The sequence below is a fragment of the Hermetia illucens genome, chromosome 1, assembly GCF_905115235.1.
Source record: "Hermetia illucens chromosome 1, iHerIll2.2.curated.20191125, whole genome shotgun sequence".
In the NCBI taxonomy this organism is placed as follows: domain Eukaryota; kingdom Metazoa; phylum Arthropoda; class Insecta; order Diptera; family Stratiomyidae; genus Hermetia; species Hermetia illucens.
Genome location: NC_051849.1, coordinates 44,775,704 through 44,847,792, shown reverse-complemented (window position 1 = coordinate 44,847,792; position 72,089 = coordinate 44,775,704). Strand labels below are relative to the sequence as shown.

At 40.9% G+C, this 72,089-nt stretch overlaps 3 protein-coding genes across 3 annotated transcripts in view; 1 reads left to right on the top strand and 2 right to left on the bottom strand.

Moving 5' to 3' along the window:
* Nucleotides 1–26,287: 26,287 nt before the first annotated feature.
* On the bottom strand, nt 26,288–48,690 carry LOC119646658 (heterogeneous nuclear ribonucleoprotein H-like). The gene is made up of 7 exons (XM_038047188.1): nt 48,536–48,690; nt 41,856–42,090; nt 38,821–38,943; nt 37,754–37,898; nt 31,079–31,269; nt 26,811–27,271; nt 26,288–26,694 (listed from the first exon to the last, which is right to left on the bottom strand). The coding sequence occupies exons 2-7, from the start codon at nt 42,088–42,090 to the stop codon at nt 26,494–26,496; spliced, it is 1,356 nt and encodes a 451-aa protein (XP_037903116.1). The 5' UTR covers nt 48,536–48,690; the 3' UTR covers nt 26,288–26,493.
* A 4,710-nt stretch (nt 48,691–53,400) lies between these two features.
* LOC119646657 (heterogeneous nuclear ribonucleoprotein F-like) lies at nt 53,401–69,184 on the bottom strand. Its single transcript, XM_038047187.1, has 7 exons — nt 69,038–69,184; nt 62,034–62,442; nt 61,853–61,978; nt 61,477–61,621; nt 54,390–54,544; nt 53,947–54,332; nt 53,401–53,847 (listed from the first exon to the last, which is right to left on the bottom strand). The coding sequence occupies exons 2-7, from the start codon at nt 62,440–62,442 to the stop codon at nt 53,653–53,655; spliced, it is 1,416 nt and encodes a 471-aa protein (XP_037903115.1). The 5' UTR covers nt 69,038–69,184; the 3' UTR covers nt 53,401–53,652.
* A 54-nt stretch (nt 69,185–69,238) lies between these two features.
* Nucleotides 69,239–72,089, top strand: part of LOC119646659 (esterase AAEL000016) — a 6,940-nt gene continuing 4,089 nt past the window's right edge. Inside the window, exon 1 of the mRNA XM_038047189.1 lies at nt 69,239–69,836. Within this exon, the coding sequence (XP_037903117.1) occupies nt 69,383–69,836 (454 nt within the window). The 5' untranslated portion in view covers nt 69,239–69,382. The remainder of the gene's footprint in view (nt 69,837–72,089) is intronic.

Sequence of the window (72,089 nt, the reverse complement as noted above, 5' to 3'; positions counted from 1 at the left end):
AAAGAACTTTTAGCGAACAACAGACAATACCTTGTTCTTCCAAAACCAAAAAAAAATATTATATAAAAATTAGCACCTCTCTCAGTTTAGCCGATCACTAAGTTGGATTCTGGAGACGTGTTTGGAGTGAACCCATGTTTATTTTATTGCCTTTGCAGTTTATTTCAACTTTCCTTTACTTTCCAAAAAGGTTTCTTTTTAATGGGTTACTACTAGGCTGTTACCTGGAATAAGATCTCCTCTCTTATTATCTCGGTTTTAAGGTCTATGTGGATGTTTACATTTTTCATATAGCAAGGTGCACCGGTGATCATTGATAGCATCCTCGATATTAATTGTGCACTGTAACATAAGATCTAGATTCCGTAAGTCCACCTTGTTGAGACGTTAGTTGTCTCAGTAGTGCATACCGAGATACATTACTTCATTCTGTTGAGGCATCGTTACACCATTTATTGAGATCTTAGCCTAATTTTGTCACTTCAGTGAAAGTGACGTAGCAACACATGGTTTCGCCAACACAAGCTTTTTAATTTATAAGCCATTTTCAGTTTATTTTAGATTGATTTGTAGATCGCTTGAGGCAACCTGAGAATTGCAATGAAGTTATCAAATTAGGGCCAGTTAATAGATCCGAAGTGTAGATGAGGTAGAGTGTCAGTCCAAAGACACTAACTTGGGGAACTACAGCTTAGATATTGTAATCGGGAGAAGTAAAACTTTTGTAGTTTCATTTTAATTTGCGCTCCAAGAAAAATGCAACTGTGCTGGATGCAACTTCTTTATTTTAAAAATCAAACCTCCGTACAACACTCATAATGGCCTGCGCCAATTTCAAGTAGATCGCTGAGAAATACTTTCTATACCCCAGTGCACTTCCCTCAAAGGTCCCCCTCAAACACCACCATAGACTTCATAGACTAGGAATCCACCGCGATTTTGAGAAATCAAGTTGTGGGCGAGGTGCGGATTTTGGAGGCCTCACCAGATTCATGTTCTCACACGGAGAAATCGGTGGAAGACATTTACTCCCCTTCAGTGGAAAACCTTCCCTCAGTGCTTACGGCGCGATCAGCCGGAAAGGAAACTACAGCAACTCCCATAATGATAGGAACTGAAAACCCGACTATGGCCGGTCTGTCGGTTACACTGTTGCCTAATTCTTTCAGAAAATAGGGCAGAAGAAAACTTCAGCCGTAAAGGAGAGAGGAGAACAGACTTGGTTAAGAGAACCTTCTCTTCCGCATCTACCAGGAAAAACAGAAGAAAGGGAAATTTTGATGTGGACGAAACTGGTCTAGTATCAATACGTGGAAACATATCCATGCAGCCCGGACACTAAAAACCTGAAGAGGCTGCCAGCTGATGACAACGGAAGGCACTGCGAAAGAAGGCAAAGTTTCATGGGAATGAGGATATCGGCGTTGCTTCACCACCAAGTGTGGCGATATCCAAAGAAAGAAGAAAAGGGAGAGAATTGGCGGTTTCCTTCCTTCCGACACGAAAGTTTTCCACGGGGGATTGAGGTATTGCGAAAGCGGTGGTTACCAATGAAAAAGTGAAAACTGCTTTGCTATTCTTCGAACATTTCAAAGGACCTGGTACGGATAGCATCTATCCAGCGATGCTAAAGGGGGGTATAGAGCACTTAGGCAACTTCTAAGAAATATTTTTCGGGGATGGTTTGCTCTGGACTGCGTGCCTACCTCTTGACAGAAGGTTAAGGTAGTGTTCACACCTAGGCCTGGCAAACAGACTAATAAAATTTAATGAACTTCAGACAAATCAGCTTAACCTCATTTTCACAGACATTTCAGTGAAAATGAGGTTAAACTGATTTGTCTGAAGTTCATTGAAGTTGATGAACGTCACATTCGTGAGAATGCGTTATATGAAAACCCATGGTCTTACCAGCTTGGGAAGTCCTATGAGTCCGCTCTTCACTCTGTCATTTCAAAGATAGAAGACGCAACTCTGAAAGGCAAGTACGGGATGGCGATATTCGTGAACATTGAAGGGGCGTTTAACTGTAGGCCTTTCCAAACACCCTCTGATGCCCCAGAGAGCATGATGCTGATGAAACTTTAATTAAACGGATACATGCTATTCTAACGCAACGATTGCTGTGTTCAGAATTAGGTGTTGATCGCTACCTAACAACGGAAGCGATGGAAGGCTGCCTCAAGGTGTTGTGCTATCGCCACTTCTATGGAATATATTGATCGACTCACTACTATGCGAACTGCAAAATTTACCAATGCACAGCGAAGCTTATATGAATGACGTGGATGTGCAGCTTTCTGAAGAAGTGAAATATCTGGGAGTTATTCAACTTCTTTGGAACGAACATGTAGAGGTACAGATTAAATGAACTCCCACAGCTTATCGGTTGTAAAGGCACACATTTGCCTCGACATGACTCAGGCCTCATGCCTCATCAAGCCGATATTCGCTTTTAAATCCGTAGTGCAGTGGGTTGATAATAATAATCGTTGTCGCGCCAATTCAACTGGATCAGGGCCTTGAAGTGTGTTGGAGCACTTCATTCAAAATCGTAAAGGTAGACTACACTGTAGGAGGCAATGTGGTCAGCATTGTGCTCGTCAGAGATTATTACCCTGATATAACCCAACAACTCATTCACAGCTGAGTCGGGTGATATTCGGCATCAAGTCACGATAACAAATCCTTCTGCCACCAATGAGATTTGAACCGCGACCCTCCAATATGACAGCCCAGCGCTCTAACCACTTGCGCCATCTGGACGTGTGGCAATGAAGTAAACGTTCAACAACGGTTAACTAATCGTTTACTATTTTATGCGACAGAGGCGTTCCTTCCTTCAATTCAATATGCTTCACTCCCAATCAATTATAAATGGTCGTTCTTCATGACGTTAACTTAACGACAAACTACCTGATTTCTTAGATCAATGCTATCAGCCAATGGTGAGCTGTGTTATGAAATTGTTCTCTCATTAGCGCAACTTGGATGAAGTCGCGTTCAACAACTGGCCTTCTGAGTGTAATTATGCGGTGTTTCCACGATTAATTATCTGAAATAATAAAAGACTTGTTGTTTCTTTTTCGTTGGTATGGATATTTATTCTTGCAAATACCGATATTTCGGGAACCACTTGTTCCCTTCATCAGTGCTAACATGTTAGTCCACACCAACGAAAAGAAACAACAAGTTGTTTTATTATTTCAGAACTAGCCTTCTTTGTGAATAACGTATCAACAAACGTCTCAGATCTAAAATTTATCGCAGTGTCGTTTGCCCTGTCGCCTTCTATGGTTATACGTGCCGTAATGAAGACGAAGATGTTGAGTTGGCGTTAGCGCAACACACCTTGATCACATTCGAAATGAGGATATCCACGGTCGATATAAAGGTGCACCGATAATGGAAAAAGTACGAAAGAGATGACTTCAAAGGTATGATCACGTAATTTGCTCTAACGAGAATTCACTTGCCAAGATGGGTCTGAACATCGAACAACAATTTTTTGGTGATTTGAAAGCCTTACGGCTGCATCCAGATCAGATATTTGACAGAGCAAAATGGTGCAACCGATCAAGGCGACCCCGCTTCTGAACGGACAAGGGCTGAAGAAGAAGAAGAAAAAATGGAGAACTTGTTTCAACCAGCGCCAACCCAACTAGACAACGGCCTGTGTTTTTGTCATTCGAAGTCGTAATTATTAACTAATTACAGCTTTCATTAAATTTCTATGAAAATAAGTTAACACATTGATGGCGCGGATAAAATCAAATTGCATCGTTTTAAATCTTCCAGCAAATATGTGGACCGAACGTGAAAGATTTTCTAAGTCTTAGACGGGAATTGTCCCATTTTATAGCAATAAACTCAAAGTGCCTTTAATTTTTCAGACCGCCAAGAGATGCAGATATTTACTATAAATAAAGTGTTGGTATTAAGAACCCCACTGAAGTCACATGATCCCAAAAATAAACTTGGGCCCATAAGGAAAGCCATATATTAATAGCGGAAGTACTGGTAATGACGTAGAATTTTCAGACTTCAATTCAATTAAACAAATATCATTCCATATTATCTGTCCAGCCAAACCCAAATACTTAAAATAAAGATAATTTACAATCCAAATCAAAAAAAGACCGCTGCATTTATTTTTTCAATTCTGCCAGCTCAGCCGCTTAACTAGAACAAACTATGTCAATACCAAACCATTCATTCGCAAAACAAACTCTTCAATTTTAGGTTCTAATTCGCCATTCTCGACAGCTTAATCGTCTCGTTAGTCGACAATTGATTAATTTCCCAGGTAATATCAATAACACGAAATCCATTGTATACCCATTTCCTAATAGCTTTCATGTGGACGTAGATACTCAATTAAAAATGTGAAAACAAAGTAATATCACCAAAATGATTGATAGTTGCGTTGATAAGCTCTAGTAATTTCACTCTCCCCTCAGGCAAGTCGCGTAGAATGATACCATTCAAATATTCTAGATTCTTAGCTTATTTAAACAGTTTTGCAATTCGAGCTTACATTGGGTGAAAATAGATAAAAATGACATACCCGGGAAGGCTGTAAATATAAAACATGACAGAAGACACTTTATGTACAATAACTAAAGAGATTATCCACATTATAAGATTCAGTGTAACTCGATAAGAAAATAGTCCAAATATAAGAATAATTTGTAAATATATTATAAATATTTACACCCGTCGACTGTTGAAAACATCCGCAAACAGGGTGAATAAGAATTACCAGGCAGGAAGTCCTTTGAAAATTACATACTCCTGTGAATTTCATAACCGAACGCATGACTATATTTAACCGAAAAATTTCCACAAGAAAACTTATCAGAAGTGCTTTATTATTGTAGAACTGAGGAAATTTCTTAGTAATTTTAGTAACTTCCCCAGACTGTCAAGGTAGCATCAACCGGATCATTGATCCTTCTTACAGATACACCTTCTAAAGCGTCCTTTAGAAAATCTGTTGTTTTCCAGGATTTTGTGCCAAAAACAACACGTTATGTATTGAATGTATGTTTGTCTGCCTGCCAATCTCTTTTTCTTTCTGGCTGGAAATAGAAATCTTAAAAATAAACTACTACGCCAAGTTACAGCAGTTGTGTGGAATTCTCACCCACTAAACTTAAATCACCCTCACTCCACTCCTTCTCATAAAACCGGCACAAAACATTATTCCGCGAGGTGGACTACGCAAAACATTTGTCTTCCCTGAATATACTCCTCAAAGCCGTCCGGAAAAATCAAAACCTGTCCTACAATAACTGACGCTGTACATCCTTAGCGGTACATCATGTTTACCCTCCTCCGGTTGCTCTCAGAACCACTCCGTCCATAAATAATCCGCAGTTGTATTACAGACCTCCAATGTTAGACACCATCCATGTTATCGATACACTGATATTTGTGACTTTCTCGCCGGCCGAATTCGGGTAATTCTTACAATTGATCTTCGCTTCAACCAACCTCAGTATTAACCTATTCCTTTTCCTGCGGTTAGTAACCTTTTGCTGACTTTTGTTCCTCTAAGTCATCCTTGACCATGTCCAGCTAAATTGTTATAAGACTGATGGTTTCATTAGGGTACACTTCAACATCTGCAGTTGTTTCGCTACGACAACTACAACCAACTCATTCGCGAAATCATAACCTCCTTCGAAAAGGAACGTTATGTACAATGGGGAGTGGAACAGAGCCCAACGCTGAGGTCTGTGGTACTCCCGCGGTGACGCTTAGGTCCACATCCGTATCGTACTAAAGTGTAATTTCCAAGAAGTAGGTTACAAATAGCTTAGTCTGCAAATAGTCGTTTCAGCCCCTGAGCTTTTTTAAACCTTATGTCAATACCTAGTCTTCCCAACGTAGTTCAACACCCAAGGTACCCGGATACCCTTATAGTATATCCATTCGACTGGTGGACTGGTGGCTAGGGAATGTCTGTTTTCGTGTTCTTTTTCTCGGAAATAAGAAAATTACGTTCAGGAAGTACAATTGCTGACTTAAAGCAACCTGCGGACAGGTAAGGTAAGTAATTATTTGTTTTCATCAGTGTATCGTCATTATCTGAGGGATGGCATTTGGTTGCAAGCACGTGGTTGTTATACGATGTAGTCAAACAACTTATTTTTAAAAGTAAGTATCAAATCGAGCATACAAACCTGAAAAAAGGTTATAATAATGCTGCATAAATAATTGTTGCTCTAGATGAAGAAAACGAATGAATTCGTGCAACTTTCTTTTCTTTCTCTTACAGAAAATGAATGATTCTAACGAATATAAATAATATCTCAATGTCACTTTGAGAACTTGCATTTTGATGTTTCATATAAAGACATATCGACTGTTATAGACACAAAAACATGTGAGTTATGCGGCTATCGCATGCACCCAACGCCCTGCTTTGGTTTCTGTTTACGCTGTCCCCCTCCGCTCGGAGATCGTAGTATAATTCATCGAATGTGTGAAGTCAACTTCTGATCCGTTATATCGAGCTACCATGGACTTCAATCGGTTTTGGAGTATACCAAGATTCATTCGTGCAGTTCGTATCAAAGAAGTTAGAGCAGCTCCTGCCCGCGATATATGGCCAGTCCTAAATGCCAACTTAGCAACGCTGTCTGACAGTCGGCGATCAGCTCTATCCATACAGAGGGCGAACTAGATTTATATATAGTACCATCAAAGCCAGCAAAATATGGTGGACATGCGAGAACAACGTGGAACAGCGAAGCATTTATTATCATGGAGTCTAACCATCATAGGACCTTTGAAAAAAAAATAAAAATTATATTCCAATGGAGATGCATCTAAGAAAGAATTTTCTGCTATATTTGGATTTCAGGAGAAAGTGATAAGATACTCTTATGTTCCAACAAAAAATCGATACAATGGATCAGATGTTAGGATGTTACACACAAGATGTCATTAAAAAACGGAAGAAAACGTAAAGATTGTTGTAAATGTGTGTATGGTGAACATTCAAAAGCAACAGCAAAATGTGGTGTATGTTTTCAAGAATCATCATCATGATTCATCATCATCATACAGGCATCCCGGTTTTGCGCCGAGGTCCACCAATTCGATATCCCTAAAAGCTGCCTGGCGTCCTAGCCTACGCCATCGTTCCATCTCAGACAGGGTCTGCCTCGTCTTCTTTTTCTACCATAGATATTGCCCTTATAGATACGGATACGGATTAAGTGGGCCGCCCACCACAACCTATTGAACCGGATTTTATCCACAACTTGACGGTCATGGTATCGTTGAGAGATTTCTTCGTTATGTAGGCTACGGAGTCCGGAGTCGTCCATCCTCATGTAAGGGGCCAAAAATTCTTCGGAGGATTCTTCTGTCGAACATGACCAAGAGTTCGCCATTTTTCTTGCTAAGAACCCAAGTCTCCGAGGAATTCATGAAGACTGGCAAAACCATTGTCTTGTACTGTAAGAGCTTGGACCCTACGGTGAGACGTTTCGAGCGGAACAGCTTCTGTAAGCTGAAATAGGCTCTGTTGGCTGACAACAACCGTGCGCGGATTTCATCGTCATAACTGTTATCGGTTGTGATTTTCGACCCTAGATAGGAGAAATTATCAATGGTCTCAAAGATGTAGTCTCCTATCTTTATTCTTCTCGTTTGACCAGTGCGATTTGATGTTGTTGGTTAGTTGATTTTTAATGCTCACTTTGCCACCATATATTTCGTCTTGCTTTCATTGATGTGCTACCCACGATCACGCGCCTCCTGCTCGATCTAGAAGAAGGCAGTTTGTTCGTCTCGGGTCGTTCCTCCCATTATGTCGATATCGTCAGCATAGGCCAGTAGTTTGGTGGACTCAAAGAGGATAACGCCTCTCGCATTTACCCTAGCATCACGGATCACTTTTCCCAGAGCCAGGTTAAAGCGGATGTATAATACTCATCCCCTTGTCTTAGACCATTGGTGGTATCTAGGCCTCAAAATACTCCCTGTTTCAATATCTGCTCAATTAAAATTAATAATAACATATTATTATATTTGAAAATTGACTGGTAACCACCTTAAGTCCATTCTAGATCTGTAAAATTGCAGTAAGATAGAATTTTATAGGAGGCTTCATACTGAAAAGTTTGGTGAAAATCCTGCAATTATTAACAACGTTATAATAGGCCAAATTGCCCCCTATGCATCAAATTACTACTCCCCATGAACTGAAATGTCAGTACGACAATGAATAGAATATCGGCTATATTTAACGAATATACGTTACGAACTATATATAAACTAAACCATGGTGTAGCCAAACATTCTTACATGAAAAACCAACAAAATCTCTCATACCTGATCCGTCGAGTTTCGGGTATCCCGACTTCTTTTCTTCTTGCAAAACGTACATTCACTTTACCAACTGCCATCAATTTGAGCTCAGCCTCAGCAAGCAAATTGATAGTTCCCGTTTGCGGATTCCTCCTTCTTGAGAACATCTGAATCGGCTGACATTTTCTACAAAGTTCAATAGTTCCGGACCGGATTTGCCCATCCTGAGAATATCACCATATGTCATATAATCTCTTTTGGAGATGGTAATCAATTCAGCCTGTATTTTTTTTTCTAACGGTCGCTTCATCAATCTTGGTCCATGCTCCCACCTTTTCATATGGGTTTACCTCTTGTTGACCTTCATCTTTTTTTACTCCTCTTTTTGATCTTTCCACCCTTTCAGTTTGAAGGATGCGCCACTTGGTGTAGTTTATTTTCTTCGTGACATCTTCGTCTCCTCTAACACTGTTATACAGAACCGTGTCCGGATAGCTCAGCTGGCGGCAGTGGGATTTGTATCTTGACTTAACGTCGGATACCAGTCGACTCAGCTGAGTCAAATCAGGGTAATAATCACGGGCGAGCGCAATGTTGACCACATTGCACCCTAAATTGTACTCTAATCCTGTAGTATACCACGGCAATCTTGAATGAAGCGCCCTAACACACTTCAAGGTGCTTCTCCAAATAGATTGTCGCGTCAATGATTATTATCATTATACAGAACCATAATGGCTCTGATCATGTCTTGTGCTTTCGTCGAGCATTCCGCTATTTGTATCAAAGAAACCACCTTATGAATATCCGGGAACTCCACACAGGCCGCCTCTCCGTATTTCTATCACATACGCTTTTCCCGGAAACAACTCATCTGTTGAAATGCACGTATACAGTGAAAGAGGCAATTTTGAGTGGAGTTTACGAGGGAACCAGTCATAGAGATGAAAAGGGTGAACACCACTTTTTCTCTCCAAAAATAACCGTGTGCCATATCAAAAGAAAGAACTCCATCAATACTTTACGAAACAGCCATCGGACTTGTCAACGGTTACATACCTGAAACACCACGCTCAACTTGTTTGTTCTTTGAAAAAAATAGACTACCCCCTACCTTACCTATCTTTTCTAAGAAAAATTCGATAATTTCTACTTATATATATAAGCCTATTTTTTTAACATTAGAGACATGCAACTACTCAAAAACTCAATAAACTTAGGCTAGCGACATTTCTAATACAAATTCCCATTTCTGTGTTAATAAATTACGTGAGATTGTTCAGTATGTAGGCCATACTTCTTCGTAAAGTACGCCGCAAAAACCTTCAAAAGTACTGAGCTACCGACGAAGTTCAAAAGGTTTAGTACCTTGGTTTCTACAAGCAATTGCACGCAGTTCAGGGAAAGCTTCCAAAAGGTGACATTGTGAGTATGATGGGTGATCTGAACGCCAAGGTAGGCCAAGGGCACAGCAGAAGCAGACATTCTGAGTACACCACCTGAGAATATAGATGAGCGTTGCCATAAAAAATGCTCGTTTCTCCGGTGCTCTACAGATCGTCAGCCACGTCCCGAAGGGCATCATAAGATTTAGCTGACTGCGAAATGATGGAAACGGATCGATGAACGAAAGGGATTGGAGGCTCTACTGACCGTTGCGAGTGATGGCGGGCGTGACACACTCGAAGCTGCCCTGACAAGAGAGAATTGCTTTTGTGCTGATCAGGGAAGCGGAAAATGTCGCAGAACGCAATGATTTCAGAAGTGTACACCCCATCACGAACGAGCTTCTATGTGGTCATAAATTTTTCGATGGTCCTATGAACGATATTAACATGGTTTGAATTAGGAGGTAGTTAGTTAGTCGAAATTTCGAGTGAACGATTTACCTGCAAAGATATTTTCCTTCTTATTGGCTAAAAGTATTTGGTAATGTATACAAATACGTATTTCGGGGATCAACTGTCCCCTTCTTCAGTGTTTTATCTAGATAAATGAAAACTCGACTGTTAATATCGAGTGAAACATTTGCCTTTGAAATCAAATCTTTTACTCGGTATTAACAGTCAACTCTTCATTCATGATGACGAACAAGTGAAAAATTGGAATGAACACTTCACCATGGTTCTTAACTGTATCACATACGATGAAGTCCCTTCTCTTCTGGATAAGATGGCCAGTCTCAGAGAAATCATTTCGGACCGTCGGCCGCTGAGCCTGACGGTCTCCCCGCGAGTTATTTATCATTGCACCTGAGGTTACTGCAGATCTGCTGCGGTGCTCAGAGACCAGAACCTCCATAGTCGTGGCACCAGGAGACGCTGTATTCACTTTGATTTGCCGGCCGTGATGCAGTAGGCGAATGCTCCAAAGGCCTAATCAGGGCGATCAGACCCGAGTCTGCACGGGGACTCATTTGAAGTGGCAAATTGGTCACGGAACCTCACCAGCGGTATATTGGTACCGAGATAGCCCCTGGACTCTCATACTTCGGGTGAACTCACGTGGTATGTGAGTACAGCTCGGTTATTTGCGGTTGGCCCCCTAGTGGGAGCTTCATAGGGGTTGTTTGTTATGCTCAAGCCTTACTCCTTAGTTCGGTAGAGATTTAGGTAGGTCTTGCATCCACCAGTATGAATGCTAAGCCATGTCCTTGGTATAGATTGGTACCAACTGCTTGTCTCAACGGGGCTCTGATTGTGATCACAAAATCAATCCGAGTCTTAAGAAGACCGTGGGATTAAGCCGTCCAGACAGGTGCTCACGTAAAACCCTCAAGGACTCACTGCAGATCTGCTGCTTCCACTCGTACGGATATCTTGGAAATCCAAGACCTTTCCCAAGGGGTGGAAGAAGGGGATGATCGTTAAAAAGGACACCCGTTTTGAATGTGACAATTGGAAAACCATCCGCGTGCTCCGCGTGCTGGTTAAAATAATCCTGGAATGCTCCAAAGAACATGTCGAAACTTTATCGACAAAGAGCAGGTTGGTTTCCGCTCCAGATAGAGTGAACAGAGAGTGAATCTGGAGTGGGGTTATCAGAGCGACATATGATGACGCAAAATCTCAGATGCTGCACCAAAGTAAAATCTCAGCAGAATTTAAGGTCGAAAGCGGAGTTCGCTAGAGTTGCATCTGGTCTCCGATATTATTTGGTCTTGTTATCGGTGACGTTTTTCATGCCGCCTTGTCCGGTGAACGTGGAGGGATTCAATAGACTTTAATATCCTTCCTCAAATACCTCGACTACGCTGATGACATATTGTTGTTCCATCACCGAGTAATGTGAAAGGCATCATCCTCTTCAAGTCCACCCAATTACTGGGCTATGCTGACGATATTCACATTATGGGAAAAACAACCCCCTACATGATGATGAACGATTCCGTAGCCTCTATACGATGAAATTTATAAGCGATACCACAACTGCCTAATTGTTGATAAAATCCGGCTTAATAAGTTGCAGTGGGCGGATCACACAATCCGTACGCATGAGGATGATTTAGCACGGAAAGCCTATAACTACAATGTCTAAGGTAGAAAAAGAAGACATGACAAGCCCTGTCTCAGATAGGCGTAGGCGAGACAGCTTTTAAAGATATCAAATTGGTGGGCCTCGGTGCAAAATCGGGATGTCTGAAGTTCCTTACTAAGGCAGGCCTATACCGGATACCGGTTGTTTCGCAGTTGATGATGATGATAAGAAGGCGCGATTGTGAGAGCTTTTGTCCCAGCCGCGCACCGTACAGGATTACCGGACTAACTCTGAAGATCTGAGCCAGCTAGTTTCTGCTCCCTTACTTCAATTGATCAGAGCTCTTCCAATAGGGATTATCTAAATACTTCCAATTATAAGAGGTTAGATATTGTCTTCTATTTGTAGATAACTCTAAAATTGATAGACCAGTAGCTTACTCCAAACTACAATTTTTTTTATAGTGTATATATATTTCGGGAGCAACTTACCCCCTTCATCAATTAGCTTTGTACTGATGAAGGGGGTAAGTTGCTTCCAAAATATATATATACACTATAAAATAAAGTTGTAGTTTGGACTAAGCTACTGGTCTATAAATTTCCAATTATGTAAAAACGCTGACGAATTTGACGAAGTTATCCAGGAAAAAGTTTGGACACTTTGTAACCTCAGAGGCGAAGTGTAAAACTGAATCCTCATAATTTGAGAGGTTAACAGACACAAGACCAGAGTCGTAGAGAGAAAATGAAAATTAGTTAATTTTTGTCCGAGGTGAGAACTGACTATTAAAATTCCTATTCCGGGCCCCGAACAAACTTTGCCCACGGGTAAAAAATCACGTCCCCATCTCCTCCCTCGTCAGGCCTACAAATGCGATATAAAAATGAATGACCAACTTCCATTACTAATCTACTCAATTTCCGCACTGAAATTCCAGTCCAAAAAGAATAATTGAGTAACTTTTGCATAAAATATTTTGTAATCAGAAATTCCTAGGAAATTTATATGTAATATATTTAAAATTCAAATTCCAACAGATTGATTGCCGGTTTGCGGATCTCGGTAGTGAAATGCATCTAATTGTCTCTTAGTAGCTAACGGTGCAATACAAATATGAATCACAACATTTGTTTACTCGGCATACCCACTTGAAAGGTAAGCAATCCCATCTAAAAGAGCCAATTCCGTCATAGAATTGGTTAGTAATGCAATTCATTTTCTAGTGTGCGGTCTTCCGAGCGAGTTTATTATCATCTCAGAGCTACCAGCAATGCATGCGGCCACTGACGAATACGATCAATTAACTTAAAATAAACAATTAATTTATTTATAGCCTCTGAATAAACATTCAAAAGTGTCTACGGAATAGCTTTCGCGTTCGCCTTAGGTGAGACTGTGGCCCTTAAACTATTCAAATGTTGTAGTTAACTCAGTTTTATCAAGGCTAGCAGGCACGTCGGATTAAAGAGGAAAATAAACGTGATTCCGGTGTAAAAATAACAAAGCGTAAAAAGTTTCGCACATAAAAAGGGCAACTTGATCACTTACCAAATATCAACTAGCTAACAGTTGATGTATGGCCCGTTTGGCGTTCATAACAAATGCGCTGACGAATTCTGGTTAACTCAGCATAAAGTCGGCACTATCAGCGAATATCTGCGTATTACACCGACCGGTCCGGGAGAGCGCACTTAACTAACACCTTGGCCGATAACTTCCGAGCGCACTTCAAATTTACAATGGGATCAGTCCTTCCCAAAAGGATACTTCCACAACACGAGGAGTCAAACGTTCCAAGGTACCATCAATTTGAGGGAGAAACTCTGCAGCAACACTCTAGCAATGAACTTCGTTGGGGTCGCGGACGGGCAGATGAATGCCCTAAAGCCCTATTCACGTTGATAGTGCAATGCAATTCTATGACTGAACGCGCAATGCACTCTACGTATGAGTTGTCAGGTTCCGACTTTTGGTGTTATTGTTATTCGATTTAGCTACTTCTCGGCTTCGTCTTATTCATCACTTCCAATCTCCATTGACCCAAATCTGGCAAAGAACCTCACTTATCGTGCCAGGGATCCCGATCGAAATGCCGCATTTATCTTAACTGCAGCATCCACGGAACGCGTCTTCTAATCAGTGCATTCACATTCGCTAGAAACTTGTCTGAAAGCCGCTCGACTGACTACGTAGACTAAAGTGATTATCGGCCAAATAATGACGAAAGTGTGCTGTACCTGGTGAACCTTTGACCGCGGCTTCAAAGACCTAGAATCTAGACACACGCGCTGTTTTTTTTTTGTTGAAAGATATATGTATTCGCGAACTAGATGGGAACCAGCTTGTATTTAACTTCGAATGTTAGCCGCTGGTGTTGAGAGCAATTTGGCGGATAATAATCTCCAGACATGCCAAGCATCTTTCAGAACAATCACCTGCCCGCGAAACTCTTTGGGGCAAAAAATTCAGCAATTTGGGCTCGGAATTCCCTGAAAAACTTGTCGTGCTCAGTTTTGGGAATCAGGTTATTGTAACGCGGGTCTTCAGGAGTTCTCTTCAAGATATATCTGAAATTCATAATGAACTAAAAATAGATTCCTCCTACAAATGTACACAGCTGCGATCAATCATTTGCTTTCTATATATTAGGTAACCTTGTTCTGATCTAAAGTTTATTATCTCATTAATTCTAATTTCCATGGGCTCATTCATCACATCACCTTGTTGGAATCCGGCAGTTTATTTTGTATAGGCTAGTCTGCACAGAATACAGTATCGAACAGCACTCCTAGATGCTAACCGCAATGAATTGCGATATTGATTCACGTCAATCACTGTTGTCAATGCATGGCACTCCTCATCATTCTCGTCTGCTACACGCACTTCACATGGAACGTTAAGTTCTCGGGTCCTTGCGTATAGTCATTCTTTCAGGATATTCGGAAGACTCCTCTAATACAAAGCCAGAGCGACGAGTGCACGACAGCTCCGTGTTACACAGCTAAAAATTCCATTGCCCTCTATTTCATAGAAACCCCTGTATTGATTATAGTCAACCTCATACGCTTCACACTCTGAGTTTAATATTATTAGCAAATGCCAAGAATTTAACCAACCATCATCATCATCAACGGCGCAACAACCGGTATCCGGTCTAGGCCTGCCTTAATAAGGAACTCCAGACATCCCGGTTTTGCGCCGAGGTCCACCAATTCGATATCCCTAAAAGCTGTCTGGCGTCCTGGCCCACACCATCGCTCCATCTTAGGCAGGGTCTGCCTCGTCTTCTTTTTCTACCATAAATATTGCCCTTATAGACTTTCCGGGTGGGATCACCCTCATCCATACGGATTAAGTGACCCGCCCACCGTAACCTATTGAGCCGGATTTTATCCACAACCGGACGGTCATGGTATCGCTCATAGATTTCGTCATTGTGTAGGCTACGGAATCGTCCATCCTCATGTAGGGGGCCAAAAATTCTTCGGAGGATTCTTCTCTCGAATGCGGCCAAGAGTTCGCAATTTTTCTTGCTAAGAACCCAAGTTTCCGAGGAATACATGAGGACTAGCAAGATCATAGTCTTGTACAGTAAGAGCTTTGACCCTATGGTGAGACGTTTCGAGCGGAACAGTCTTTGTAAGCTGAAATAGGCTCTGTTGGCTGACAACAACCGTGCGCGGATTTAATCATCGTAGTTGTTATCGGTTGTGATTTTCGACCCTAGATAGGAGAAATTGTCAACGGTCTCAAAGTTGTATTCTCCTATCCTTATTCTTCTTCGTGTTTGTGTTTGACCAGTGCGGTTTGATGTTGTTGGTTGATTCGTCTTCGGTGCTGACGTTGCCACCATATATTTTGTCTTGCCTTCATTGATGTGCAGCCCAAGATCTCGCGCCGCCTGCTCGATCTGGATGAAGGCAGTTTGTACGTCTCGGGTGGTTCTTCCCATGATGTCGATATCGTCAGCATAGGCCAGTAGTTGGGTGGACTTGAAGAGGATCGTACCTCTTGCATTCACCTCAGCATCACGGATCACTTTCTCGAGGGCCAGGTTAAAGAGGACGCATGATAGCGCATCCCCTTGTCGTAGACCGTTGTTGATGTCGAATGGTCTTGAGAGTGATCCTGCTGCTTTTATCTGGCCTCGCACATTGGTCAGGGTCAGCCTAGTCAGTCTTATTAATTTCGTCGGGATACCGAATTCTCTCATGGCCGTGTATAGTTTTACCCTGGCTATGCTATCATAGGCGGCTTTAAAGTCGATGAACAGATGGTGCAACTGTTGTCCATATTCCAACAGTTTTTCCATCGCCTGCCGCAGAGAGAAAATCTGATCTGTCGCTGATTTGCCTGGAGTGAAGCCTCTTTGGTATGGGCTAATGATGTTCTGGGCGTATGGGGCTATCCGGCCTAGCAAGATAGTTGAGAATATCTTATAGATGGTACTCAGCAACGTGATACCTCTATAATTGCTGCACTGTGTGATATCTCCCTTTTTATGTATGAGACAGATAATACCTCGTTGCCAATCGTCAGGCATTGATTCGCTGTCCCATACCTTGAGCACAAGTTGATGAACCACTTGGTGTAACTGGTCGCCTCCATATTTAACCAATTCGGCTGTAATTCCATCGGCTCCTGGCGACTTATGAATTTAACCAACATCAAATATAAATAAGTCGTGAAACCGGAAACTTGACACTTCGGGTATAAAAGGCTTTGTGTTCTCCTATGTGAGAAGCATAAAGGAAATTGCTTCACGCATTAAGGCAACCTGGATGAGGTGGCATTCCACAACTGGTGTTCTTTGTGATCGACGTATCAGCGCACGTCTCAAATCTAAAATTTAAAGCAATGTCGTCCGTCTGACGCTCTTTATAGTTCTGAGCATTGGCCGACTATTAAAGACAATGAAAGGCGCCTTGCGGTAATGGGGACGAAGATGTTACGTTGCAGTGGGTTTTTTTTTGGGGGGGGGGGGGGGGGGTGAATGCATTTACGCACACTGTGTGGGACTCTCGATTGGGTACGTCGTCGGACTGCCAACTAAACACCTCCCATCGTCAGAGAGCTAGCCTGGAACCATTTGTCACATTACTTCGGACTAGTCCCCGAACTCTCCCGCCTTGCGGAGCCTACAAATCAGAGAATTCCTTTCACCAACGGGAGGGGAGAGGAGGAAGGGAACTATCAGTTCAAGGAACCCCCTGCCATCCGGCTCCTCCACCAGTCGAGTTCTACCTTCTTAGCAACGAGAAGGGCCCGAACGTAATGAGCAACACGGTTCCACCTGTCAGCAGTCCTCAGCATCTCTTCGACAAAGTTGTCTGGAGAGAGATCCCCTGTGTTTAAATAGAGCTGCCGACGAACCCCATCCCACCTTCCACAAGAAAAAAAAGTGTGGGGGGCGTCGTCCACAACTCCATTGCAAAACACACAATCCGGAGAACGCGCTTTTCCAATCTTGTGCAGGTAAGACTGAAAGCTTTCATGCCCACTTAAAAATTGGGTAAGAAAATAGTCAGTCTCACCATGCTTCCGATTCAGCCACGCACCTAAGTTGCCGATGAGCCGCACAGTCCATCTGCCTCTAGCTTCGTTTTGCCACGAGAGCTGCCACTCGTCTAGAGTACGTTGCCGTTCTTCGCGAGCAACCACCTCCCTTGGCTCATCTCCCTTGTGCTTGTATATGGCCTGACGCTCCTTAGCAAGAAAGGCAACAGGGATCACTCCCGCGATCACCATCACGGCCGGTTCAGAGACAATGCGGCACACAGACGCCACCCGCAAAACTCCCCGTCTCTGTACTTGCGCGAGGCGTTTACGATATACCTCCTTGTTAAGAGCACCAGCCCATACCTCTGCACCGTAGAGCAGGACAGACTGCGTTGAACTCATCAAAAGACGTCGCCTGCTAGACGTAGGACCTCCAATGTTTGCCATTAGCCTACTTAACGCCGAGACTCCAGCTGCAGCCTTGTTCGCTGCTGCTTTGATTTGCTCAGAACAGCTCATCTTTGAGTCAAGAGTTAACCCGAGGTACTTTACCGCTGATTTTGACTCGATTATCGACTCGCCGAACGATATAGGACGCAGGGTCGGAATTCTCTTTTTAGTCAGGATGACTACTTCGGTTTTTTCCAGTGCAAGGTTGAAACCATGAGTAGTCATCCATCCGCTTACCACGGCATCACTATGCCGAGTCTGCTTTTCCCCTGTTCGACAGTGCGTCCAGCAACAAGCGCTGCGACATCATCTGCATAGCCGACCAGGCGCGACTCCTCCGGCATGTCGAGTTTAAGTAGACTGTCATAGGTAGCGTTCCAGAGGTCCGGCCCTAGGATGGATCCCTGTGCCACCCCCGACGTGACCTCCATCCACTTTTGACCCTCCAGTGTTTCATAGAGCAGGGAGCGGTTCCTCAAATAGTTCCTCAATATCCGTAAGAGATAGTTCGGCACGTGGAAAGTATTGTCTGTTAAGGGAAAGTCGCACCGCGTCCTTGAAGAACTATTGTCTAGTGTGCCTAGAATGTCTTTCCATCTTACGGAATTAAAGGCGTTTCTGACGTCAAGTGTTACGAGGAGCACCAGCCGTCGAGTTCGGCGGCTATGTGCCTCTGCTCGTCAAACAGCGTCCATGACTTTCATGACAGCATCAATTGTCGATCTCCCTGCTCTAAAACCAAACTGCCGGGGAGATAAATCTCCGGCAGCCCGTATCGCTTCAGTGAGTCTACTTCTGATGAGCTTTTCGAGCACTTTCCCAGCAGTGTCAAGCATACATATTGGGCGGTATAACAACGGCAATTCGGGGTTGCCTTTCCCTTAGGGATCAGCGCAAGCCTCGCAACCTTCCAACAAGCAGGGAAAATGCCCTCTTTCAGGCATGCGTTGAGGGTCCTGGGGCCTTCTTGTTTTTCATAGAGAGGACTGCCTGTTCCTCCTCTTTTGGGCAGTCCTCTGAGCTCTCCGCGCCCACGTCATCATCCCATACGGGGTGCGCAGGGAAGAGTGCCCTTACAATGCGGTCCATCTGCTGGGCCTTAAGTGAACAGGGCTTCCACAGAGCCCCGATTTGCCGGGTTACCAGTTTGTAACCGAGTCCCCACGGATCCCCATTCACCTCGTCGACCAGATCTTGCCAGCAGCGAGCTTTGCTCTTGTGGCACTAGTGGCGTGACACGTTTTGATCACGTCTGAAATGAAAATATCCGCGATCGATATGGGTTTGCGACGATTGTGGAAGAACTGCCAGAGAGGCATTTTCGATGGTGTGATTACATAATTCACGCTAACGAGAATTGACTTACCAATGTTGGTATGAACATCGAAGTCAATGGTAAGCAACCAAAAAGGCGGCCGAAACAACGGTGGCTTGATACGCGCGATAATATCCTGATCAAGCATTGGTTGAAATAAAATGACGAAACCGACCACGACTAGCCAACCCCGCTTGTGAACGGGACACAGGCTGAAGAAAAAGATGTGAAGAGCGACGAGTGCACGACAGCTCCGTGTTACATAGCTAAAAATTCCATTGCCCTCTATTTAATAGAAACCCCTGTATTGATAATAGTCATCTTCATACGCTTCAGTTTCATATTATTAGCAAATGCCAAGAATTTAACCAACATCAAATATAAAAAAAAGCTGGGGAGAATTAGATTCTTCTTGAATGGAATTTTAATATTTCAGTGAAATGTCAATTATTCTCGTTATTTATGACGTCATCATCATCTTATTTGTACGGCTTAGGATGCTGTTAATTCGCACGAAATTGATAAGTTTGAACTTCTATAACTTTGACACTAATAGTTGGATTTTCATGGAACTTGGCATGCACGAGACTGTCCTCTAGTGCAACATTTAGTACTCCTAGGATGAACTTAAGGGGAGTTTTTTAGTCAATTTCTAATATGTGATAATATACTATCAGTAAATTTATTTGAGCAGATACCGGAATGGGACATCTCTCGAAGATTAGATTTCTCCTAAGTGTTTTACACAAACCCTTAAAAACGGCTGCAGATAAGTAGATTCTTCATAAATGCGACCTTAATATTTCAAGCGAATGTTGCGGTTAATTATGACGTCAGCATCTTATTCGCGCGCAATTGCTAAGTTGCTATAACTTAATGGCCAGATTTCCATGAAATTTAGCACGTATATACGAAATAGTGTCCTCTATGCCGATACAAAATTCAAAAGTCCTAGGATGAATTTAAGGGGAGTTTTTCAGTAAATTTCTAAAAAGTAGTAATATACTATTAGTAAGTTTATCTGAGCAGATATCGGAATGGGTCATATTTTGAGGCCTCGATTTCATCTAAGCGCACCACCCTGATTTTTTTCGAATTTTTAGGTTGGGTAGTTTCCGAAAATGAGTCCAGTCTCACTTTAAATGCGTACATTTTTACTCCTTACACACGCACTTTGCGATTCACGCCAAAAGTATTGTCAGTCTCGGAAAGTACAAATCGAGGCCTTTCATTTGATACCCTACACGACTATATCCGGTGAAAAAAATGTGTGAATCCCCCCTTTGCATGTGTGGGGAGCCCCCCTTTAACTCCACCCAAATTTATGCCACTCGCTGTATGCGTGGGACTTTCTAGTTCCCATCTGTCCAATTTCGTTCGGATCGGTTTAGCCACTCAAAAATCCTCTAGGGAGAGCGGATTCCACCGCATAGCATAATCAGTAATGCAATTGCCGCCCCTCCTTCATGTGTGACCTATCCATTACCACTTCGGTTATCTGATCACATCGTCCACAGGTAACTCGCCTGTGCGCTAACAAATCCTCTGTTCGAAATAGTATCAGGCCAGCGTACCCCGCTTGACTTGGAGCTTTTGAGTAACAGTGGGGTTACTTTCCATTTGCTACTCCCATATAACAACATAGAAAGAATATTAACACAGAACAGTCTCCAGTTGAGCCTGCGTTGATGTTAAGATAGCTGTATTTCCAAATTTTAGACAAGGTGTGGATGACGGAGCTACGCTGTTAATGCGTCGAATGGCATCCAGTTCGGTGCCACTGTCAACAGAAACCAATTAACCGACACCTTCGATATTCTGTCAATTAATACAGGTAGGTAGAGTGCCATAACTCTCCAGACTGAGGACCTTGCTTTTGTTAATGTTTGTATTCGTTAGAGAATCAAAAGATGTCTTCAGCATAGTGTAGTGACCGCGGCTGCGCGACGGGAGCGGAATTTCATTCGGCTCTTTCTTAATTAATTTGCTTAAACAATGCATTTAATAGTGTGCAATTGCCTTAAATTTCGCCGCAGATTGCACATTATTCAATGTATTCAAGCGAATTGATCTTGACAGGAGGGGAATGATTTGCCGCATCTGCAGGCGCATGCGCATGTTGCCGCAACATTGCCGAGTGAGAAAGGCTATGTAGCGGGAATAGAAGCGGTGCACGAACAAAGACAGCGAGGATGTTGCTGGGGAGAAGAGTTTTGGCGGGAAGAGGAGTTTGGTTTGGGATCTGGAGGACGGTGGTTGGAGGTCTTGGCGGAGAATTCTTAGGAGAAAGATCAAGAGAAGGTGGCTCATCGGGCTGTGTCTAGAAGTTTTGGTTGTGGCGGAGAATTCTTAGATGTTTCGGGAGGAGTTTTCGGAAGTTTGGAAGAAGAAGAAAAGGGGAACGGGAGTGAGATTTGATCTGAGTGGAAAAATTGAAGGAGCAACGGAGGACCGGGATTGAATTTGGATGAAGAAAAAAGAGACTAGAGGAAGAAAAGGAATTGGACAAGTCTGGGAGAAGAAGAAAGGGGAACGGAAGTGTTTGTTGAACGAGGGTTCGAGAGCGCAAGTGATGTTCCAGCAGATGTGCCGTGAATAAATTCCATCGTTAGCAGATAATGAAGGCAGTGGTTTGAAACTAAGACATAGAAAACAATTGAAAGAACGCATAATTGAATTTTCAAATGAGTTAAAGTTAATCTTTGGCGACGAAGTAGAGTTCTGAATTCCCGCGCTGTGCGATTATATATTTTGAAATAATTAATACTTTGAATTTTAAAAAACAAAAAAATAGGTACACCAGCCGCCAACCGAGCTCGGCGTGACGACTTGGGTGAGTTATTGTTTGGACTTTTCTTTTATTTTATTTTCTTTTTTTTTATTTTTTAATTATTTTTCATTTGCTTTATTATTTCCTTTTTGTATTTGAATAATTGGTTATTTTTATTTTCATTTTTATGTTTATGGCTAATATCATAGAATTTTTATAAACAATGAATTTTGAATAATCTGAAGTAGTTTGAGGACTTCCTCCCCTTAGTTCCTCCGTACTCCCGCAGAATTCCTATAAAAGGGACATCCTCTAATCGAATAACTGGCCGGAGGATGTCGAGGAAGGGTGGGAACCTCACAGGCCGCGCCTCGTACAAGATCTGAGGCGGAAGAGACGGCAATCGAGACGGTGATCCGTCGTGGATCTTCCCCTCCTTGATCGCGGCACTCGGGTCCGGAGACTTACGGCTCCACGCGCGCGGTGGAGCCGGTTTTTTTTTTTTATTTTCCAATTTAGCTCGCGTTCTGGTTTTCCATCGATAGGCCGTCGCGAAATCCCTGGTAAAGTCAAATTTAAAATCCGGTGCGGACCCACGCATCGGAAAAGGCACGTTGTTTTAAGTAATGAAGCGTGAGGGATCAAAGCGCTCAAAGGACCCCCCCACATTCCCGAGCCTGGCTAGCACAGAGGCGTGCAAGAACGTGTCGACCGAACACTTTGATAGAGCTTCAATCTTTGTGGGCAGACCTTCACGGTCAATTTTGCCAATTTGTTTAGTTTTTTTGGATAGCTCTGCCCTCTAGGTCGTTATCGGCCACTCAGGATGATCGACTTGATCTCCTATATCCCTATAATTATCATTACAATAGTCTAGGTGTTTAGGGAAGGATGTCATGGTCCATTAAACTTCTCCACGATGCAGTACACAACATGTTGCGTGATTATATGTCGCTCTGATAATAGCTATTGAATTCCCCGGAATGCCCCTTCTGTGTAATGCCCTCCAGATACAGTCCCTGTCCACCTTGTCAAACGCCTTTTAGAAATTGATGAAGAACAGGTGAAACGAAGATCTTAACTCCGCATATTGTTCGAAAATGATCCATACGCTTCAACGTCAACGCAAGAGTATCCAAATACGAAACCAGTCTGCTCTCTGTCGATCAAGCTTTTGAGATATTCTTTGATGCGTGCTACGATTATTTTAGTTGTTATTTTTCCGACGGCAAAGAGCACGTAGCCTCTTCTCAAATTGTCATACTCAGAACAGGTGCCTTTTTTCGGAATCTTAATAGTCATACCTTTCTTTCACTCTCTGGAAAGATCTCGGATTACCGTATAAAGGGAAGTAACAGATTTGCAGAAACTGCAAGTACAATGATGAATAACTCTGCATGGAGATCGTCAAACCCGGCGGCCTTGCATTGGTTGAGTACATTATTGGCCGAGATATTTTCTCTTCTGTTTGGCGAACCAGTCTTCATTTCCATGTTAGGGTGACTAATCATTTGATCCAAAAGAGGCGAACTTCAACGGATGTTATATTTTTAAAAGCCGTGGAAAAGTGTTCTGCTTCTTTGAAAGGTTTACTACTACTACACTTCTGAAATCATTGCGATCTGCACCAGCTTCTGTTTCCCTAACCAGCGCAACAAAGGAATCTCTTTTGTCACGACGTACGCTACGTTCAGCTTTCCGGGATTTCGCACGGTATCGGAGATGAGTCGCGTTCATCGATCCACTTCCATGATCTAACAGTCAGCCAGATATTGTCACCTCTCTCCTACATAGCACCCGAAAAAGAGCATTTTTGCTGTCGGCTCAATGCTCATCGATAGAATCAGGTGGGTTCAACAGGATATCTAACGTCCGATCAACAAAATAGCTCTCCAACTCTCGAGCGACAACAGGATCATATAAGCGGTCAATATTAAACTTGAAGGGTCACCCCTTTCGAGGCAGATGTCAACGTGTCGTTTGTTACGCACATCCAGAAGGAAATTTCTAAATCTACTACTGATCACAAAGTGGACAATCTGATTGCTCGTATAGTGTCCGTAAGTTGAAATCCAACGAATCTTCTAACGAGCTGTGTTCGATTAATACTACCTTGATCAAAAAGTTCCCGGAATGATCGCCGTGTGGCGCTCTTAGCAATCGGCTGTCCTTCTTTTTTTGTGTGTGTGTTCCTCAACTATCACTGATATTGCCGCCGTTTGGGGTTATTTCATCATCAGTTGTGAAAATTACGTTGAGTTGAGTGCATGTGTCTCTGAACATGTTCACGATTTTCGAGAATTTCATGCAAAAGAAGGACCGTGTGCACATCGCCAAAGACATGATTTTCATGGCTGATTCTGACCTAACAATCATCAAACGCATCATTACTGGAAACGAGACGTGAGTTTATGAGTATAACACGCAGTCCACACATCAGGCGGTGCGCGTCAGATGAGCCGAGACCGAAGAAACCGCGTTTCTAGACAAAGAAGAAATCGATGCTCACGATTTTCATCGATTACCACGGTGTGGTGCATAGTTAATTTTTGCCACAAGATCACACTGTCAACAAGGAATACTATTTGGGTGTTTTGATATGTTTACATGAATCAGTCCATCAAAAACGCAAGCATTTGTGGGCGAACAACTCGTGGATCTTGCATCACGATAATGCACCGTGGCACAATACGATCATTATGCGCTAAAAACAACACGAATACAATCCAACAATCACCGAATTCACCTGATTTAGCCCCATGCGATCTTTTCCTCTTCAACTGAATCACTGAGGGGAACGCGTTTCAGTAGCTGAGAGGAGATAATGGAAAAATCGAAGATGGCCCTAATGGAGATACCTAATATGAAGTTTTAAAAATGTTTCGAAGACTGGACCAAGTGTTGGCATAAGTGCGTTGCAGTGGATGGGGACTACTTTGAAGGGGACAATATCGATTTTCAACAATAAACAGGTATTGTTTATTTTTTTAATGAATCCCGGGAACTTTTTGATCCAGCTAGTATGCCACCAGCGCCAAGACACTGGAAACTGCAGAAATCCACGAACCTTCTGCTTCGATAGGGTTGTCAAGAAGTGTACGCACATTTCGATAACCAACTTATGCTCTAATACGACAGCCAAATGGCATCCCTATCCGAAGCAGGTTTCAAAATCTACAGGTTGCTTATATGTATTTTTATCGCGCTTAATCGCCTTTTACGATAAGCACGGAAAAAATTGGGTGAATTGGTAATCCTCACCTTTCCATTCAGATTCTAGTCAACCTAATCCTTGCTCTAATGGGCTTCGACCCGTCTTTAGTGGAGAAAACTACCAAGAGATATATTCATAGAACATTATGAATGACAAAGAACCTATGTGAAAAGTTTATTAGGAGAAAATTTTTGACGCAACCTCCCGCAGGTACAAACTAGTACAATCTTTTCATTTGAATGTGGTACCAATGCTACAACTAAGTTAGGCGCATCACCGTCCTGTGTCGAATATACAGTGGTAGGTGAGCAAAGCTTCGAAAACAAACAAAAGGCAACGTATGGGATGCTTAATCTTAATACGCACCACTAGACCATGCGCGGCCCCATATTTTGTCCTTTGTTTCTGACGCATTACTCCTCATTCTACTTTATTTTCAACCTAAATTAACGCAAGAAGTACCCGATGTAACTTGGACATAAGGAAGTCACAGAGCTTTAGTAGGTATAACATTGTGACCAAAATAAGAAATACACCAGATCTGATAGCAGCTCGCGAATGTTTGTAGTAAGTCAATTTGGTCTTTTAACAAGAACAGCTAGAAATATCTAAAGAAGTACACTATCCACGGCCTGTGAATTAGACAAGCAGTTGGTTCAACGCTCCGGCAACAAATACCAAATTATTACGACCATATTTCCATCGGCAGTAGATTTGGTACTTATACTTCATTTATGCACAAAAGTAGATATCCTTGGGGAAGATCATCATTTGATGACTACACATTTCGATCTGGTTATTCTCCGAAGAATAATAAGCAAAAAACGTGTGAAAATCATATTCGTCTTCTAAAAAAAATCCTAGACAACACAAGCAGTGAATCCCGAGAGACATAGTGCCGCCGCGTATTTGTCTGCAGTTTACATCAACATAGCATTAGTGCCTGAAGACTCAAATAGACACTGAGTGGACAATAGATTGGTGTGCTTAATTTTCGATAGTGACTATGGCGGACATTAGCGAACAAACGAGAAAATTACGGAGATGAATTGTTCTTCTTCCGAAGAAACAAAATAACAGTTTTCATTCTGCTCCCAGTTGGATTGCTGTAAAGAACGTCGAGGACACAAATAATTTTGCTTTGACCAAGGGAAGAAATTCGACTTCATGAACATAAACGTTGCACTTCTAGCAATATAAATTTTGTCTAACATAGTAAAACACTTGTTTCACATCCAGGAAAACTTACTTTATTTCCTAATTCCACTCTTCATAACTTTTGAAAAAAAAAATAAATGAATACTTATGCGGACTATTTGTTAGTTCTTCATTTCATCTATTTGCAATTACGTGGTGTTTCGCTTGTAGAATATATTGTACAGCAACAGTTAAGTTAAAAGAAGCATTGTTTGTTAGTATCGTGTCTTTTGTCTTAAGTTCTTAGAGACGTCTAAAACCGCCATTCTTCGATTTTCCATCAAAGAACAATTCAATATAACGGCTTCCCATCTGCTCACGATCCTTCTTCATCGCTTCTTCGGCGTCCTCTTCTGTGTCGAAATAAGCGTCTGCTGTGCCGCTATGGAGTCCTTTGTTATTGTAAATGATTTTCACATTTGATGGACGCAATGGTGCAAAGAACTGCAAGAATAAAACAAGCATAAATATTTCAAAGGATCACAGAGAATAAATATAAGTTAAATTGGCCACGTATTATTGTGTAAGTCTATTAAAAACAAGTGAGGAAAACTACTTACATCTCTGACGTCATTTTCGTAACAATAGTATGGCAAGCCGCGCAGATGTACGGTATAAGGCCCATCATCGTTATTTCGCCCTCCTCCAATTGGACCAAAATTGCTCATGCCCCCACCATTATTTGAGCCGAACATATTGTTCCCAAAATTTCCGCCGCCACCGCCTCCGCCTCCCATATTGTTTCTGTTGGATGGGAAGTTGTTACCGAAGTTGTCATTGCCGTTGTCATTGAAGTTATTGCGGTTGTTTCCAAAATTGCTCCCAAAATTATTCCCAAATCCGCCACCACCATTGCCATTGTTGAATCGACCATTTCCACCGCCGCCGCCTCCACCGAAGCCGCCGTTGTTATTGGGTCCCGCATTAAAACCGCTATTAAAGCCACCACCACCGCCGCCGCCCATGTTACTGTTGAATCCCCCATTGCCTGATCGATTGTTTCCGAAGTCATTATTCCAATCTAGAGAGAAAATTACGAAATTAAGGACGTTGTTACTAAACCACAAAAGACTAACGATTGGTATGAGCTCATACACCCAGGACAAAACTGGGATATAGTTTAAATTAGCTGGATAGTTCAGCCTTTTGAATGTGCATTTAATAAAAAAAGAGTCACTATTTTATTCCTTAATTTATTCTAATATTTAATTTATATTTTAAATCTTTAAAAATTGCGTGGAATCGTGCGAAAGTCCTTTTTGGCTCCCTCAGCTCACAAGTCAGAATGGACGCGTCGTTGTTCCCAGCTGCGGTTTCTTCCGAAAAAGGGCTTTAGCTGGACCAGGGAGACGCTTCTAGAAAGTGCCACCAACGTCGAAGCTAAAAGGATGTGAACCTAGCTCGAAGATGGCAAATAGATCCTCGTAGGGCCTCCGGCAGGCGTCTGTTCTCAGTAGGGGGAATCAAAATCCACGAGCACAGCCGGTACATTTTTCGCATAGTTGGCGAGTAGTACCCATTTCATCTTCCGCACTGCGTCTTTGGACAGACGCAGCAATCCGGTGGGGCGTTAAGATTCGATCTAATGTCAAGTACAGGATCGCTGGGAAGTCTTAAATTCGCGACAAATTTCTCGTGACTGTCCAGAGGCCAAGTAGCAGGACTTGCGTCCAAGAAAGATCATCCTGGGCCACTATAGTGTCTTCCAGGATCCTGAGACCAAGATGTTGCGTTGGATTAGTGGCATGACATGCCTTAATCACATCCGAAATGAGGATATCCTCGGTAGATATGGGACCGCACCGATCGTGAAAAAATTGCGAGACGCGTCTTCAATGGTCACGTAATTTGCGCTAAGGAAAATTCACTTGCCAAGACTGGTCTGAACATGGAAGTCGACGGTAAGCGACCAAAAGGCCGGCCAAAATAATGGCTTGATACGCTCGCGACTGCTCCAAATCAGGCCTTTCATAGAGCAAAATGGCGCAGTAGGACAAAGGTTAAAGAAAAAGGAAAACGCGTACACGATTATTTCCATATTTATAAACAGAATTCAGGTAATCATGATTTAAATTTAAACACGATTGCGTTTTCGTTTTAGTCCGTGTTAAATTCAGATGTTCAGATGTTTTAAAAAAAAACACTTCAACGTGGTGTTTCCTGGCCAGTTTATAAAAAGTTGGGACCCCGGAACCTGGATGGTTCAGTTATGAAAGGTTTTATGTTTCCCTATGATGAGGAATTGTGCTTTTACACGTACCATCAATTAGGCAAATTTTTCAATGACCATTCCCCGTCATTTCGTGTATAATTCACAGTCCGCAAACCAGTATTATTAAAAAATACCAAAAGGAAAATTTTGGGGGCCTTGCTAAATTTCTTTTTGCAAATTAGGATGTTTTTTCACGGCTGCTTCAATATACAAAACAAGTCGGGAAATCGGAAGCTGGGCGCTTTAGCTATGAACGGTTTTGTTTGCTTCTTCTTAAGTATATTTGAGCCCAGAACTATCACATTTGTACGTAGCCCGTTATGTACATGCATTTAACATGCCAGACTACTCACTTTAGTGTACTTTGGATTGCAGTAAATTTACACGGTAAAGACAACTGAGTGGCTGCAACTTTGTTGGTAATAGTAGGATTTTGATAAAACTTTGGGATAACATGCTTCGTACTATAATCTATATTACCACACATTCAGGGGAGTTTCTATTCAATTTCCCCAAAAATATAGTAATATACTATTATTAATTTAATTTGAGCAGCTATCGATATGGAGAGTATTTTGAGGCCTTGACTCCGTGTAGAGACAGCTTCATGATTTTCAGATTTTTCGTTTAGTTTCTAAGAATCGGTTTGTTAAAGAAATCATTACTTTCGACCCCTCCCACTCCCCCCTTCCAACTAATGTCAAAAATAACACAGGCATTGCAAAGTACTAGTCAAAACCTTTCATTTGATACCCAACATGACTATATTCGATGAGAAAAATTTGTACACCCCCCTTAATCCCTTTAATCTCAACCTAGAGAGATGTTATTAACTGCATGTCTGGCCGTTCACAGTTTCCACCTTTTCATCAAATTTCGTGTCAATCGGCATAGGCGTTTCTGAGAAAAGTGCATGTGATAGACAAACAAAACCTTAAAAACGGCCCCATAATAATATGTTCTGAATCAAGACTTTTGTTGGATAGATTTTGAGCTATGGTGCCACCCGATTTTGAACATGCACTTTCGATAAAAACTCACTGAATTGATGATGATTATTAACATTGTAAGCACTAATCTGCTATACGTAGTCCATAAACGTTATTTTTTTTCTAAAAAGTCATGCAACGCCGATTATTGCTTCTTGGCTTGAATCCTCGCTCTTTTGGCGAAGTCATTCGAGCATCACTCGGACCGGTAATTTTCCGCCGATATATGACACCTTACTTGTTTAACACTGAAATTTCCGAATGACTCGGAATATCGAAACATCACTTTGCCCAAATATTCTACACTATAACTGGATACAATTGATGCGGAGAAAATCTATTTCCGGAACCCGACCCGCGGAATGACCCGTCCCCCCTTCCTTAAGCAAATACTTTTGCTTGAGTTTTAACGGAAAATGAGTCCCAGTTCACTTTTAAGTTTGCACATTTTGGACCCTCACTCCCCTATTTTCCAATCTACATCAAAACTAAAATCCGCTTGTTTAAGCACTAATTGAGACTTTTTATTTAATGTCCATACGAGTGCATTAAGTAAAAAAACTTACAACCCCGATACTAACCGATTTTAATAATGTATTACTTTACGTAAAACCTTAACAAGTACGAAAGTTGAACGCTTTAGATATGAAAGGCCTTGGGTATATCTTCTTTTGACGCCTAGATACCGTACAGTGGTAGCTCCGTGATTTCTTCTTCAAATTTTTTTTAATGAGTAGCTTCTAAAAACGAGGCCACGAAAGAAATTATCATTTTCCAGTCCCCGCACTCCCCTTGCATTAAATGGCAAATTTACAGCAAGCTTTGGAAAGCATTAATAGACACCTTTCATTTAATTCCCCACCCGCCTTTTGCATGAATGGGGAGAGGGCCCCCCCTGTCAATAGGACTAATCGTTTCCGAAAAAATGGAGATGACAGACCAATAAAGGAAATAATAATGCCTTCATCACTTTGTTCACGATTCTCAACATTATTTCTGTGTTAATCAAAAGAAAGATTACGGGCAAGGAAACCTTATCATCATTAGGTAAAGATTTCGAAAAACCGCTGCTTTTCATAAGAGTGCAACGCGAAAACTGCACTGTCAGCGAAGCACATCGAAAAATATCTAACTTAGGTCAACAAAAATATCGACAGAGATTAGAGCAATGTAAACTTACAGACAAATCGACTTTTGCGATTAGAACGTTGCCGATAGCAAGTTTGATAAAAAACAAGAAACAATTTTGCATCTAAAGTTCTGCTGGTACTAGAAATATCAAAGGCGGGCTATACTTTTGCATAGGAGTGTATATCAATTTAAAAAGTTTTTCGTAGTTCAGTTTCAAGAATTTAGAGAAGAACAAAATCAAATTGAGCAATGTAAAATAAAAATAGAAAGATAAAATGCAAACATATTAGTTGTTAGAATCCAAAAGAAGATTGTTTCTTTATTTGAGGGCAAAAATCTGTGTAACATATACAGACATTTCAAAAGATAATTACTCCTCTCCTCTCTACAGCCCTTTAACAACATTTCGAATAATTTCAAATCAAATAGAAAACATCAAACGAGAGATTAAATGCAAAACTTATATTTATAAGAAAATTAAATTTTCATTCATTACCTCCTCCTCTCGATCTATTATTGCGGTTGTTGCCTCGGCCTCCGAAATTACCGCCGCTGCCGCCGCCACCACCGCCTCCGATACTGTTTCCACGATTACCTCCCCGTCCATTCCTGTCGTAAGGACCGGATCGGCCGCCATTCGAAGCTCTCTTCATTTCACCGATTGAACTTCGGAAAATTTCAATGTACCTATGAAAATTATAAGGAAAATGTCAGAGGTTTGCGGTCAACTGTTTTTCATGCAATCCTGTGAAAAAAAATCATTCTAAACGTCTATTATTTATAACCTATATCAGGTCAGTTATATAAGACCCTAGTGAGGATTAAATATAAAAACACAAATATAAATATTTCAACTAATGCTGCTAAAAGCCGATTACAGTGACATTTTAAATATATATTGTTCTCTAGACGCCACGTGTCCGACCTCAATCTGTGAGTTCAGCCAGTTAAGCCGGAACCGAAATATAATTTAATATTCTTCTCTTCAAAAATGTCAAATGACCATGCGTATATATATTATCAAGTAGATGCAAGCATCGTAATCTCGTGATTTCTTTGTCGTTATACTTTCTGCTTCAAAGAATTTTTCCAATAAAATTATTCACAAAGCCCGGGTTCAAAATCAACGGAATTACGTCACGTTTTCCGAGTCGAGCGCTTTCCAGTGTCCTAGATATGCCGATTAGAATCAATGATACGTGCTCATCCTAGGCTGGGGGGAAATGAGCACAATAAACAATCGGCAAATCACCCATCATTTTGAAATCAATTCCCAAGTGACCGTTCTGTAATTTTGATCCTCATTAGACTCGACACCTGAACTATTTCATTCAATATTTTTTTTTCAAAAAGGCTCTACATCGACTATTTCAACCCTGATCTGGAAGTTAAGTTTCAGCTCGCAAAAGCTTTTATCAAACAAAATTATGAAGACTCCCATGCTAGCCGAAACTAATTCGACTGAACGAAAATTGTCCAAAGTAATATCCAAAGTCAACGCTTGATAAAAGCGCAAGCATATTTTATAAAATTTTATGTTAACAAGTGAATTTAAGAAGTCTAGGACACTTCCAGCCCTAACACTTCAATCGTAACCTTTCATGAATTTAAGTATTATTCAATTTGAGAAGAGCTTCATGAATAGAAAACCATTCTGCCGATACTTTACAAGATACGATTCATTCTTAAATGGGTCCTATTACTTAGAATTGTAAAATGACGTAAAATCACAGCAAGTTACAACAAAAGCAGTAAAGGATGCACTTTCCCGAGTCCTCAGGGTTCTATTGATGGAGACAAAGTGCACGAAAATACCTATGATAGCAGGAACGCTCTATAAATGGGTTAATTTCGAAAAGTGAAGGGCAAATTTTTAAATATTTTTTTTTTGGTAGATGGATATTTGGAGATATTGAGTTTTTTTTCTCTGGTTAAGGCAATATATTAGTTGCAGTAAACAGAAATCCATTTTCCAATAAATAACTTTATATCGGAATACACTTGTCTATATCGGATTACACTAGATGGCGCTGAAAAGATATTTCCTACTGAGGATACCTCTGCGACATTTTTGTAATTCGTTGATTAAAAGTTATGTTTAAGCGCGAGTCAAAGATAGACACCAAAGACGAGAAAGTAGGTCATATTTTACAAATGTCCTTCAATTAAAACTAAAACGCAAGCTAGGGGGCAAAATTGTGAATAGTGAATAGTCGGGATAGTATAACAATGCGGAAATTTCAATGTGAAAATATCAACAAAATCACGCAACTCGCTGATCCGGCCCATGTTCCGGAGCTAATCATTGCTAAACTAAATAAGGCTGAGCTCAAAGAGAAACTGGGGATATGGTTGCGGCACGAATTAACGTCAAACGCCCAACCGGATTTTCAACTGGAAGTCGCTACAAAATCGAACATTCCCGATGCGACTGATGCCTGGTGGTGGAAAGTGAATCACATACGATAACTTCAAGTGACAACGATCATGATCGAATCGCACTGAGCTAGCGTAAACAGTGACCAAGCCAGGACTGACGGTCCGAGATGCTGCTGGGTGTTTGTTTGGCAGAATATTATCTACTATGGAACTCCTCATTTGCACCTGTACAAAAACAATTGAATCCACTAAAGGCAATAACAGCCCAGAAGCGGCTGCCTTAGCCAATAACAGGGGAAATGTGTTACATCAAGACAAAGTCAAGTCCAGACATGACACCAGGTGATTACCACCTGTTCCCCTCCATGGCGAACAATGCTCAAAGGCGGCGATGCGGAAGACGGGACAGCAACCCTGTCGACCAAACCAAGTGGCCGAACCTCTATAGTGGTGGCACCGGGAGGCGCTGTATTACTTTGGTTTGCTGGAATGCTCTAGAGGCCTAATTAGGGCGACCAGACCACAGTCTGCACAAGGACTCATCTAAAGTGACAGTAGGTCACTAAACCTCACCATGGGTGTACTGATACCAAGGGAACCGGGGTAACCCCTGAATTCATATGTTTCAGGATAATTCCTGTTTTATGTGCGCTCAGCTTCATGGGGGTTGTGGTTACGTTCCAGCGTGTTTTTCTTGGATTGATTATGTTCACAAAATCAATCCGTGTCTTAAGAAGGCCGTGGATTAAGTCCACGAGACAGGTACTCACGTAAATCCAGAAACATCAAAATGACAACATATTGTTGAACAAACTGACATATATTTAACCTGAAATTGGATCATTCTAAATATGATCAATAAAGCCTTCAATAAACGGGTTGAGAAGATTAGTGCCTTTATTTGGTGGAAAAAAAAACAAACACCGTATTTCGAGAACCAACTGTGCTTTTCTGTTCCCGATATAACGGTGTTTGTATTTTCACCAAATTACGAGTTAACGGCGAAATTGATTAAAGCTAAGTTGGATGAAGTTCATGGCACATATGCCTATGTGTTTGCAGCCATTTACAATTGAGTACATGAATGGAAAGATTCCATCTATGGAAACGTTCAGGGGAAGTGACGAATTCCGAAATTATTGACAAAATCCATGGTTTTCAGGTGATCGACGAACTAAAGTGCAAAATAGCTGAGACCATAGACGTATCGTAGGTTAGTGTTTTCGGTTTTTCACGAAAAATCAAATGTGAGGATAATTTCGGCAAGATTTATGTTGCATTTGCTTTTAGTAGACAACAAACGCAATCGTGTGGTAGACTTTGAGGCTTCTTGGCTTTTTTCGTCGAGAGATTAGATATTGTCTATTTGTAGTCTTGTTTTCAATGTAGATATATATTTCGGGAGCAACTTACCCCCTTCATCAGTACAAAGCTTCCTAGGTAGGTAAAAATTGTGGTTTGGCGGAAGCTACTGGTCTATTAATTTTTTTCGTCGTAATCTTGTCAAGTTATTGTATTACTGCGGGCGAAACCACTTTCACATTCCAAAGATGAAGGAACAGTCAAAACAATTGATTTTCAGATAAATAAAAACGGGCTCCGAAGAAAACACAAACGATAAAATTAGGGGTATTTCTCGTCAGTCATAAAATGGACTCAAAAATGAGCTTAGCCAAGGAAGATAGACACCTAATAGTGAAATAGGTCAGGTTTAAGAGTAGGTAGGAATATCACTAAAATACAGAACAAGACCATCATCGGTTTATTCGCGAAGTTTCAAATATTATTTTTGCAAAAATTACGGAAAAAGAGCATTAAGATGTGATTAAACACAATCAGGCAAATACTACGAGAATCCGATATTTTTCATAAGAATACGACGAATCGTGTAAATTCAAATTCAGAAAAATTAACTATTTTGTTTTTTAGACCCGTCAACTTTTGTGAATTAGTAACTTTAATATAATTTTTTTGCCCTTGGAAAATGTATTAGAAACACTAAATTTTATTCTTAATCGACTGGCCGAAATGCCTTGTTTTAATTCTTCAGGTGTCAAGCAGTCCTAAAGCATTCTTCGATAAACAAAAACAATGTACACGTTTTTATTACCTTATATGCAAATATTTAATATTTCAAAGATGAATAAGGGGCGGGTTCTACCATAAAATTACCACTGATGAAAATCAACAACACACTGTCCAACGGATGAGAAGTCGTGGTGCAACTAGCATAAAGATGAAGCAGTTGGGGCACTGAAAAATCTTGATCCATCTCCAATAGATAATGATATACAAGCTATTTTAAAGCTTATATACGGAAATTTAACATTATATACGAAGATTTAGCATCAGAGGATTTATTGAATAATACCCAAAACAATAATGAAAGCTTCAACGCAACGGTCTGGAATAAGATAAAGACGCACACATTTTCCGAAGAAAAATGATCTCCGCTTTGCCTGTGGATTAGCAGCGTGTGTTTGTAATAAAGGAACGAAGAAAATGCGTGATGCGTTGCGCATAAAAGAGGCGATGAAACAGAGCACTGAGCAAGAACAGCAAGAAGGGACAAAGGATTGCAAAAAGAGGAGCATTAAGAATAGAAGAAAGGTTTTTTTATACGCATTGCAGATTGACTTTAAGTAAGCTTCACCAATGTATCTACTGTTTTTCCCTTCAATTTTCCAAATTTCCAAAAAAGAAAACAAAATTTCGGTGTGTCCCATCGCCTTAAACATCCAGCAAAGGTCCATGTTTACGGATTCGGTATACTTCATACTCTCACCAGAAAAACGACGCAAAGTTTGAGTTGCAACAACGTACTTATAACTGGGTTCCCTAAGGAATATATAAAGCCATTATGAGCGTGGACGAAAGAATCTATTCGAGTCTAAGAATCTATTCGAGTCTATCTTTTCAGACACAAAAAACGAAACATGTTTGAAATTACAACTACGGATCCCAAAGTCTGTAATAAATGCTTTATAAATGTTGTCGATCAGAGCTTGTATACCGGTTTTACTAATCAATTATTGGTGTTTAATATTGATTTTAAAATGTACAATAACAAAACCCACCAAATCCGAAGTAGATCCAACCGCGAGGAAAAGAAACAATGTGAAACTGAAAGGAAAACTATGACCGACCATATGGAGCGCAAACTCCAATGACCGATCTAGAAAAGAACCATCGTCAGACTGCAAGTTCTGACATTCTTTGTTGTCACACTATATATGCAACTTAAATGCCTCTATTGGAACCGGTTCGCGACAGCTATTTTGTTTCTAGACTGCATTATTTTTATGGTCATATATATTGGAAGTGGAAAATTAAGACATTAAACATTTTCGAGAATTCTTGTTTGTCCACTTGATCTCGGTCCAAACCAAATGGATAGAAACTTACTCAACTTTTTTTGGTCCGTCTTTTTGGCCTTACTAGTCAAAAACCTAAGACGGCCAACGGTTTCATGCAGAACAGAGGCAACTCACCTCTGTCTTGGGAGCAATTGGTAGTCGCTCCTTCTTATATAATCGCAAACACGAAGTGGGTGCAAATTATATTTGGCCCGGTCCGACATCAACCTTTGACTAAAGATTCCTCATTTTCCAAACAAAAATTTACTTTAGCCTAGCTTAGCACCCATGTCATATTTGCGATTATATAAAAAGAAGCAACCATCTACTGAGTGTAATTATGCGATGTTTCCAACGATTAATTATCTGAAATAATAAAAACTTGTTTCTTTTTCGTTGGTGTAGATATTTATTCTTGCAAATTCCGATATTTCGGGAACCACTGTTAGCACTAATGAAGGGAACAAGTGGTTCCGAAATATTGGTATTTGCAAGAATAAATATCTACACCAACGAAAAAGAAACACGTTTTTATTATTTCAGAACGATCTACTGTTTCCACTTCCGATCACGCTGCTCACGGGGTGGATATGAGGCAGTGTCTGATAAGTTACCTCTGCTCAGGACGAAACTGTAAGTTGTTTTCATCTTCATTTTCGAGAATTCTAAATTCATAAATATTATTTCCAGTAGTAGCCCCAAACAAACAAAATAGAAATACATATTCAACAAATACTGCATCTATTCAGTACATTGAAGGTCAATATTACGACCCTAAAGAATCAAAAACAAAACTATGCAATAAAATTAGAAGGAAATACAACCCTCTAGAGTTCAGAACGCTTCAATGTCTTATATAAGGACATGTCGATAGACGATTACCAAACTAAAAACGGATTTGTCAGATTTGTATTGAAAATAAAATGTTCGCCGAGAAAACCATACAATAAGCGCAACTATCGCAAAATAAACTAATTGACCGAATGATTTATAAATCAATGAATGATTTTAGCATGTCTTCAGCATTCGTATACCTAACTCATAATTCAGAAGAAATATATGAAACTGCCGATATTCAGAATGTCATTCTCAGATGTATTTTTCCCACGATCAGGAGATTTTCTTTTACACCTTAGAAACAGCTATGAATTTTGAAAGCCGCTTACGTTAAATAAGTGAAACAATATATTTGTTTCTGTGTCACTATATATGAAAATGAATTCAATAAGCGAGAAATATTTTATACTTCCCAGATGATCCCTGAAAAAATCTTTTTAAAAGAACTACATTCACATAAAAATTGAATATTTTCTAGAATACCCAAATTCCAAATCTAAAAAGAAATTTTGTGTTACATTCATTCTTACAAACTGGATCAATCACTTCATCATGAGTAGGACAAACTAAACTGATAATAAAAATAAATTTAAACCCACCTGTGCCCAATCTTTTCCCGATGAAGTTTTAATGCGTTTTCAGTATCTTCCTGAGTTTCAAATTGAACATACGCTTCCCCAGATGCACGCCCCCTCCGATCCATAACAATTACGATTCCCTCCCGGTCCGATTTGATTGCTAACCCTGCCCACAACATATAATAGTTTGTTTTGCATTTATATAACCATCAAGATTTCATTAGATATTTTCTTAGAAATGTAGTTTTTAATTTCAAGCTCTTTTTCATTAATCAGGAAAAATATGTTAAGGTTACGAAAATAAAGAAAACATAATTTTTACATTTACCATAAAGCTTTGTACCAACTTGAAGCGGTTTATATGTGGAAGATAGTTGTAGTTGCTTTGGTAGGAACCCATCGTTTTTGTGTTTGATTTGTTTCTGCTTTTAAATTGTTTTATTTGCCCAGCTGCGAATTTTGCAAATGCAAAATTTATTTCTTTGTTTATATAAAAAGAATATTTTTAGTTGTGAGATTTCTATCTTGATTTAATTTAAAATTTTGAAATTCTAAGCAATCCGTTTGCGACCGAATAAATTCCCTCTGGTTTCACAATCAGTAAAATCTCAAAGAATGGCAATAAGCGCACTGAAGTTCACGACAGAATCGAAAACTTTATTCTCCGTTTAATTAAAATAAAACATGCAAACATTTTTACATGATTTCGAACCGATATCCGAAAATCTCAGTTTCTGAAGAAAAATAATAAAAATCCCACATTTCCCGATGCAGTGTCATTCCATACTAAAAATAACCCCGGTTCAATCCAACCAGCCTATCGCATTATTTAAAGAGATTACTAAAATACTTCCTCCGCTTTTATAACAAAGTTAACATTGTTAAGTTCCCAAATACTAAGTTATGCAAATAATGGCCAAAGTCAAAAATTTTCATGAGTTACCGAGTATATTTCAGAAAACAAATTTGTTAACAAACCAACCATCTACACCCACTTTACCTCCCTTCCATACTCCCCGCAGTACCAAATTTGCAAAGGTTATAGTGATGCTGTTGATGCTTTAATTTGTTTTATTTAGGAAACTTACCTTCGAAAAAGTCTTCGATTATACCCTCGTCGACAGAATACGGTAGACCACGTAATTTCACTACTTTACTCTGCCCGGGTTTACGCATCGCAAATTCAGCCTCTTCGTTTGAAGCACTGAAAACTGTAAATGAAAAATATTTTGTTTTATAATTGATTTCACATAAAAACAACAATAAGAAAAATGGAAAATTAAATTCGCTGTTTATTCGGAAGTCTTATGAAATCAAGCAATAGTCTGACATTTGACTGATATTGACAGTATTTACAAGGATGGAGATAATTGGGATACTGTCTAATCGTAGATTCTGACGAAACCACGCACTCGTCCGTCAGTATTGCTTACAATTAGAAAATCCCTAGTGGTAATACGGCGTCCATTATAATTAACGATAACTAGCTGGCACAAAAAAAGTTTCACGCAATGAGACACTGTGGACAAAAATGATATTCCTGCGATCACTCTGTACTGTCATGCAGAATGAAGACTATGTGCGTCGTACGAATATAGGAAATTTCCTGAAGGTGATGAACGCAATGCCCATGCATTTTTCTCCTAATCGCATGCTGTTGAATACATTTTAGTTAACGTCTGGATAGAGGCAATGGAGAAGTTTTTGCATATGACTAATTCTCTAATTAGCTGGCCAAATGAGTCCCTCTAAAATTTCGAAGCAAAGGCGAAGAATTATCTGACCAATGGTGAAAGGAATAAGTTTTCGGATTTGAAGATTTGGTCGGTTCTCTCGGTGATTTACCGAGTGCAAAAAAAAATTGAAATGCGAAAACAGTTCTAAATGTATGTTCATTTCTAGTAGCAGTGAAAGGTTTTTTTTCAAAATTTTCCTTTCCTTCGAGTTAAACTTTTCAATGTCAAAATGTCCAAAATGAATAATCTCAAAGATCTATCTGTGACCTAGTGGAATCCTGGATTTTGTAACGGACGAAAAGTGGTATTGAAGGTGTCGCGGCGCCGGACTGTTTTGCAATCGTTCAATCATGGCATACGAAGAATTTGAAATCACAAAAGGCATTTCGGACTTGGAAGGTTGACGAAAGTGAGACTTCCAACAGGAAAGTTGAGCAAAGTGACCACATTATGAATTATCGCTTGTCGTTGTTCACATCAAGTAAGAGAAGTCTCACAAAGTTACTTCGGTCAAGACTTGTTTCCTTCACGCACGGGTTCAGTGAAATTAGAGGCGAAACGGCACTGTTTGGGACATAGTAAACGACAAATATTATCGTTCAATTCCTCTATGAAACAAAATATTTGGTTGTTGCATATGAAATGGCTGATTTGGCAATCAAATGAAGTTAGTTGTGATTTTGCTCTATCAAACCACCACCAGTTGGTGCTGTTGGTGTCGGATAATGAAGGATAAATACTCCTACATTTAATTAAGTAGTCATTTCAGTTTTGACCATCGTTATGATAACCGTGAATAAAAAGGAAAAAAAGATGGAAAAGAGCCGAGAACGTATACTTTTTCTGTATCGGTCATAAAGCAGCGGAGTCGACCAGGAACATTAACAGCGCATTTGGAGCTGATACGGTGAGCGAAAAATTCCGAGCAGGGGACGTAAACCTTCAAAATGAGGACATCCAGAACCAGCGATTGACAACGACGAGCTGCATTTGCTAGCGGAATCCGACACAAGTCGGCCTGTGAGAGACATTGCAGAGAAACTGGGCGTACACAATTCTGCAGTTTCCTGGCACTCGCAACAACTCAAATGGGTTCCGCATGCCCTTACGAAGCAAAACATGGCGCTTCGAATGTGGATATCCCTTTTTGTACAGAATAGTGACATGTGATGAAAAGTGGCTAGATGCTGATGAGCCACCGAAGCATATGCCGAAACCAAGCCTCCATCCGAAGAAAGAGTTATCCACTATGGACGGAGAAACGATAAATGGACAGAAATACTGTCCCCAACTGTGCCGGAAATGCACCAAAAATTCAACGCCGAGATTAATCAACAGAGACAATGCACGACCTCATGTATCCACAACAACGGTTCAAAAGTTGAACGAATTGCAGTATGAGACTTTGCCTTATCCACCATATTCACCGGACCTTTCGCCAACCGACTACCACTTGTTTAAGCATTTGGATAATTTTTTGGCGGAAACACAATTTAGGTATGAAGACGCCATCAAAATTGCCTTCGACGGGTTTATCAACACTCGAAAATTGGACTTCTACCAAACTGGCATACATGCTCTTGTATCTCACAGGGAGAAGTGTTTTGAATCGACTGGCACCTATTTTGATTAATTAAATAAATTTTTATAAGCTTTAGTCATTTAAAATGTTAGTACCAAATCGGCTATTTCATGTGCAACAACCTAATACATTTATAAAAACTGAAAACTGATAGGACGCAACCGAAATAGTACGAAGCGGGGGGTCCGCAAAATGAGAGGAAATTTACAAGTGAATGGTGTCGCCTTTTTGTCGTCCACCGATCCTGTGGACCGTTCCTATGCGCTGTTTTAGGACAACGCCTTGCCACCTAGCCATCAAATGCGAGCCAGCTGCTGCTGATACGCAGGCTCCAATTATCCTCTGTCGATTGAAATAATAAACTTGTTGTTTCTTTTTCGTTGGTGTGGGTATTTATTCTTGCAAATACCGATATTTCGGGAACCACTTGTTCCCTTCATCAGTGCAAACAAGGAAACGAAAAAGAAACAACAAGTTTATTATTTCAATTAATTAATCGTTGGAAACACCGCATAATTTCACTCTGAATATCCTCTGTCGTCGTGATCATCCCGCCACGATTGAAGAGGCAAAAATCACTGTTTCTTAAAAATAAAGATTTTAGCTAAAGTCCAGCATCTGCATTCTTCCAAAAAGTTGTCGATCAACCGTAGAAAAAATACAACAACTTTAAATATGTACAAATTTGACCTCTGGTCCATTCTGTATCAATCTATGCCTATTTTCTTTTATCTACAGCTTTCAGAGGAACTGCATTTGATTAAAATTATCCATTATATAATTCGTATATAAAGCATATACTTACTTTCAATGTAGCGATGGCCCAAGTTCTCCTTGTTACGCTTGAAAGCCTCTTCTTCATCAGCTTCACTCTCCAGCTCAACGAATGCTTCTCCAGTATATTTGCCATCGAAACGGCTGGTTACCAAATGAATGCCTTCTTCACCTCCGACGACATTCACGCTCAGGAAATCCAGAATCTCCTTATTTGTTACCGACCAGGGGAGACCCCGCAAACGAATGAATCTTGACTCACTCATCTGAAATGAAAGGAAATATTAGCACTATGAGTTATAGCAAACATTAAATTGTTGTATAAATTGTTATATCGTGGAATTGTCTGTAATGTAATAAGATATCCGAGGGCGATCCGATAAACATCTAGCCTTATTGCCCGTTGGCGCAACTATCGAAAGAGAAATTCACTATCGTGTAGTACATTCTTTGACACCCACTGCCAAAATTCCAGCCGAATCGGACTCGTAGTTTTGTTTTGACCGCATATAGAAGCGGGGTACGAGAATTTTAGAAAAATGGACAAAGAGCAATACCGGTCGATGATTCGATTCATGCTTTTGGAAGGGAAATAGCGCAGCGAAATCAAGAGGGTTCTGCGTACGGTGATCCTACTCCTGCGATGCCGACTGTGAAAAATTGGTTTAACGAGTTGCAACACGGACGCCTGTCCGTTTTTGATGAACCATGCCCAATTGTCTCGAAAACGGCTACCAAGGAGGATAACGTAACAAAAATCCGGGATCTCGTATTGACAGACCGCCAATTGAAGGTATGCGAGAAAGCAGTAGACAGTAGGCATTTCAAAAGACCGCGTGGGTCATATTCTGCATGAAATTTAGTGCATGAGAAATCTGCCAGCGCGATGGGTGCCGGACAACAAGTGAAACCACCCAGCCAGAGCAGCGTTTGACGCTGTTTAAGCACAATCCGAAGGAGTTTTTTGCGTTGTTTCATGGCCGTCGACGAAACATGACTCTCCTGATATGCCAGAGGCCAAAGAACAGTGGAATCAGAGGATTCCACGCGGCGAATGTGCCCAGAAGAAGGCTGCCCTCTCAGCCGAAAAGGTGATGGCTGCCGTTTTCTGGGATTCACAAGGTGTGATCTTAATCGACAAACTATAGAAGAGCAAAAGGGTCACAGAGCTCTACTATCCCAAACTATTATTGGGCCGATTCAACGCCGAATTGCAAAAAAGGCTCCATTTGGCGAAGAAAAAAGTGCTCTTGCACCATGACAACGCACCTACTCACAACTCCTCCACAAGGCTTGTGTATTATATAAGAATATTTGAGTGGACGTTTGTCCCATCTTTACCTAGTTTATAATATGTATGCATCAATGTATGAATTGATACGTTATGACGTCATACACGTTGTGGAATGCACGAAACTCACACAAAATGTAAAAGTTTCATCTTCCATATCTTTGTTAATAATAGTTAGATTTCCAAAGTTCCCGAAGTTATGCCTTATGTTATCCCTTATGCAAGTGCCAAATTTTGCAGTTCTAGCATGAACTTAAAGGGGGCTTTCCGGCTAAACTTCTAAAATATGCCAATATACTAATTATGCAGATGTCAGAATGAGATGTATTTTGAGGTCTAGGTTTCGAGTAAATACACCACTGTGATTTTTTCGGACTCTTCGATTAGATAGGTTCTGAAAACGAAACCTGTTACCTTTTTTCAGGAGTTATATTTTGAGCCCTCATTCCCCTACATTTCACCCGATATCAAATATGGGACCAGTTTCGACCACCCTCTATTTACATGTATGGGGAGCTGTCACCAATTTTCGTAACAATCGATCCAGCCGCTTCCGAATAAATAAAGTCTAACAAACAGACAGACATCGACGATTCTGGCAAGACCCAACCACCAATGCGGGGAAAATATCACTAAGATAATATTATAAATCCAGGAATCGGAACATTTTCCGGCTATGGAGGCACAGAGGGGTTCTTCCATTCAGCTTGAGTATCGGAAATTCAATAGAAATTATATAGCCAAATTTTTTAAAGCAAATAAGTAAACTTGAATTTCCCACAATGCACTTCGGAAAAATAAACGAATCAAATAGAAAATTTTTTCGGGTATTTCAACAAAAACCGCAAGTGTGGCAACCCCTATCAAGAGTAAAAAGTTGAAGGCAACAATTATGGCACCCTGTAAACTACAAACATTCAAAGGTGTAAGATCACCGCTATAATATATTCCGGAAAACATCCGTAAAAGGAAATAAGCGTCTTAAAGAAAAGCCTACGAGATCTTCAACTAAACTCAAAACCCAATCTGTGAAACGACTTTCTGGCGTTTTCAAATCCGCTGTCACGCTAAGCTAAGCAATAATCGCGGATTAAGCGAATCAAGGATTAAGTTATTGCCGCACAATGCGATTTTCTCCGTCGCGACAACCGCTCACGAACCAACTCAGAAATTATTTACATCACTGAGAAAGCAATGCCGGGCTCGTGTCAGCCAAAAATTCGCGGCGGTGTTGTAGGAAGAAACCCGCCGCGTTTATTTCGAAGCGCTGCAACACAAAGGGATGTCACTTGCTCCGATAGTCACGAGCAATCTGACTCAGAAACTAAAACAGAACGCAAGTTGAGACGCAGCTTGGTGACAAGGAAATGCATAGAAGGCCGAGCGCAAGTTGAGACGCAGGAAAACAGAAGCAATTGTATCAAATAACGTACGGGTTGAACACTTATATGCTTATCATGATTGTTTTTTTTAAGTACGGAATCTGATTCCTATTATGAATACCGAAAAAATGCAATATCTCTCCTAGCAGTTTATCGAAAAGCAATTATTCAAAAAAAATGATGAATCTATCGTCCGGGACTAATTTTCTAGTGAAAAATACATTCATTAAGCAATCCATGAATAACTTTTAAAATGACATGCTAGTTTTCACTCAACAGGTCGTGTCACTAGTGAAAACTGCATGAACACAAACCAATAATAAAAATATCTAAACAGCTAAGGTAACAGACGCAAGACAAATAACCTGGCGAGACCCAACAGCAGATTCGTGCCAAGCGCCAAGCAAGGAGCGAATAGCAAAAACACAAGTGCGCATCGCTGAAAGAGCAATCAGTAATAGACGCCAGGCCTTCAGACAAGGTAAAGATTCGAATCTTCAAACGCATTTGAACCATCTATCCCGTCAGTAGCGTCTGTTTGCAATATTTGGAAGACCTTTAAAGAAATAAAAGGCCCCAAAAATGAAGCTAACATAAAACTGGAGGATAACTTTTGGGCAAGAAGTAACACCGAAAAAGGTGCTTTTTAAAAGCAAGCAAATTGTCAAAACAATCAACGAAAACACCAATCTAAAGAAAGCCACAGGACACAACCGCATTTAAGGAAAAAATATTGAAAATGGTGACAGATCCCGCGATAGGCCGATCAAGAAAATGCATGCAATGTTGTTAGAAACATGATCGGATTAAGTCACAACCGGAAAAATGCTAGGGCGTCCACATCAGTCGACGCGGCAGGATGGGCCGCGGTCCTGTCGATAAATGAGCAAGGATTCTTGGCGCATAGACAGCGTCAGGACATAAGCAAGTTAGTCTGAGCAAAACAAATACGTGTCTGCATGCTAAATGTTAGCACCTTAACTGGAAAGACTGAGGAACTTGCAGCCCTTCGGAAAACTCATTGATATCTGCGCTTTGCAAGAAACCCGATGGTCTGGTGCCAAAAGCTGTGACATTAAACGCGAACTCAGTAAAAATGGCTATAAACTTCTCCATTTTGGTAGCCCACACTCAGAGGGTTTCCGTGATGCCATTAAAGAAGTCGATCTATTTGATTATCTCCTGATGAAGCTCACCATTATATCAGCTGATCGCACTATTCACTTCTTCACCACGTACGCACCACAGACAGTTCGACCTGATGCGGAGAAAGATGCTTTCTGGCAACTTTCCGATGAAAAGAGTTGTCACGCGCCTGCTGACAACTATATCGTCATTCTCGGCGACCTGAATGGTCATGTGGATGAAAAGGCAGACGATAACAGGTGCCATGGGGGAAACGGGTTCGGAGCGCGCAATGAGGATGGCGAGCGTATAATCGATTTTGCGGACACCCATGACCTTGTACTTACGAATGCATGGTTCGTTAAACGATTTCTTATCTTCCTTCATTTTATAGTGAGAACAGTAAAACGCAAAACGGTTATATTCTCATAAGACGACATTTTACCATTGTCACTGATTGCAAAGCCGTTCCCTGTGAAACCATCGCACCGCAACATCGGCCGTTTATTGTCGTCCTGCGAATTAAGCGACTGATAAAACAGCGTGAGGAACGCACTGGCCCGCCGCACATTAAATGGTGTCGATTTCGTAAGAAGAAAGAAGAAATGATCTCGCGCGATTACCAACCATTATGAATGTAGAAGAATCATTGAACCAAATGAAAGACACGATCCGTAAAGCGGCTTCTGCAACCCTCGGGGTCACCAGCAGATTTCAACTGAAGGATTTACTCATCCTCCACTTCCACAATCATTGCCGACATTTGGAGCAGTTCCACTTGTCAGCGCAACTGAAGTCGAGGAGGCAATAAAACGAATGAAATCGGGGAAAGCCACAAGAGTGACGATATCGCGTCTGAGCTCTGGAAAGCGAAGAGCTGGGACCCAACACTGTGTGAATTCTTTAATCGGATTATTGAGGAAGAAAGTACCACTGTTCCAATGTGGAAGAAGAAAGGTAATCCAGCAGAATGTTCAAATTACCGTCCGATCCGGTTACTTTCCCATACCATGAAGGTTTTTGAACGGATTCTTCACAACCGTATTCGCGAAATCTTTGAAATAACCGTGAAACAAGCCGGATTTGCCAAAAACTGCGGAACTACTGACGCAATACACGCTGCGCGGTTACTCACAAAGAAACACCGTGAGAAGCATCGACCTCTTTAAATTGCATTTCTGAATCTAGAGAAAGCGTTTGACCGTGTGCCACACGAATTCACCTGGTTCGCTTTGCGGCAACACGTAGTGCCAGAAGAACTCGTGCGCTAGGTTCAATTGCTCTACCACGATCCGAAAATCAAAGTTCGAAGTATGGCGGATGTATTGTTCGACTATAAAAAGCAATGAACGTCGTCTTAGGGTAATGGAGACGAAGATGTTGCCTTGGACTAGTGATGTAACACGTTTTAATCACATCCGGAATGAGGATATCCGCGATCGTAATTCGTACTAACGAACGAGATTGGTCTGAACATCGAAGTCGATGGTAAACGACCAAAAGACGGATCGAAACAACGGTAGCTTGATACGCTGGCTGGAAACCGGCATTAACAAATAGACCGCGCTTGTGAACGGGAAAAGATTGAAGAAAAAGAAGGAAAAAATATTGAAAAGCCACCAAACATTACGACACCCTACATGACTTTCATTTTCAATACATTTCAAAATTTCGATGATTCAAAAAGGCGAAATAGACAACGCGCTGGTTACGTCTTGGGCTATACACCAATAATTATTCCTATTCAAGAAACGTATTTGAGAAAATTCTGCGAACAAGAATATTGCCGTTCATCTCGGCATTGCGAAAACCATGGTACAATTGAACAAATTCACAGAATCATTTTTGAGAGTGAACCTGCTCTAGAATTTGCACACCCTATTTCCAGATATCGCGCATCCGGTAAGGTATAGGACGAGGACACAGCACATATATATAGATATAATCAGGAGATCGAAAGCGGGAAGGTTCACAAAAGCGATGAATTTGATCTATTATAACTTTGTTAGGAGTAGTGCGATTTCCACCAAACTTCGTACTACATATCATGGTTTATATCATAGCCTTTACTTATGCTGCTTTTTTCAGGGAGAACTTAGCGGGAGTTGCACTCGATTTTCAAAAAGGGGATACTGAGGGGTTTTTTGAACCCTAGGCAGCGTATAGTGGCAACTTTGTGATTTTTTCACGTTTTTGGGGTTGAGTAGTTTCTGATAGCGCTCCACGCTAGCTCCATCAAATAAATTATCACTTTCCAGGCCTTGTACGGAACACTTACCCTACAAACATATAGTTAAAAAGTTAGTAATAATTTCGGGCAAAATCCTGGGATTTTCACTAATCAATAAAAATTTTCAGGGATACTTTGTAGTTGTCATTCTGTCTCGCCGTTGCCATGTGAAACAACTTTAATTTCGAAAATACGGCAAAGTTTTATGGAAAGTCTGAGGCGCCTGAAAATCCTCAATACCTCAACAACACCCCGCGATATTTCTCAGGTTCGGGCAAAAATGAATACAAACAAAAGTAAATGGAATCAGGCAAAACACCCCAAACGGGATCTGGAGTACCTTAAGCATGTGAACAAAATATAAGAAACCGCGCCAACGACGTCAACAAACTCCTCAGAATAGTATTATTAAAATTGTAAACACAAGCGCATTGATACGATACTCCGTCAATTAAATGCTGTTTTATAAGCGAAGCCCACACAAACACCCCGCACTTGAAGCAAAAATATTAGTGACCTCATCAGCGGGGGACGCCGAACTCCATTGACTACACAGAGGCCATCTTGGTGTCGCCTCCAACCGCGTTGTTCCGGCTTCCCTTTCACTTCAACAATTTCCACTCAAACTCCACGATTTCCTGAAAATTTACACCTCTAACAAACGCAAAACACGGTCAGCTTACCTTTTATAAAAATGCAACCTTGGAAGGATAAAAATACTCAAGTAGCACACGTAAATCCACTACGCGACCCAAACACACCGGCACGACGGTCACCAATGTCCAAGATGGAAAATTCGCCGATGCACGGGAAAATCTGCGAAAGCAATTATTGCCTAGGTAGAAACCAAGCTACGAGAATGCTTAGGCAAAATTGAACCGCTGTAAAGATATCAATTGTTGAAGGGAATCAATTTCAAAATTATGTTTATAAACATTGTTGTGAAGTTCAAATGTTGCGAGAAGGAAAATCGTAAAAATGATTGACATGATGAATTAAAATTTGGACCTTTATCTCGTAGCTTCTACAGCTGCCGTTTTATTAATTCCGAAGCAAGTTCTGGTCCTACAAATTATGATTGGAACCCCTTTTCGTTTTCAATTGTCACGTTCTGTGGTTTCGCCAACATTTTCACATCAATTTAGTTCTGGTTGAAGTGATGTTAATACGCTTGCACTTCTTTCATAAACTTCCGCTAAAACGTCGATTTATCGCATACACTTCTGTCTGAAATAATGTGATGCGTTGACCTAGGAGTATCCATAAGTCATGCTTCGGATTAATTCCGTATCAATGCCCACGTACCATCTTCTGTTCTAGATTCGACTGTGTACCATGTTATATGGCTTCTCAAATCGTAGTCTCTAGAATAATTTCAAACCTCCTTAACTGTTGCACACGTCCTGCTGTCTCCTTTGTGACATCATCATAATCCCAGTTTTCAGTGAGATTACGCTTCGGTTTCGTTATCAGCACACTTAAGAGGATCCTGTAAGAATACCTTTTTTTTGAAGAACTGAATAAAGATGGTAGGTAGGTATCAGTGAGCTCTCCGAGGAGCCCAATTAGCGCTGTAGTGCGCCGTTTTGATACCACAAACTCCTAAGACCGTGACTGCTGTTATCAGAACAGGGGGGCAGAATTCAGTCGGCTCAGATCTTCAGAGCCAGTCCTAAGGAAAGCATCTCTCCCATCCTGCAGCTGGAAATCTCGCTAAGGTTCGCAAAGGATGGTTTACCTAGTGTCCGTAGCCTGACTCGCGCTAGAGCTAAGCAATCACAAAGGAAGTGCCTGAGGATTCCCCCCTCCTCCCTTCTCCGTAACTTCAACAATGTGAATTGCAGGGTATGCCGGGCCTGGGGCATGGTCCCCTATGGTCCAGTGTCCCGTGCAGACCGCCCTAATTTTGACTGCATTTGCACGCATCTGGCACAGGAGCTCTCGTGATCGGACTATAACGGGTCAAACCCACCTTAATTTGGCACAGGTAGTAACCCTTGGCAATCTAAGGCCCGCGGCTGCTAAGTAGTGCGAGTAGATTCCGCCCTTGATAGCCGCCAGCAAGACCCCGACTGTACCCGCCGAAGGGCTGCCAAAAGTAGGCCCCCACCTGGTCAATCCGTCAGCCCGCTTATTCCCCTCTATGTTCCTATGCCCGGGAACCCAGAAAAGGGTGACCTTGAGCGTGCCGCCTAGACTGTTCAGTCCGTTTTTGCACTGCCCCACCAACCTGGTGGATGTCAGTTCTGAGCACAAGGCCTTAATGGCCGCTTGGCCGGCGGTCAGAATGGCTATGTTACGCTTGGGGCTAGGATCATGCTCCAACCATCGTCAGACTTCCAGTATCGCCAATATTTTCGCTTAGAATACACTGGCGAAATGCGGAAGACCATACGACTCGAATACACTGGGTGTATTCGAGAGACCCCCTGCACCGACTTCACAGACCATCTTTAACCTATCGGTGAAGAATACTGCATCATAACCTTGCAACACGCCGCCGGTCTTCTACACTGCCCTGGTTAGAAAGTCCACAGCAAAGTTTCTCGTCAAGTCAGCTTACTTGTCTGTGCGGAATGCCCAGATTTCCCGAGGTATTTCGTCTAGGATGTTACTGTGGCTGTAGGGCATCCGGACTCACGTAGTCTGATGGCACGGCACATTAAATATGTGGAAGTCTAAGGGTAGGAGATACAGGAGTACATTGAGAGCATCTACCGGGAAGGACTACAGAGCAGTAGCACCTGCACACGCGGTTCTTTGAATCCTATTAAGCTTCGTTCTATTGTATTTTTTGTTCAAAAGCTGCCACCATACAATAGAGCCGTACGTTAGAATTGGACGCACCACAGCGGAGTACATTCAGAGAACCATCCTCATCCGGAGACCCCATTTATTTGCAGAGGTTTTCTTGCAGGCATAGAAGATCTGTATTGCCTTGGAATGAATTCGCTGTATTTCGCTGTGGTGCGTCCAATCCTAACGTACGGTACGAAGACCCCATTTCTTAGCAAAGGTTCTCTTGCAGGCTATAAAGGCCTTCTTAAACCTCAGTTCTATGTTCCATCTCCAATTTAGTTTTGGATCCAGGATCCCAGATACTTTATATTGGAGAAAAGAACCAATCTTTGTTCATTCAGCGGTGGTAGATTAGATAGGTCTTCGTGGTGAATAGCATTAGTTCCGTTTTGGTTGGGTTTACGCCGAGTCCGCAACACAGGCACCGTTTCCTTGGAGGCGGTAGGACTGACAACTCTATACAGAAAACAACTTGTTACGAAGCCACAAAATAGCTTTGGACTGGATAGATATTTAAGCGGCGAACCCGGCAACGAGAACGGAATAACGGTTTCCGTATTTTCTCATGGAAGGTGCGCTCCCTGTATATACCCCGTCCCAAAACAGGGCTGACTTAATAGCGTTACAAGAGATGAGCTGAAGTAGGAACGGTTTCCTGGAGGAGAGCTATTACACCATATATTATAGTGGCCATCCAGTAAACCATTTGCTCGGGATAGGTTTCTTAGTCAACTAAAAAACTGCTGCTATTGGCTTGGAAAACATAGGCGAAAGGCTGTACACTCTGCGCTTCCGAAATATAAGTCTAATTAACTTTCACACCCCTACAGAGTCGAGGCGATCCATTGGTTTCCATAGCTTACATGAAGATACCAATGATAATGGACTACGGTTTATTCAATTAACAGTGTCACACAAAATAGTTGTTGAAAATACCTGCTTTGGGCGGAAAGGGGTCCACAAACAAACGTGAGCTTCTCCAGGCAAGAGCTACACAATAAAGCCCTTCGTAATACCTATAAGGGGAAATAGATGCCGCAATAACCGCAGTCAACAGAGGTCCTGAAAATGAAACATCAACAAATGATTTTCATAACCATCTGAGTAACGTTATCATTGATACGGCCACAAACATAATTGGCCCCAGACGCAAAAAATTCGGCACGGCTGGTTCGACGAGGAATGTAAACTAACAACGGAACAACGAGTATTGTTGCATTCTTAAAGAACAAGGGCATGCGCGGAGACTTATCGCAAACTTCGTCGAGCGAAGAAGCGACACACAGACGGAAAAAGGAACCCTGGGAGAACCAACAAGTCTGTGAACTTGAAAATTATAGGGAGCAACCGCATAAGACGCAGAAGTTGTACCAGCAAATCGGCAGGATGAAGTCTTATACATCTCGATGCTCATCCTGTCAAGACAAAGAGGAAATCTAATTTCCGACAGAATGGGTATATTGGAGCCCTGGATGGAGTACTTTGATAAACTGCTCAGCAACCAGAATATCGGCGATTTGGGGTCCCGTCAAATGAAGACGACGGACAAATACTGCCACCACCAAGCATAGAATAAACAACCCGTGTAAATAATCGACTTAGAAATCATAAGTCGCCAGGAGCCAATGAAATTACAGCCGAATTGGTTAAATATGGAGGTGACCAATTATACCAAGCGGTTCATCAACTTATGCACAAGGTGTGGGACAGCAAATCAATGCCTGATGATTGGCAAAGAGGCATTATCTACCCTATATATAAAAAGGATCCCCCTCATGCAGTGCAGCATATATAGAGGGATCACGTTGCTGAGTACCATCTATAAGATATTCTCCGCTATCTTGCCAGGTCGGATAGCTCTATACGCCCACAACATCATTAGCCCATACCAAAGAGGCTTCACTCCAGGTAAATCAGTAACAGATAAGACATTCTTTGTGCGGCAAGCGATGGAAAAACTGTTGAAATATGGCTATCAATTGCATTATCTTTTCATCGACTTGACGGCCGCCTATGATACCATAGCCAGGGTAAAACTGTACAAGACCGTGACAGAATTCGGTACCCCGACGAAATTAAGACTGAGAATGACCCTGACCGATGTGCGACGTGCCAGATAAAAGCTGGCGGATCACTCTCGAGGCCATTCGACATCAACAGCGGTATAAGACAAGTAGATGCCTTATCGCGCATCCTTTTTAATTTGGCACCATCCTCTTTAAGTTCACCCAACTACTGGCCTAGACTGACGATATCGACATCATAGTAACAACAACCAGAGATGTACAAACTTCCTTCATCCAGATCGAACAGGCGGCGATCAGCACGAAATCTTGGCCTGCACATTAATGAAATATATGGTGGTAACGTCAGCATCAAAAGTCAAAGAAGCAATAGCATCAAATGGCACTAGCCAAACGGAAACAATAAATATAGGAAATTACAACTTTGAGACCATTGATAATTTCTGTCGAAAGCCTTCGCGAAACCGATGGAAAGCAGGTGGTGCGAAGATCTAAACTCTTTGCACTGTTCTTAGGTGTTGATGTGACCAACGCAGGAAGATCTAGAGCAGAAACCAGCCTACTCTCTGTCAATCAAGTTTTACCAATCCACTATTTCAGGATGGCAGATGACTAAAACTTGTTTCTGTTCTCTTCTGCATTCTTCATATAATCATGGGTAACGAATCTTTCCTAGAAACTCAACAATTGCAGTTCAGACATGGACAAATAGTAAATAATACACATTTCTTTTATGATTCACTCTCATCATATGTTCTCAAACATATATTTGATTTACATTCAGCATACAATACTTCAAATTCATCATTTTAATGTCACTAGATTTGCGCTGCTTAACATATACTTTGCAAATAGAAGGGAAATATATTTGTAAATGTGTCTCCGAAAGAAAATTGCATTGTTTTTACGGATATGTCCGTAATATTAATTCAATGGAGAATATACACCGATCTGGACATTGCATGTTCTAAAATAGTCTAAATTCGACCAGCTCTTTGTGTATTTCCATCGTAGAACAATTCAATGTAGCGCGCACCCATTTGCTCCTTGTGTTTTCGCATAGCTTGTATTGCATCGTCAGCTGATCGGAAGTAGACATCTGCCGTTCCACTATGCAGTCCTTTCTTGTTGTAAATTATCTCAATGTTGATGGGGACAAGTGGCGCGAAGAACTAAAGATATAAATTGCAAATGCACGAGTATCGTCATTAATTGAATTGAACATTTTACATATACTATTTAAGTGGTTTTTCTAAATTGATGGGACTTACGTCATTGATATCATTTTCATATGAATAATACGGCAATCCACGCATGTGAATACAATATGGACCATTTCCACTAAAATTTTGATTCCCTCCGAAGCCTTGATTTCTTCCAAAGTTACTTCCTCCAAATCCGCCGTTGTTTCCACCAAATCCGCTGTTATTTCCTCCGAATCCACCGCTATTTCCTCCGAATCCGCTATTATTTCCTCCAAATCCGCCACTATTTCCTCCGAATCCACCGCTATTTCCCGTAAAATTATTACCGAATCCTCCTCCACCACGCCCGTTCCGGTTCATGCCGAAGTCCGAATTATTGTTTCCGAAATTGCTGAAACCCCCTCCATTGTTGAAACCACCCCCACTATTTCCTCGAAAATCGCTAGACCAATCTGAAATTATTCAAGTTATGAATCGCCTATCGTTGTTAAGGTCCAAATATAACATACTTCCTCCATCACCTCCGCGTCTATTACGAATTGGGCCACCGACACTACCACTGGCTCTGCCTGCTTGACGTCCTCCGAATTTATCATAAGGGCCAGGGCGAGTCCCTAATGCTCGCCTCATATCGCCCGGAGTGCTTCGGAAAATTTCAATGTACCTAGAAATGTTAATTCAAAATTATAGAAGGAACTGGAAAACCTTCAAACGTTATAGGTGGAGTTATCGATTGTCATGTACGTACATATTGATTGAAACAATTTTGAATAAGAATCACTGAACCTGTTTCACGTCAACTTATTTTGCATTCTTTCAATTTTTGCATCTCTTCTCTCAGATTCGAGAGCAGTTACGGATAATTGGCTATAAATTCATCATTTGGAAGATTGGATGTTATTTCTCCTGTCTTCACCATTTTTAAAAGGAAATAAATTAAATATTGAGATATTTGGGCAATAGCAGTTGCTTTCTGGATAATCAGCAGTTTCTAAATCGAACATTATAATCTGGTTGATATTATTTTAGCAGTTCATTCATGCCTGCCATACAAAAATAAAAAATCTAAAAGTTCAGAATATGGAACTAGTAATTTTTTCCCAATATTTCAGTCCCAAAAACAGCTCCATTTTGAAGTGATATAAAAATAGCTTCGCAGATTTAGATAAACCCCTTACCTCATACGAAAAAAGAAAACTAGAAATATATCAGGGCAAAAGCATCCAATTAAACTAAATCAATGCCGACTACGCTAACTAGAACATTAATGCTCTCTAGGAAACGTTTGTAAAATCGAAGACAATTTCAGCAGCGGACTGAAGCATTGGATGCAAACTACTGCAATCGCGATTCGAATTTTCCGATATCGCGGACAATCGAGCCATAATTCTGTTAACACAACTTATCTTCGCGACTTTCCCCAATATAGGGGGATTAAGATGTAGCTTGGGGTGTAGGTTTCAAGATACAAGGAATTTTGTGCATGACTCTAAGGGACGGAGATGTTAAAAGAATCCGATTTATCTTCCTGACCCTGGCTAGTAAAGAGCCATGCAAGTGCGTATATATCATATTTCAGTCGAGTTTCACTTTGGAACTAGCGGATCTTCATGGTCAAATTTTGCCCCTTTTCAATTTTTGGGGATAGTTCTAGTGGCTGACCCAAGGAGAAGCAAATCAAATGTCTAGGGAACACGTATTGTCATTAAGTAATCGAGTGGCAGCTACCTGCCACGTGGCCCTTGTGTTCATGTATTGCTGTATCAATGGCGTCTAGATAGTTCCCCCATCGCATGTGGCAAGTCATAAACAACTGTGCTCATAACCACGTGGTCGCACACCAATGCACTGCATCACATGCACCGCACTAACACCAGAATTAATGCGCGGGATTTTTCTCGTGCACCTACCGAAGAACATGTGGAACGATTTTTTCCACCATACAATTTCAAGCAATGCAACAGCAGACGAATCTTTTGTGTGTAGCCTTCTCGAGTTGACCGCAGGCAGTTCTTTCGATTATTCTGGTAATTTACTACGTGTGGCCCACGAATTTATACGTACTTCAATGGTCCATTCCCATGAATGTGATCTGTATTCAAATTTGTTTGGTGTTATCCCTGACATAGCTACCTACTGGATTAAAGTAAAATCTCGGTCATCGATATTATTTCTTCTCGTTGTCGGTGACATTCTTGATGCTGCTTCGAAGAAGGATATGAAGAGCTTCAATGAACCATGGGGTGTTTCTACAAACACTTTGATTACGGTCATATCTGGTTACTCTCCTACCAAGTAATGAACTTTGGTTGTAAAATCTTAGATAATATTTTTAAAATTGGAAACAACTAATAATCGTTGAGTCAGATCAGGAGAATTCAGAAGGCAACTTATCTAATTTAAGCTTTTAGCAATGAATGCGCCATCGCATTATCAATTACGAGAAACACACTTTCTGCTTTATCATGTGCGGCCATTTCCTGATAATTGGAAGCAAACCTTTGTAACTTAGTTGTAAGATGTCGTTCTCGTATATAATGAGAGTCGGAGAACATCAAGTGCGGTGCTACAACCAACAAAAACAACACTACCAAGTTAGACAGATTGATCGACGCACCCGTTTTTCTGCCCCTTAATGCAGGTAGGAAGAGTGCGATGTCCAATTCGACTCAGACCCTTCACTTTGTTGGTGGTAATTTTCTATTCGACTATGGTTATCTACCTTCCCAAAATTTGAACAAGAACCATGACTCGATGAAAGAGCGAACAATTAGCATAATGAAGGTGTTTTTGGAAAAATATCATGGTCCATTGATGTCCTCCCCCTGACAAGGCAACAAGGAAATCGTCGCTGATAACACGGAGACATAGCATCGGCGACAGAATGCAACCATGTTGGACTTCCCTTTAAATATCAAATTCAAGCCTGGAGAATTTTTTTGGAATCTTGATTGCCACTCCCTCGGAAAGATCTCAGATTCCCAGAATAAATGGATGAGTGGAAGTAACAACTCTGCAGAAATTTCAGTAGTCGCCCTACGAGAAAGCGCGGACACAATACGTAAGCGACCATCAAGTGATGATCTCGCTCAAGACTGATACCAGCGTTTCTCTTATTTCGCACGTCGTCAGTTGAAACCCACATAAGGCCGAACAATGTGCCGCGTTGCAAAAAGTCACAAACACATATCATATTGACTGATATCGATTCCCTGGACATATATAATCTCGTCTAGCGGATCCGGCGCCGAATTCACGCTTGTTTGCGAGAAGTTTCGCAGTATACAATAGCACAAGAGGAAGGAGGGAGAAAACCACATTAGAAGGCTTATTTTCACGTATTTTTTTTTGTGGGAAGTAAACAATTCAATCAAATTTGGATATTTCATTTGTTATATTTCGGCCAACTTTTGAGATCAGGAGTCTCAACTAGAGTTCTCCAACTGCGAGACATGTGGCGACTCCAATTTTGACTTGAGACCAAACAAGTTTTCATTTTACATTAATAACTTATTTTCTAAGAATATGAACTTCAATTCAAGTGAAAACAAAATCAAAAAATTGGCAGCTTTTGATCACTTTTTTCATGAACGAATAACAACTAAAAATAAAATTTCATCCCAAATGTTAGTTTATATTCTTCATAATTTTCTAAAGAGCCATTTCTACAAATTTGATAATAATCGGTGTTACTTTTTGGGTTAGAATTCTCACAAATGTGAAAAACGTCAATTTGAGAAAAACAGTCCCCTTTGAGATATGAAAATATTTCTCATTCTTAATTGCAAACAAAATATAATTACAACAAATAAAAACGCACTCCTAGAAAAGGCTGACGCCAAGTAATTATAAATATGCATAGCAATACAAGATTACATAAGGACATAAATTTATTAGTTCCTTGGCGTTCGCGCATGAGTCTGTAGCCGATAATCACAGGGTTTTACGCTCATAATATCTAAATATTCTGGGATAGCTAAGCCAACGAAATATGCAATGAAAAAAATCTGTTCTGAAAACCTTCTAATATAGTTTCCTTCTTAAAGCCCCCCTGCATCGCTGGAGCTTCCGTCATCGAAACATATTGTTATTGAAAACGTGAAAAAATGTACAGATAAACACTAAATTGAATACCGCTGGAGAACACACGAGTAAATCAACATCACCGAAGACTGAGAACTTCAGGAAATTGGTCGCCTAAAGACTGGCTAAAGCTTCTGTTGAATCTGGATGAATTTATACAGGGAGAAGCACCAAACAAGAGAACATATTTTTCCCCTAAAACAATGAACAAACAAGTTCCGAATCGGAAATATGAAAGGTTTTGTGATGTTTCTTACATAATAAAATTTGTTCGCATGATGCTTCCATTTGCATATACAAGGTGGTGCAAAAGTTTGTAGATCTTTCTTTTATTTTTTTATACAGTCCACAATTCACCGTCCGAAATTTACGCACAAATTTTTCAGATCTATCGCCGAAATAGCCTCCCACTTGTCCTATATTTATTCAATAAAGTGCTGCTCATTTTTGAGTCTGGGCACCGTAAACAAATTTTCCTTCAACCACCATAAATTTTCTGTGTGTTTCAAGCCAGGTTGATGTGTATAAACATTCGCAAATTTGCTTGTAAATAACTTTGTGAGTTAACAAAATTATTAATATCCATCCTGCACCAAACTCGCCTCCTCTCTGTCCATAGATTAATAGATATTATTAAGGATACTTTCCCCTATAGTATTCTCCATTAAGGAACGCTTTTTCCTTGGTAAAGTATAGTCGACGTTTTCCATGATTGTTCACTTCATCAACTATCGCTCGTCATCAAGCCAAAGTTTTAAAGCTTTTGTCAAAATAACAGATGATCGTCGATATTCTTTGCGGAAAACAAAGGCTTCACACGATGGCTATACACCTTTCACCCATTTGGTTGATCAATACAGTTCGTTTCGACACTTCTTACCAAGCCCAATGGATCTGTTCAACCGTTTCGTTACTGTTCGCGTGCTAGGTTATGATTTATTTTTGGACAAGGTTCGGATATTTCCTTCGCTTCTGCGGAAAGCACCGCTCGTCCATTATTTCTCTCCCTATTCTTCACAAGGAAAATCCATTTTTATGATGTTTTTGTGGACCCTCATTATTTTAGAGATATGGCCGTTGCTGCAGCTAAGCCAAGGCAACCTTTGAATATCAACTCGTCTTGGGATTCGGGTATTCACCATTCAAAGATTTCACTTTGTTAAGCGCAAGATTTATAGACTTAATGGTGTTTTACAAAACAATGGCGAAAATCGCGGTGCTTGATATCGTCAACACCATCTTAAACTAACGAATGTGATTTTGTGTAGTTTTCAGAAGAGCAAAAAAACTGATGAATTTCATTTTTTATAAGAATGCAGGATATTTTTTCTATTTACAATTAATTATACGCCACGTCACATGGGGTTCCATTCTAGTCCTGTGTTGTTATTTTAATATTAATTATTTATTAACAATGTAATCATATTATTTCACATTCGTTAAGATGATGTCGACGAAATCTTATTGAAAATATATCCGTTTTGAGCCCTACTTTTACTTTCTTGGGGACAATACCTGAAGCTGTTGATAAAGTACCTAAGTGGCAGCACATCTGTATATTTTCTTAGAGACTACATGCAAGTCATCTTCAGATTTTCTAAAGTGTTTTTCCGGGACATTCGTTCAGGTAATTTTTTGACGTAGGAGTCTACAAATGTTTGTGCCAACTTGTAGTTCGAGGTGTATATGCATTAAATTCGTCGGACGGATATGATGCTGACATTTTATATCTTAGGCTACAATCGTTTCACTCAAAAGAGGCAACGTTGACCTTATATAACTTTGTTAAAAATAGCAGGATTTCCACCAAACTTCCCAGGATCATGCTATAGCGTATATTATTGCAGAATTTTACTGTTTAAGAATAAGCTTGTTGAGGTAAATTTCAATATATAATAAACGGTATTATTAACTTCCGCGTCCGGATAGCTGAGTGGTTAGAGCACAAAGCTGTCGTACGGAAGGTCGCGGTTCAAATCTCACTGGTGGAAGTGGGATTTGTATCATGATTTGACGCCGGATACCAGTCGACTCAGCTGTGAATGAGTACCTAGTCAGTCAGGGTAATAATCTCGGGCGAGCGTAATGCTGACGACATTGCCTCCTACAGTGTACTGTGGTGTACCGTTGCGGTCTTGAATGAAGTGCTCTAACACACTTCAAGGCCCTGATCCAATATGGATTGTTGCGCCAACGATTATTATTATAATTAACTTTATTTGAGCAGATATCAATATGGGTGTATTTCGTGACCTAGATATCATATACAGACATAATCATATTTTAAAAAAAAATATTTTGGTTGGGTAACTTCTGAGAATGGCTCATTAAAATAAGTGGTCGCTTTCTAACTCTCTAGCTCTACTCTTTTACATTAATATGAAAATCCAGACCTGTTTCGCAAAGTACTAATTGAGACACTTAATTTTATATCTTATATTTGATATTCTATATGGCTATATTTGGAGCCCGCCTTAGAATCGATGTAAAACATCCAAACAAAAATCAGGAACACGTTACACTTGCAAACTGCTCATCAAATTTCGTAGTAATGAATGTAACCGTTTCTGAGGAAAATGCGAATGAAAAATAAATAGGCAGACCGACGGACAGACAGTAAACCAATTTTATTGCGTGTCTAGAATAGGAGACACACCTCCAATATTTTTCTTAAAATTGAATGAAATGAATGAGTTTGAAAAATCAAATCTTTTTTTATACAGCGATAGCCGAACAGAGAAAATTTTAGATGAGGTGAAATATAGCATAAGTTCTCTCTACGCACATGTGATTGCATAAATAATAAAAATCATTGCATAAATAATAAGTCAGAAGCAATAAAAAGTTTTTTTTTTTTGTATTGGAGGACAAGTAAATTATTTTTTATTATGCACACAACAACCCAGATGCTCCCTTCTTCAGTGTGTTTGTCATAACAAGTAAATCATTTACTTCTAAAATCAGGTGGAAAAACTACGAATCAAAATCAATTTACATTTAATTCAAACAATCGTATAAAAAAATTTCTTGAAAATTATGAATTCTTGTGGAAATTCTCATTAAAAACCTCATTTGTACGTATACCTCTCGAATCGTGGAAGCACTTTAGTCAACTAAACCTGATATGAATAAATTGAAGGCTTAATGTACCGCATACCAACCAACATGACGAATCGTACACAATGATGAAGTTATAGCCATTTATCAGATATTTCGAAATTCCTCGCAATTGTATTGTTTCCGCATAAATGATTTGCCCGCTCACATTTATCGAATGAACAAGAGAGAAAAACTTCAAATTCAATGGTCTCCTCCATTGAAAGCTTTTCTTCCAATTAACTACTTTTTAGTTTGATTCAAACAAACACCAAACACTGGCCAGTAGCCCCATTTTTAACGAAATCTAGACTACCTTAAGCAAACATATGTACTTACGAAGCTTTCTATTTTTCTATATTTTTCTTTAGAATTAAATTGGATTTTAGTTAAAGTAAAAATAAATTACCAACCCACCTGTGCCCAATCTTTTCACGATTTCGATCTAAGGCTTTTCGTGCATCCAACTCAGTTTCAAATTGAACATATGCCTCCCCAGTAGCACGCCCCCTCCGGTCCGTAATAATAACGATTCCCTCCCGCTCGTGTCTGATATTCAACCCTGCCCACAATATATTATTTTTTCCTTTATACATTTGTAATTGCTTCCTGTTTCGATTGTCTTTTAACAATCGTTTGGTATTTCTTTTGTAAATATACTTGAAAAATTTCTTTGGTTTGCAAATGGAAATATATAATTGAATTACGAGCACCTCAGGTGCAGAATGAGGAAAAATTCAAAAGAAATTCATCTTTCATATCGATTTTTGTGATTGCTCTCAACAAAACTTACCCTCGAAGAAGTCTTCAATCATGTCTTCGTCGACGGAATATGGTAGTCCACGTAACTTCACAACTCTTCCCGCCCTTTTGGGTTTTTTCATTGTAAAAGCTAGCTCTTCGGCGGTTGCCTTAAATACTTTAATTACAGAATAGCATTAGAATTTGATCACCTTTAAAGTAAATGAATTTACTTTCAATATAACGATGACCAATGTTCTCCTTATCGTGTTTGAACGCTTCTTCCACATCTTGCTCGCTTTCCAATTGGACGAACGCTTCACCAGTATTTTTGCTATCCGAACGGTTCTTGGCAATATGAATTCCCTTCTCGCCATTTGCAATGTTTACACCCTTAAGGAAGTCGATGATATCCTGATTCGTTACACTCCACGGGAGGCCTCGCAGGCGAATGAATATTTGCCCTGATCTATCAACATCATCGCCGTCCTCTTCATCACCATCCTCATCGGGTTCTTGTTTGCAGTCATCACCGTTTTCATCTCCATTTTCGTTTTCTTCTTCGTTGTTTTCCTGTTCGTCTTCTTCTCCGCCACTGTTTTCTTGCTCTTCTTGTGGTTCGTACTTTATGTCTTCACTCATCTGGAAAAAATAATCGTGTTAATAACAGATATAGGAATTAAGTAGGTGTGCCAAATTAAATATTCAATTACTCTAGATGTAAAGCTAAAAAAAGTGGTTTGTAAAAACTATTTTCCATTCTGCTAGAGACATGTCATGAACATCGAATTAAATCAACATCACCATTGGGCGCTAGCACAGGCTTGCATCATCACAAAACCCGCTCCCAGTCCAACAACTGTTTGCAATGAAATCGCGCGAAAACTTCACTTGGGTGTTTAAGAAAAAACAATTTGGAGCACGAAAAATAATTCACTTGACACTGCCACATGCTAAATCGAAGATGTATCACGTTTGAGTGACCGTATCTGCACAGGGTCATCGGGTACTTTAGCTTAAAACACAATATCAAATGAAGAATTTCGTCGGTGTACGAGCTAGATACCCGTAGTCGTGTTGACCAGAAGGCGAAAACGGCAGTGGATGGGTCACATGAGGAAAAGTGACAATTCCATTGTAGACTATGTCATGCAATGACATGGGAGCTCGAAATGGAAATTTCAATGAAAAAAAGAACCGATAATATGGGAATTCATATAAAACCCAGATTACTTTTACCAACCCAATCACCAAGCCTAAGTTACAATAGATTTGTGTTTATCTAAACGATGAAAAAAACCGAAATTCGCCTGTTAATCAAACACTGTTTTTTAATGGAAAAAAATACCATTCAAGTTGAAAAATGACTAAAAAAGTGTTACCTAGAAAAGTGCTCGCCGAAAGTACCCATTTACCGATGGTATGCGAATTTTAAGTATGCTCTGAGGAAATCTAAATTCATCATTATTCTCGGGAGAGCGAATCAAGCGAATGGAGATGAAAAAGCGAAAACCTCTCTGCTTTGGGACATCCACGGAATTTTGCTTTTGGACTTTCTTCCAGGCCAGGCGGTCAACAGTGACTACTATATTGAATTATTAGATTGATTGGATGACGTAATTAAGCAGAAAAGGCCCCACATCGCCATAACCACCAGATCTAGTCCCATCTGACTTCTAGTTGCACGCAGACCTCAAAAGGAAGCTCCAGAGAACGAGGTTTGCCTTCGATGGTGGGCATGGAGGTTTTCAGTCTTACCAGCACAGGATTGGGAAAGCCCGATTTCCTGATTATGTGTTCTGCAATGGAGTGGCGGACGACACTGAACACACCTTTTTCTCTTGCGAAAGTTGGAACGGCTTTCGTCAGAAGCTTTATGCAGACACAGGGAAGCTTTCTCCAGCCAACATTGTTAGAAAGATGCTGAAGAGCGCTGGTAGCTGGAGTCATGTTGCACATTATGTTCGGGCTCTTCTTACTGCGAAGGAAATTGAACTCGACCGGCGAAGAGACCGGTTATGAAAGGGATTTCCTGAGTTGAAGACTCCCAAAGCCGGAAGAACGGGAGGGCTAGGCCGAAGTAACGTGTCAAACGGTTCCAGGCTAGTTCTCTGATGACAGGGAAGTGTTTAACTGGTAGTCTGCAGCGCACTGTTGCGGGAGTCCAACACTTGGTGCGTAAACACATTCACCTACCCTACTCCCAAAAAAGAAAAAAAAAACTCTCGCCACAGCATTGTGTCCATAACTTTTACGTTTGGACCTGTAAATCAATTGGCATTGGTTTCATTTCTCGCATTTGTAGAATAGAAAATATGTCTGAGGTAAACTGGCATTTCCGTTTTGACACCTTCCATTTCGGGAACGTTATGCTTGTAATATATATTATAAAAACATTATAATTAATAAATGAGGATTTCAAATTCGTTTTTTTCAGGGGATATGATAATTAGGCAGGATAAACTACTATTTCGCCTGAAAAGAGCATGTATGCTGTTACTTTCTAGCGCGGAGTCCATTGTTGGTTACTTGTTCGAAATTTGTGTTCATCTAAAAACCCAAAATATTCGTACATATTACAGACGTAGATATTATGCTCATCTTAAGCAAACAAACATTGTCTATTACCGAAGACTGTATATAAATTGATTGTACCCATATTTCCGATTTACTTCGTGTACAAAACCATACATATGGTACGTATAAACGTATATTGACCACCGCTGGTTTAATGTGCAAATATATTTATCTGAATTAGGCACATCCCAAAGCTTCATTAACAAATACATACATTTACGAGCAGTTGATATTGATATATAAATGATTAAAAAACTAAAACGAAATGCTTCCCTGCCACCCTCCATTCATGTAAGCTCACTTTGTATGGTATTCACAAATTGATATGTTATGATGACATCATACACGTTTTAGAATGCAGGAATTCAAATAAAATGTGAAAGTTTCACAGTCTATAATTTTGTTAATAATAGTTGGATTTCCTTCAAACTTTCCAGAGTTATGCCTTATGCCACTGCCAACTTCTAGCATGCATTTAAGGGGGGTTCCCGGCTAAATTTCTAAACTATGCTAATACACTGTTATTAATTTTATTTGTGCAAGTATCGAAACGGGTTGTATTTTGAGGTCTAGATTTCGTTTAGATAAATCGCTGTGATTTTTTTCAAATTTTTCGGTTGGATAGGTTCTGAGAACCCTTTTTGGAGGTCATATTTTGAGCCCTCACTCCCTCTACATTTCACTCGATGTCAAATCTGGGGTCAGTTTCGAAAAGTTCAGATTGAGCCCTTTCATTATGATACCCCACATAGCCATATTCTGTGAAAAAAAAAATTTACACCCTCCTTCTGCATGTATGGGGAGCACGTTTGTTTATAAGACAAAGACGGAAGTCGCCAATCTTAACGTTACCGAGCGTACTGTAAAAAGAGAATCAAAGGATTTGAATTTTACGTGTGTATTTGAAACAAAACCTTATCAATATCGATCCAACGTCTGTTATACGAGGTTTACTTCGAAACGGCTGGAGCTATCGTCATGGAATTTAGTGAGAATATGTGGTCTGTATGACATCATTTTTTTGTTGGCTTTGAGGGGGGCTCCCCATATATGCTAAAGGGGGGAGCACAGAATTTACAGAATATGAAAGAACTCAATTAGAAATGGTCTCGAGAGTGATCTTTCTGCTTTTATCTGGCCTCGCATATTGGTCAGGGTCAGTCTCAGTCTTCATTTCGTCAGGGTACCGAATTCTGTCGCGACCTTGTACAGTTTTACCCTGGATATGGTATCATGGGCGGCCGTCAAGTCGATGAACAGATAGCCGTAACCCAACAGTTTTTCCACCGCTTGCCGCGTAGAGAAAATCTTATCTGTTGCCTCTTTGGTATGGGCCAATGATGCTATGGGCGCCTGGGGCTATCCGGCCTAGCAAGATAGAGGAGAATATTTTATAGATAGTACTTAGCAACGTGATACCTCTATAATTGCTGGGAGATATCCTTTTTATGTATGAGACAGATAATGCTGTCCCATACCTTGAGCACAAGTTAATGAACCACTTGGTGTAACTGGTCGCCTCCATATTTAACTAACTCGGCTGTAATTCCATCGGCTCCTGGCGACTTAAGATTTTTAAACCGATGAATTGCATGGACTATTTCTACTATATTAGGTGGCGGCAGTATTTGTCCGTCGTCTTCAGTTGACGGGACTTCCAACTCGCCGATGTTCTGATTGTTCAGTAGCTCATCAAACCCATCGCTCCAATATGCCCATTCTGTCGGAAATCAGATTTCCCTCTTTGTCTCGGCAGGATGAGCATCGAAGTATATAAGGTTTCATCCTGCTGACTTGTTGGTAAAATTTGCGCGCCTGGTGCGATTGCTCCCTGTACTTTTCTAGTTCACAGACTTGTTAGCTCTCCTAGGCTTTCTTTTTCCGTCTGTGAAGTCGCTTCTACGCTCGATGAAGTTCGTGATAAGTCTCTGCGCGTGCCCACGTTCTTTGAGAATGCAACATTACTCGGTATGCGGCATTCTTCCGTTCCGTTACTGGCTTACATTCATCGTCAAACCAACCGTTCTGACTTTTCTTGCGGCTGGGGCCAAGTATCTTTGTGACCGTATCAATGATAACGTTCTCCAGGTGAATGGAAAGATCATTTGTTGATGCTTCATCTCTAGGAAATCTGATAGCTGCGGTTATTGCGGCATCCATTTCCCTCTTATAGGTGTCGCGGAGGGCTGTGTTGTGAATGACTTCAGAGGGGATTCTGGGTGTTGTTATTCGAGTTCGGAGCACCATGCCAACGAGATAGTGATCCAAGTCTATATTGTTCCCCCTATATGCTCTGACATTCATTAAGGCTGAGAGGTGGCGGCGTTCGATCAACACGTGGTCAATTTGGTTGAAAGTGGTCCCGCCTGGAGAGACCAACGTATGTTTATGAACCGCTTTCCGCACAAACCAGGTACTTCCAATAACCATTTCGTATGACATTGCTAATTGAATAATCCGTTATCATTTATATTTTGATGTAAACTATGGGGCCCAACGTATCGCCTAAATACAGGCTCGACCCCATTTGGGTATTAAAATCCCCAAGTATGATTTCGATATCATATCTGGGACAGACTTCGAGGGTTCGCTCAATTGCCTCTCCTCTGTAGGGGCGTGAATGTTTATGAGGCTTATATTTTCAAAGCCGATAACAGCAGATTTCATTTTTAGCTGACTAAGGAATCTACTCCGAGCACATGGTTAACTGGATGGCCACTGTAATAAATGGTAGAGAGGCTCTTCTCCAGGAAACCGGTCCCTGTCCAGCGCATCTCTTACAACGCTGTTACATGTCTTATATTGGAACAGGGTATCGGCTAGCTGCTCAGCAGCATTGCTATTCCGTTGTCGTTGCCGGTTTCGTCGTTTTGAAATCCATCCTGTCCGAGGCTCCTTCCGTGGCTTCGTAACTTTGGTTTTCCATGTAGGGTTGTCAGCCCTATATTCATATTCACAGAAAATAAGTTGGTGAGGCAAAATTAAAAACTTTTTGGTTTCAGATAAAAATTGGAGTTGCTACACGTCACGCAGTTGGAGAGCTCCAGTTACAACCTTCAATTTTAATTTGGAGGAATTTGACTAATATAATATCCAAATTTGTTTGAAATACGAATTCTTCCCACTAAAAAAAATTCAAAAAAGTTCCTGAAAAAAGTCTTCTAATGTGATTTGCCCCCTTAAGTCACTTATGGAGCTGTCTTCTTATGAGTGCTCTTTGGCGCGAAGATGATATTCTTGGCTAGTAAGTGTATCGTAATCGCCCCCAGAGCCAGCCGTTATGACGACTGCAAAGGTAATCCCCGTTGCCCAATCTTCTAAGGAACATAAAACCATTCACAAGCCCAAGGGAGATGGTTGCTTGCCAAAACAAGTCAAGAGGCATGGTGAGATTATTTTCTAACCGAATTTCTCGCCAGGTATAGATAGAGATTATCAGTGTTATCGGCACAAGTATGGGAAGACATGATACCCTGACTGTTCTGCAATGAGATGGCCTGTTTTTCTTGTGGAAGGCGGGATAGGATTCGTCAGAAGCTCTTTGCAGATACAGTAGAGCTCTCTCCGGAGAGCATGTCAGAGAGATGCTAAGGATTGCTTGTCAATGGAGTCATGTTGCGCATTAGGTTCGGGTTTTTATTCTCCGCCTCTTCCGTCCCCTTAGTAGTTAAGTTTCCTGACTCGAAGGCTGCCCGAAGTAATGTGTCAAACGATTGCAGACTAGCTCTCTGACGAGATGTTTAGTTCGTAATCCAATGGCTCAGTGTTGTAGACAGATAGATCAACCCTACCCAAAGAATACGGCCAGGAAGTAAGCTTCCGATTTTCCGACTTGTTCTCGATTAGCGTAAAACTATTATTAGGCGCACAGATGTCCTATTCAATACTGACTAAGATATGGTTAGGGTGATCATCAACATTAGCGATAATATTTCTCGGGGGAAGAAATCACCTCAAGTGATTTATGCTGTCATTCAAAAACTTCAAATTTATGTCAATTTTCGTTGTTCACTGAAGCAATTGGATCTAACATAGTTTTGAATGAAGACTATATATATCAAGCCTTTTGATGCAAAAGTAAAAATGTCAATAAATAAAGAGGTGACCAACCTGCTACTAAGAATGGTACGACATGGAATCCCTTTTCGAAAGAACTCGAAATGGAAATTCCTCCAGAACAATATGGCGTGAAATAGATGCAAACTGGAAACACCTCGGAAGACCCCGGAGAACATTGAAACGCATAACCAAAACCATCCACCGAAGGTTCGAATTTAGTGGAATATTCCTCAACGAATAATTCATACAATTCTTATTCCTACGCTGTCACTCATTCATTGCAATCAAGAGGACGTATAGGACCTTCGATTAGTGTGATGAAAACTGTGTAAGGAATGGAAGCTTGAAAAGTCACGAACGTTGTCAATTCCAAGCCTTTTTAAAAATAAAATGATGCAATAAGTATCAACTTATCTATTGGCATTATACAAGGCGAACGCGGGATATCATATTGCCTGTTTTCCACACTTTGATGACGCCTGGCTCTGATAATGCAATCAAATCTGCCCCAAGGGAGCCATATTTATTTTCATCGCGTATTTTGCACCCGCGAAAACACCGGTATATTATGCAATTTTATACGTAAGAAGTTGAAACTTACATTGTATTCCCTCTTGTTTATGTCGCCCACAAATTTGGAGTTTTAATCACGTCCGGCAATAACACTTTCCACGCGATAAGTACTTTGCTAATCGAAAATTCGCCGAAACTGCCGAAGTAGCTGCAGGAAGCCGAATGTCAACCACTAAAAGATCTCTTGGCAGCTTTCTTACAAGAATGGTGTGCTGGGAAGTAATTTCATTTGAGATAAGAAATGTAACCTTTTTCTGTCAAATGAAGTGGAGTTGACTCTTTCAAACGTCAGTCATATGTTCCCGGCATGTGGATCTTTCCTTATTAGATTAGTAAATTGACTCAGTGATTGACTACAAAGAATTCTAGAAACATGGACAACAGCCAACCTTCTTGCAGCAGCAGTACCAGTTCAAATGGAGCGCAAAACGGAGAAATGAAAAAGTTGAGTGTATTATGTCTTCACGGTTATCGGCAGAATGCTAAAACCTTTAATTCGAAAACGGGTTCATTTCGTAAATGCGTGAAAAAATACGCCGACTTTGTGTATACTACAGCGCCCCATAAAGCACCCCCTCTGAACGAACCCGAAGGAGGATCTCAGGAAGGCGGTGACGATGACGGTGAGGGTCAGCGCAGCTGGTGGTTCAATAAAAGTGACGGAACCTTCAAGGGTACGAATCAAGATGGACCAGCCTATGGCTTTGAGGAGAGCTTGAAACATGTCGAAAAAGTGTGGCGTGAAGAAGGACCTTTCCAAGGGCTACTTGGTTTCTCTCAAGGAGCATGTTTTGCTGGGCTAATATGCTTGCTAAGTGCGAAATCGAGTAAGTATGTAAAACATGTAAGATGTTTTTAAAAACGTTTAAAACATAGTGCCCATAGAAAATGGCAACACCCCCTATTTTTCAAGAAGTCATAAAATAATAAAACGATCCCCAAAAGGTGTAGAATGATCGTACTACAATACATTTTCCTAAGTAATTAATGCAGGTTTTCCGGTGTAACATAACAAGTAATTAGAGAAAATTAAATTTCGCGTAGGTAGCACTGTGAGTTAGGGCTTGAGAATACACTCAAAGTGTTCTCTGCTTGTCGTAAAAGGCGACTAAAAGGGATAGACATGTATGGGCTAGCAACCTGTTAATTCCGGAATTTTACTGCTACCGAAATTCGGATTCGCTTCGCATGCAACTCGAGCGAGAATTCTAACGATATAAACTGAACATTATGGAATCTTTTCATCATCACTAACGGTGTAACAACCGGTATCCGGTCTAGGCCTGCCTTAATAAGGAACTGTAGACACCCCGGTCCACCAAGGTCCACCAATTCGATATCGCTAAAAGCTGTCTGACGTCCTACGCCATCGCTCCATCTCAGGCATGGTCTGTTTCGTCTTCTTTTTCTACCCTTGTAGACTTTCCGGGCTGGATCATTCTCATCCATACGGATTAAGTGACCCGCCCACCGTAACCTATTGAGTCGGATTTTATCCACAACCGGACGGTCATGGTATCACTCATAGATTTCGTCGTTATGTAGGCTACGGAATCGTCCATCCTCATATAGGGGACCAACAATTCTTCGGAGGATTCTTCACTCGAACCCGGCCAAGAGTTCGAAATTTTTTTGCTAAGAACCCAGGTTTCCGAGGAATATATGAGGACTGGCAAGATCATTGTCTTGTATAGTAAGAGCTTTGACCATAAGGTGAGACGTTTCGAGCGAAACAATTTCTGTAAGCTGAAATAGGCTCTGTTGACAGCCAACGACCGTGCTCGGATTGGTTGTGGTTTTCGACCCTAGACAGAAATTTTGAACGGTCTCAAAGTTGTAGCCTCCTATTTTTATTATTTTCGTTTGATAAGTGCGATTCGATGTTGTTCGTTCTTTGGTTTTTGGCGCTGACGTTGCCACCATGTATTTCATCTTGCATTCATTAATGTGCAGCCTGAGATCTCGCGCCGCCTGCTCGATCTGGATGAAGGTAGACTGCACATCTCAGGTTGTTCTTCCCATAATGTCAATATCGTCAGCGTAGGCTGGTAGTTGGGTTGACTAGAAGAGGATGATGCTTCTTTCATTTACGTCTGCATCGCGAATCACTTTCTCCAGGGCCTGTTTGAAGAGGACGCATGATAGACCGTTGTTGATATCGAATGGTCTCGAGAGTGATCCTGCTCGTACATTGGTCAGGGTCAGCCTAGTCAGTCTTATTAATTTCGTCGGGATAACGAATTCTCTCATGGCCGTGTACCGTTTTACCCTGGCTATGTAGTCATAGGCGTCTTTAAAGTCGATGAAAATATGGTGCAATTGATGGCCATATTCCTACAGTTTTTCCATGGCTTACCGCAGAGAGAAAATCTGATCTGTTGCTGATTTGCCTGGAATGAAGCCTCTTTAGTATGGGCCAATGATGTTCTAGGCATAAGGGGCTATTCGGCTTAGCAAGATAGCGGAGAATATCCTTTAGATGGTACTTAGCAACGAGATACCTCGAAACTACTGCATTGCGTGATATCCCCACCCCTCGTTGCTGGTCGTCAGGCATTGATTCATATCCCACACCTTAAGCATGGTTGATGAACCACTTGGTATTGATGGTCGCCTCCATGTTTAACTAATTCGGTTGTAATTCCATTGGCTCCTGGCGACTTATGGTTTTTGAGCCGATGAATTGCACGGACTGTTTCTTCTATACTTGGTGGTGGCAGTATTTTTCCGTCGTCTTCACTTGGGGGGACGAGTTCACAGACCTTTTGGTTCTCCCAGGCTTCCTTTTTCCGTCTGTGAAATCGCTTCTCCGCTCACCGTGATAAGTCTCCGCGCCTGCCCGCGTGCTTTTGTTGCTTGTTAACATTCATCGTCAAACCATCCGTTCCGACCCCTTTTGCGGCTTGGGCCAAGTATGTTTGAGGCCGTATTTATGATAACGTCCCTCAGGTGATTATGAAGATCAATTGTTGATGATTCACCTTCAGCATATCTGTTGACTGTGGCTATTACGCCATCCATTTCCCCTTGTAGGTGTTGCGAAGAACTGTGCTGTGGATGGCTTCAGTGTTAACCCTCAA

Excerpts from the sequence above, each read along its gene's own strand:
- LOC119646658 (XM_038047188.1), bottom strand. The coding sequence starts at position 42,090 with ATGAGTGAGTCAAGATTCATTCGTTTGCGGGGTCTCCCCTGGTCGGTA. Across the intron at positions 38,944-41,855 it reads GGGCCATCGCTACATTGAAA|TTTTCAGTGCTTCAAACGAA; the intron begins GTAAGTATATGC and ends TTTCATTTACAG. Across the intron at positions 31,270-37,753 it reads CGGGAAAAGATTGGGCACAG|GTACATTGAAATTTTCCGAA; the intron begins GTGGGTTTAAAT and ends TAATTTTCATAG.
- LOC119646657 (XM_038047187.1), bottom strand. The coding sequence starts at position 62,442 with ATGAGTGAAGACATAAAGTACGAACCACAAGAAGAGCAAGAAAACAGT. Across the intron at positions 61,979-62,033 it reads TGGTCATCGTTATATTGAAA|TATTTAAGGCAACCGCCGAA; the intron begins GTAAATTCATTT and ends CTGTAATTAAAG. Across the intron at positions 61,622-61,852 it reads GATTGAAGACTTCTTCGAGG|GGTTGAATATCAGACACGAG; the intron begins GTAAGTTTTGTT and ends TATTGTGGGCAG.